The following is a 72,089-nucleotide window of genomic DNA, read 5'->3' on the forward strand; positions in this document are numbered from 1 at the left end:
TGCTAAGTGAAACGAGCAGAACCAGAAGATCATTATACACTTCAACAATGATACTGCATGAAGATGTATTGTGATAGAAGTGGTTATCTTCAACAGAGAGAAAAGTTAAATCAATTCCAATTGATCAATGATGTACAGAATCAGCTACACCCAGAAAAGGAACACTGGGAAATGTGTGTAAACTGTGAGCATTTTTTGATTTTGATTTTGTTTTTTTTTTGTTTTTCTTCCCAGATTATTTTTACCTTCCAAATACAATTCTTCCTTTGCAACAACAACAACAACAACAAAATTCGGTTCTGCATATATATATATATTGTACCTAGGATATACTATAAGATATTTAATATATATGGGAATGCCTGCCATCTAGGGGAGGGTGTGGAGGAAAGGAGGGGAAAAATTCAGAATAGAAGGGAGTACAAGGGATAATGTTGTTAAAAAAAAATCACCTATGCTTATGTACTGTCAAAAAATGTTATAATTATAAAAGTAATTTAAAAAAATAAAATTAAAATAAAAAAAAATGTTAAAAAAACCCATGAAGAATTCTATCAAAAGACCTATTTTAAAATAGACATCGAAACCATTGGATATGACCTTAGACTTATGTAACCCAAATGCACTATCATCTATTTAACTTTCCATATTTCTTACAAAAATAGCATGTAAACCTTTGATAACCACTATTTTCTAAAAGATGGGTGGACCATAGTTCTAGATATGACAGCCCAATAACTCCCCCATATATATAAAAAGATAGATAGATAGATAGATATAGAACCATATGTTCAATATTACCTTCCAACATTTTTTCCAGAAACTGAAATGAGCTTTCTTATCATTACTATAAACATTTAAATATTTTACATGTAAATATAAAGTATTTATGACTACTAGCTTTCTACTTATATCTGGCCTTTTAAGTCTGGCCTTCTTTATACATATAAAAATCTAACTATTCACTTACCAGATTTGTTTGAGATATTTCTGAAGATTCATTGGAAAAATGTCACTCTGCATCTTCAAAAGCATCTTCCTTGTGGCAGTCATAATAGTCACAATTCTCCTCATATAATATTTGTGTAGTGCTAACAATGTGAAAGCAGCTAAGCAGAAACCAGAGTTAAAGACTGACAGTTTCTGGACTGAACTGTAGTTAGAAGTTTAAAGTCTTAGGAGCATAAAATATGATGATACTCTTTCTTGAGTCTATTAATCCCTCCCATGAAAGGAAACCAACAACAAAAGCAAGTCAAGCTTCATGGTAGTCGCAAAAGAATGTAGCTGGGAAATTCTATTCTGTATACTATGCTCTTTGTACCTAATTAAGAGAGTGTATTATTTGGTAACTGAAACTTCCAGGAAAAAATAATAATCTTGATCAGTAGGGATGCTGGAAAACCCATGTGTGTTTCATAAATTACATGCATCACTGAATACCCTTTTTTTGCAGTTTTATACTAGCAAGCAGATACAAAAGAGACTTCTGGCGTTTTCCATTCTGTTTCTCAAATGTAAAGTTTTGTTGTTGTTTTTTTCCCAATGTACCAGAATAATTTCTTCATATTATAAACACTTGTTCTTTTTAAGTTAATAGAAATAATTCACTTACTGCTCAAGAATCCTCCCATATACATACACATATGCATATATACTTATATGTATATTTATATATGTTTATTTTTCCACATCCTTTTACAAATTGTCTTCACAAAGAAATAAATTTTCTTGAATATGGAAAGGATAAGATCAATTTCAATTTATTAATTAACTAATTATTTCAACTAATTAATTTAAATAAATGCTGGAAATGCAAAAATAAAGCTACAAGTACCCTTTTCTTCATGTAGCATACTTTCTAGTAGTAATATGCTTCCATTGATGTAAACAGTTCTTTTGCTGAGATTTCTCCTTTAAAGATTTGTTTTATGTTATTTTCTCTTTTCTTTATGTTTTATGATTTCATATTTATAAAATAATGATGCATTTGTTTATGGACCTTTAATTTAAATTAAATCTGAATTATTAATATTTTCTTGATGTTTCTTAAGTCTATACTATCAATACATTAATTTCAATTTCATAGTATTTTCTGATTTCCATGGCATAAATATTTTTGATGATAAATCTGCTAAGACACAGTACTCTACTGTGTCTCCTCCCACAAACTGAGCAGTGACACATGCTTAAGTATCTATTGTTTGCAGGGCATAGACTTTTGTGAAGACATTAAGCTTAGATAAGACAAGGCCATTGAACTCCCAATTTTTTCAAATATTAAAAGAATGTAACATAAGAACACAAGCCTTTAAAGATTACAAATAAATGCAGAGACTCCCCTCAAACCCCTCCAGCAACAGAACCCACAAAATGCTGAGGTGAAAAAATTTCCAGACCAAGACAACTTAAAAGGTCAACAGGAAAAATCTTTTCCACATGGGTGAGAGTGGAAAACAATCTATTGCAGGCCACTCCAACTCATTCTAGGCTTTAGCAAACCAGGAGCAAGCTTTGGAAACAACTGGGTTAGCTCTAGCACCAGCTATTTCTGGAGTTCTCAGGTCAGAGATAATGAGGGAAATTAACAACTTGTCAGAAGAAGATTATAAGAGCCCTTTGTTATTATTGTGGCAGGATTCTACTTTTCTGGACCACAATCCTGGATGGCAGTTGCAGGACAAGGGGGAGAGATAGCATACGGAGAGTACTAGCACATGAGATTTTGCATCTACAATGAAGCAGAGAGCTACTTCAAAATTTCAAGCAGAAACATGTACTCGGGATCACTTACAGACAATAACACAGGCCAAGAGAATGGTTAACACCTCTATTTAAATCATAGCAACCTGAGAGAGTAGAAAATTAGCAGGTGCCTAGATATATCTCTGAAAATACGTGTATTAAAAAACTAAAGTTTGGGACAGTGTATCCTTCATCTTGGAAGAAGAGCCTTTTTTATCAAAAAAAAAAAAAAAAAAAAAAAAAGCACTCAAGAAATACATTGGAAAAATGAGCAATCAACTAAAAAAAATTCTGACCATAGAAAGTTACTATATTGATAAGTAAGACCAAAAATGTACACTCATAAGAAAATAATGTAGTCAAAGCTCTTGCATCCAAAGCCTCCAAGAAAAAAAAAAAAATGAATTGCTCTTAGGACATGGAAGTGTTCAAAAAAGATTTTTAAAATCAAGTAATAGAAGTATAGGAACAATTGGGAAGAAAAATGAGAGTGAAGCAAGAAAACTATAAAAATGATTTAAAAGTTTAATTAAGGAGACAAAAAATGCAGAAGAAAATAACACATAAGAACAGATGAGGTCCAGTCAGGAAAAAAAAAAATAAAAATCCTTAAAAGACGAATTGGCCAAATGGAAATAGAGACACAAAAATTAACTAAAGGAAAATACTCTTCATAAACTAGAATTGATATGATCAAATTAAAATTGAACAAGTGGAAGTTGATTACTTAATGAGAAATCAAGATTTAGTCAAACAAAATGAAAAACATGAAATTGAAGTTAATTTGAAATATCTCATTGGAAAAGCAGCTGACCTTTAAAATAGTTCCAGGAGTGATCATTTAAAATTATCATAGAACCTAAAAACTAATTAATAAAAAGGAAGGAAGGAAGGAAGGAAGGAAGGAAGGAAGGAAGGAAGGAAGGAAGGAAGGAAGGAAGGAAGGAAGGAAGGAAAGAAGGAAGGAAGGAAGGGAGGGAGGGAAAGAGGTAGGGACTGAGGAAAGAAAGGAAGGAAAAAGAAGGAGGGAGGGAGGAAGGGAGGAAAGAAGGAAGGAGGGAAGAAAAATAAAACAAAAAATCTAGATAACATCTTTCAAAAATGGTACTGATATTCTAAACCTAGAGAGTAAAATAAAAACTGAAAGAATTCATTAATCACCTACTGAAGCAGATCCTAAAATAACTACCAGAAATATTAGAGCCAAATTCCAGAGCTCTCAAAAGAATTATAAAATATTATAAGGAGCCAGAAAGAAATAATTCATAATTCAAGTATGATAGAACCTCAGTCAGTATAACACAAGATGTAATAGCGTCTACATTAAAAGATCAGAGGGCTTGGGGTATGATATTCCAGAGCGGAGTTAGGATTAAAATCTTGGATGGTCTACCCACCAAAACTAAGCATGATTCTTGGTGGGGAGGGAATGAAACAGAGAACTTTTAAGCATTGTAGTAATAGTTGAATAGAAAATGTGACTTTCAAATTTAAGATTTAAAAGCAGCTTAAAAAGCTAAACATGAAATAGAAATGATAAAGGACTTTAAGTTAAACTGTCCCTTTGACATAGGTAGATGATACTTGGAACTCATACAAACTCTGTCCTTATTATGACAGTTACGAGTTAAGGAAGACAGAAGGCATATATATGAGTTGTATATAAAGGGATGATATCTACAATAATTCAGGTAAGAGACAGGAATATGCTAGGAGAAAAGGAAAGGGAGATGTAGAATGAAGTAAATTATCTGACATAAAAAAGGTAAGAAAAAAGAGCTTTTACAGTGGAGGGGAAGAAAGGAAAGGAAGGATGAGTAAGTGATTTTTAGTATAATCAAAAGGTGCTAAAAGAAGGAATAAAATATGTCCTCAATGAGGTATAGAAACCTCATTACCATACACTAAAGAAAAAGAAGGGAAAAAAGAAGGGAAAGGTGATTGAAGGGAGAACAGACTGGTAGAGGGGAAATTCAGAAGCAAAACACTTTTGAGAAGAGACAATAAAAATGACCTAGAAAAAAATAACATCAAAATTAATATGGAAGAATAAAAAAATAAAGGTCGAGAATTTCAAGGGAATTAATGAAAAAGAAAATCAAATGAAAGTGGCCTAGCTGTACCTGATCTAAAACTATATTATAAAGCAGCAGTTGATCAGTGGAATAGTCTAGGTTCACAGGACAAAATAGTGAATAACTATAGCAATCTAGTGTTTGACAAACCCAAAGATCCCAACTTTTGGGATAATCATTATTTGAGAAAATCTGCTGGGAAAACTGAAAATTATTATGGCAGAAAGTAGGCATGGACCCACACTTAACACCACATACCAAGAGAAGATCAAAATGGGTCCATGATTTAGGCAGAAAGAATGAGATCATAAATAAATTAGAGGAACATAGGATAGTTTACCTCTCAGACTTGTGGAGGAGGAAGGAATTTGTAACCAAAGGAGAAATGGAGATCATTATTGATCACAGAACAGAAAATTTTGATTACATCAAATTAAAAAGCTTCTGTATAAACAAAACTAATGCAAACAAGATTAGAAGGGAAGTAACAAATTGGGAAAACATTTTTACAGTTAAAGGTTCTGATAAAGGCCTCATCTCCTAAATATATAGAGAATTGACTCTAATAAGAAATCAAGCCATTTTCCAATTGATAAATGATCAAAGGATATGAACAAACAATTTTCAGATGATTAAATTGAAACTATTTATATTCATATGAAAGAGTGTTCCAAATCACTATTAATCAGATAAATGCAAATTAAGACAATTCTTAGATACCACTACACACCTGTCAGATTGGCTAAGATGACAGGAAAAAATAATGAAGAGACAAGAATAAAGGAGACACAAAATAGAAGAAATGGGATGGAGGAAAATTCAGTTAGTGATAGTAACTGAAAAAGGCCTCATTTCTCAAATGTATAGAGAACTGAGTAAAACAGATAAAAAAGAGATCTCCCAACTGATAAAATAATAGATTTCAGATAATAAAAAAGGAAGGTAGAAATGTAAAAAAAATTCCTTCATTATTGATTGGAGAAATAAAAATTAAAACAATTCAGAGGTATTAATATACACCAACTATATAGGCTAATAAGGCAGAAAAGGAAAAGGACAAATGTTGGAGAAAAGATGGGGAACATGAAATATTAGTGCACTGTTGGTAAAGTTGTACATTGATTCAACAGCAATTTGGAGCTATGTTCAAAGAATTATAAAATCATACATACCCTTTGACCTAGTACTATTAATATTAGGTTTCCATACAAAAAGAGATAAAAAAAAAGTAAAAGGAAAAGAATCTATGTACATAAATCTTTATAGTAGCCCTTTTCTGGGTGCAAAGAATTGAGAATTGAAGAGATGCCCATTCCCAGATCCACCACTCAATTTCTTTGCCAGTATCAAATGATTTTAATGACGACTGCTTTATAATATAGATTTAAGTATGGTGCTGCTAGGCCACCACACTTTCTTTTTTTTTTTTTTTTTCCATTAATTCCCTTGACATTTTCGACCTTTCAAATGAAGAGCAATGGATTCTGGTTTGTTTTGTTTTGTTTTGTTTCTAGCTCTATAAAATAATTTTTTGACAATTTGATTGGTGCGGTATTGAACAAATAGACCAACTAGCTGAGCAGATCCATGATCAATTGATATTTTTTCAATCAGGCTCATTTGTGTGAGAATTGTTTTTAATTGTGTTTATATAGTTATTTGGTTTGTTTTGGCAGATAAATTCCCAAATATTTTATTTTGCCTACAGTTATTTTAAATGGAATTTTTTTTTCTATCTGTTGTTGCTAGGCTTTGTCAGTAATGTATGGAAATGCTGGTGATTTCTGTAGGTTTAATTTATGCACTGCAACTTTGCTAAGCTCTTAATTGTTGTAGGTGTTTAGATAATTCTCTAAGATTCTCTAAGTATATCATCACATCATCTGCAAAAAGTGATAGTTTTAAATTCTCACTGTTTATTCTAATTTCTTTAATTTCTTTTTATTTTCTTCTTGCTAAAGCCTATGTTACTAGTGCAATATTGAATAATAGTGGTGGTAATGGGGATTCTTGTTTCACCCCTGAACTTATGGGGACTGTAACCAGTTTCTTTCCATTACAAATAATGCTTGCTTTTGGAACTATGTCCAAAGGGCTATCAAACTGTACATATCAGCAATGTTCTACCCGGCTTGTATCCTAAAGTGATCATAAAGTAAAGAAAGGAACCCACATGTGCAAAAATATTTGTGGTGGCTCTTTTTTAGTGGAAATAAACTGTAAAATGAAGGGATGCCCACCAAATGGAGAATGACTGAAAGAATTATGGTATATGAATGTTATGGAATATTATTATTCTGTAAGAAATGATCAGCAGGATGATTTCTGAGAGACCTGGAGACATTTGAACTAATGCTAAGTGAAATGAGCAGAACCAGGAAAACATTATACATCATACAAAGCAATAACAAGATTATATAATGATCAATTGTGATGACATGGCTCTCATCAACAATGGCATGATTCAGGCCAATTCCAATAGCCTTGTGATGAGGAGAAGCATTTGCACTGAAGAGAGGACAGTGGGGACTGAATGTGGACCACGATATATTTTTTTTCCTCTTTTTGTTGTTGTTTGCTTGTATTTTGCTTTTTCTCATTTTTTTTCCTTTTTGGTCTGATTTTTTTTTGTGTGTGCAGCATGGCATTTGTGGAAATATGTATAAAATAATTGCACATATTTAGCACATATTGGAAGACTTGCCATGTATAGAAGGAGGTGGGGGGAAGGAAGGAAGAAAATTAGAGCACAAGGTTTTTTAAGGATGAATTTTGAAAATTTGCAGTATCCCTTAAGACTATTCTATCTGCCTACCAGTTGATGACCTGCAAGTAGGCCAGTTTACCTGCCTTCGGACTCCAACTGGGATCACACAGAGAAGACAGACTAGGAGGTGCAAACATTCTGTCTTCATTTAGTCATGTTCTCAATGGGGGTAGCAGGAGCACAGTTGTGCTGGAGGGCAAGAGCACAGGAGTGCAAAAAAAGAGAGGGAGCTCTACTCAGGGCTGTCTATTTATCCTGCTTCTCTTCTGGGATTGCCTGTGCCCAGCCCACACAGAACTGTGTAAGTAGAGCCCTGGAAGAGAGGCCTCTGGAGTTAGTACTGTGTCCCAGGAGGAGATCTAGCAAGAGGACACACCCCTCGCCATCTAGCCATCTCAAGAAACTTATTAGCAGTTACTTTAACTCCTGCCAGACACAACGTCCTGCCTCAGAGACCAAGCCCTCTTTTACCTCCTGGGCCTGCCCTACAGCTGACATAGTGTATAGGCTCTGCAGCACATCTCAAAGAGAGAGCAGTGCCTCATTGCCCCTAACGACCCTACCCTTTTTTTTTTTTTTTTTTTTTTTTTTTTTATTAAGACCGAGTGTTCTCATGGTTTTGTTTTTTTTCTGGGTGTAGTTATTTCTGTCCATCATTGATCAACTGGAAGTGAGTTGGATCTAATTAATATTGAAGATATCCACTTCCATCAGAATATCTCTTCATACAGCATTGAAGTGTACAGTGATCTTCTGGTTCTATTCATTTCATTCAGCATCAGTTGATTTAAGTCTCTCCAAGCCTCTCTGTATTCCTCCTGCTGGTCATTTCTTACAGAGCAATAATATTCCATAACCTTCATATACAGTAATTTACCCAACCATTCTCCAATTGATGGACATCCATTCATCTTCCAGTTTCTAGCTGCAACAAAAAGAGCTGCCACAAACATTTTGGCACAGACAGGTCCCTTTATACTCTTTAGTATTTCTTTGGGATATAATCCCAATAGCAGCAATGCTGGGTCAAAGGGTATGAACAGCTTGATAACTTTTTGGACATAGTTCCAAATTGCTCTCCAGAATGGCTGGATTCTTTCACAACTCCACCAAGAATGTATCAGTGTCCCAGTTTTCCCACATCCCCTCCAACACTCATCATTATTTGTTCCTGTCATCTTAGCCAATCTGACAGGTGTGTAGTGGTATCTCAGAGTTGTCTTAATTTGCATTTCTCTGATCAGTAGTGATTTGGAACACTCTTTCATATGAGTGGATATAGTTTCAATTTCATCATCTGGGAATTGTCTGTTCATATCCTTTGACCATTTATCAACTGGAGAATGGTTTGATTTCTTATAAATTAGGGTCAGTTCTCTATATATTTTGGAAATGAGACCTTTGCTCTGACTTTTTTTTCATTAGTTCCCTTGCAATTCTTGACCTTTTATTCTTCCATATGAATTTTGTTGTTATTTTTTCTAGGTCATTAAAATAGTTTCTTGGGAGTCTGATTGGTATAGCACTAAATAAATAAATTAGTTTGGGGTTAGTATTGTCATCTTTATTATATTTGCTCAGCCTATCTAAGAGCACTGAATGTCTTTCCAATTATTTAAACCTGACTTTATTTTTGTGGCAAGTGTTTTGTAATTTTTCTCATATAATTCCTGACTATTCTTTTATAGATGGATTCCCAAATACTTTATACTCTCAACATTTGTTTGGAATGGAATTTCTCTTTGTATCTCTTGCTGTTGCATTTTGTTGGTGATATATAAAAATGCTGAGGATTTATGTGGATTTATTTTGTATCCTGCCACTTTGCTAAAATTCTGAATTGTTTCTAATAGCTTTTTAGCAGAGTCTTTGGGGTTCTCTAAGTACACCATCATGTCATCTGCAAAGAGTGATAGTTTGATTTCCTCATTTCCTACTCTAATTCCTTGAATCTCTTTCTCGGCTCTTATTGCTGAGGCTAGCATTTCTAGTACTATACTGAATAGTAATGGTGATACTGGGCAACCTTGTTTCACTCCTGATCTTACTGAGAAATGTTGCAGTTTATTTCTATTGCATATTATGCTTACTGACGGTCGGAAATATATGCTCTTGATTATTCTAAGGAATAGTCCATTTATTCCTATACTCTCAAGAGTTTTTAGTAGGAATAGATGTTGGGTTTTGTCAAATGCTTTTTCGGCCTCTATTGAGATGATCATATGGTATTTATTAATTTGATTATTAATATGGTCAATTATACTAATAATTTTCCTAATATTAAACCAGCCCTGCATTACTGGTATAAATCCTACTTGATCATAGTATATTATCCTGGGGATGATTTTCTGAAGTCTTTTTGCTAATATCTTATTTAGGATTTTAGCATCATCATTCATTAAGGAAATTGGTCTATAATTTTCTTTCTCAGTTTTCGATCGACCTGGTTTAGGTATCAGTACCATGTCTGTGTCATAAAATGAGTTTGGTAGGACTCCTTCATCCCCTATTTTTTCAAATTGTTTATGTAGCATTGGGGCTAATTGTTCTTTAAATGTTTGGTAGAATTCACATGTAAATCCATCTGGTCCTGAGAATTTTTTCCTGGGGAGTTGATTAATAGCTTGTTCTTTTTCTTTTTTCTGAAATGGGACTATTTAAGCAATTTATCTCCTCCTCTGTTAATCTAGGAAGCCTATATTTTTGGAGAAAGTCATCAATTTCACTTAAGTTATCAAATTTATCAGCATAAAGTTGAGCAAATAACTCCTTATAGTTCTCTAGGGTAACTTATAGTTCTCTAGGGTTGGTCCCCCACATTGGGCGCCAATTGTAGCTAGTTGTCGTCTCCAGAAGCTGTCGGATCCCTCTCTGGGAAGAGATCTGCTGTGTCAACTCAAATCTCTCGGACAGATTCTTCTTCCTGTAGAGAACCTTTGTCTCCAGGCAGTTGCTGTTAACTCTTGTCCAGAGAAGTGACTTCCCTTCCTGCAGAGAGCCCCGTCAAGCCTGATGTAGTACAGAGACTTCTCCTATTTCTGGAGTGCTGTCCCCTTTTATCCTCCCAGAGAATGGGTATGGGATAATGCAAGGGCTTCTGGGAAGAACCACTTCAACCAATGAGCTTGCTCCGCCCAAGCAAGCAACCTCTTCCCCAGGAATTCACAAGTCAAACTACCAGGAAAGGCCGGAAGTAGAGAATTGTTAAGTACCGACTTAGCACTTAGTAAGAACCTAACACCTTATTATTTCTCGAATTTCCTCTTCATTGGTGGAAAGATCTCTCTTTTCATTTGTAAGACTAATAATTTAATTTTCGTCTTTCTTTTTTCTGAGCAGATTTACCAAAGGTTTATCTATTTTATTGGCTTTTTCATAAAACCAACTCTTGGTTTTATTTATTAATTCAATAGTTTTTTTTTTTTTTTTTTTTTACTTTCAATATTATTGATTTCTCCTTTTAATTTTTGTATTTCAAGTTTAATTTTTGGTTGGGGGGTTTTAATTTGGTCTTTTTCTAGCTTTTTAAGTTGCAGGCCCAATTCGTTAATCTATTCCTTTCTATTGCCATTCACTTTTCTCCACAGGTCTATTATACCTAGTTTCTCTAATGTTATATTTACCTTTTAAATTTCTTTCTTATTTGTTTTGTGGTTTGATTTGTCTAAATCTGAGAATGCAAGGTTGAGATCTCCCACTATTATAATTTTACTGTCTATTTCTTCTTGCAATTCTCTTAACTTTTCCTTTAGAAAGTTAGATGCTATACCACTTGGTGCATATATGTTTAGTATTGATATGGCTTCATTATTTATGCTACCTTTCAGCAGGATATAATTTCCTTCCTTATCTCTTTTAACTAGATCAACTTCTGCTTTTGCTTGATCTGAAGCATAATAGATTCTGCTCCAACGTTTTACCTTTACTCTGTATGTATCTCCCTGCTTTAAGTGTGTTTCCTGTAAACAACATATTGTAGGGTTCCGATTTTTGATCAAGTCTGCTATCCGTCTCCATTTGATGGGAGCGTTCATCCCATTCACATTTACAGTTAAAATTTCTAATTCTGTATTTCCTGCCATCATATTATCTCCATATTATGCTTTTTCCCTTTACCCCCCTGAACCCCTTCCCCGATATTTAATTTATAGACCCCACTTGTAATGCACAGCCCTCCCTTTTTTTGTATCCCTCCCTCTCCTTCCAAGTCCCTTCCCTTATTCTATTTTTCCTTTTCCCTTTTCCTCGCCCCCCTTTTAATGAGGTAAGAGAGAATTCTCGAACAAATATGTCAATTATTTACTCTTTGAGCCTCTTCTGATGAGAATAAGATTCACACAATGTTTCTCCCCCTCTCTAAATTCCCTCAGATATGGTGTATTTTCTATGCCTCTTCCTGGGATGTCCTTTCCCTCTTTTTATCACTCCTTCCCCTTTTTCTGATACTACCCCCCTCCCTTTACTACACCTCCCTTTTTTTATATCAGTAAAATCAAATTAACCATGTGTACTTTCTATATACCCACAACAGAGATACAGTTCTCAAGGATTCTGTGTACCTTTTTCTGTTTCTCTTCAGTGTTGTGGATGTAGATCAAATTTTTTGTTTAAGTCTGGTTTTTTTTCTTAGAAACATATGGAATTCCTCTATTTCATTGAATGACCGTCTTCTTCCATGGAAAAAGATGCTAAACTTAGCTGGGTAGTTTATTCTTGGTTGCAATCCTTGATCTTTTGCCTTTCAGAATATCAAGTTCCAGGCCCTTCTATCTTTTAATATGGAGGTAGCCAGATCTTGTGTGACCCTTATTGTGGCACCTTGGTATTTAAATTGTTTTTTTCTACCTGCTTGCAAGATTTTCTCCTTTGTGTGATAATTCTGCAGCTTAGCCACAATATTCCATGTTGTTTTTTTTTAGGGTCTATTTCAGAAGGAGTTCGATGAATTCTTTCAACATCTACTTTCCCTTCTGTTTCTATTATTTCTGGACAGTTCTCTTTGATAATTTCCTGTAAAATAGAATCTAGGCTCTTTTTGGTCATAGTTTTGGGGAAGTCCAATGATCCGCAAATTATCTCTCCTAGATCTATTTTCCAGGTCTATCGATTTTCCCAGTAAGTATTTGATGTTATTCTCCAGCTTTTCATTTTTTTTGGTTTGACTTATTCTTGGGTTCTCAATGAATCATTCATTTCTATTTGTTCCCTCCTGATTTTTAAGGAGTTATTTTCTTCATTCACAGTTTTTAGTTCTTTTTGTAAATGCCCAATTTCATTTTCAAATGAATTATTTTGCTCTATTGATTTTTTTTTCCATTTCCCTAATTTTTTTTAGAGAATTATTTTCTTTTTCCAATTCAGAAATCTTATTTTCTTGAGACTTTTTTATCTTTTCCAATTCAGAAATCCTACTTTCCTATGATTTTTTAACCTATTCTAATTCACAAATTTTGTTTCCCTGCATCTCCTGTGAATTCTTTATTTTTTCCAACTCCAATTATATAGCTTCTCTTTCCTTTCCCCATTTTTCTTCAAACTCTCTTAATTTTTTAATAGTCTCTTCTAGGAGTCAGTTATGTGATGGGGGGCAGGAATCATTCCCCTTTAGGCTGTTATTTGCTGACTCTCTGCTGTTAACTTCCTCGGGGTTGAATACCCGCTCTTTCTCTGTGTAGAAGGAATCGATCATTTTTCTTGGTTTTTTATTCATATTTAAAAAATATTTTGGGGTCTTTCCCTGGGGTAGGAAATTATTTATTTATTTATTTACCAGCTTCCCTCACACCGGATGGATGCAGTGGGTCCTGCGCCTGAGCTAAGAGAGAGCTCTGGGAGAGAGTTCCCTACTCCCTCCCTGGCAGTGCCTCAGAGGTGATTAGCATGGCAGTGCTTTGAGGGCGCTGTGTGTCCTAGTGACTTTCCTGAGGTTTAAGACTGAACAGCAAAGGCGACACAAAGCCCAGCGTATGTGTTCCGGTGGGGCGTGGATGTCAGCAGATAATTTGAAAAGCTGCTGCGCTCAAACTGGAAGTGTCTGCCCTGAAACCAGGGTCCCTATTTCAAAGGTTCCACTTCTCTGGGACTTCCGGGGCTGAGTTCCACAGCCTCCAGCCCAGCAAGGCACTGTGTGTTACCTTGGACCGTGTCTGCCAGCTTTTCAATCTCTTAACTAACCCCAGGTGAAAGCCTGGACAGCCTAAGTCAGCCACACCCACAGTGTGTGTTCACAGTGAGAGTCAGATTGGGGTGGTTCTAGTATCTGGCTTTAAATTTTAAAGTGGCTTGATTCTCTTCTGAACTGCTGTTTTATAAGCAGAGAAGAGCTAACAGCCTGTGTCATATTCTTCTATCTCAGTGGCTTCTCTGATCCCAGAGCCCTCCCCAGTGCAATCGGCGCAGTGTGCCACCACCCAACCGTCTGTGCTGGCCTTTCTTCTTCCTCCCCTGGGAACTGACCTTTTCTGTTGAAACTCCAGTTTCTCTTCAACTGGTAAGTCGTGCTTCAAGTCCTTGTGGTTTCTATCAGTCCAGCACTATTTTTGAGGCTGATTTAACTAACTGGTAATGAGGGAAGAAGGGAGCTCACAGAATTGCGTGTATCTTACCTGCCATCTTGGCTCCACCCCTCAGAGTGTTCTCATGTTGAAAAATGAGAACCTCTTCTGTAACACTTTCACAAAAATTTTAAGAATAAGTATAAAGCATCCTAACAAAGTAGGCAAAAGCAAAAGAAGCAACAATGCAACAATGTCTACATAGAGCCCATGGGATACAATAGAAGGTGATAGGAAAGGAAGTATGCTTGATCCAATCATTAAGCCAGTCTGGCAAGTGTAGTCATCAACCCACTATGGTGCTGTTTTGGGCATTTCTTGGGTCATCTCATTCTCTTTTTCTTCAGTCCCTGTTTTAATAGGGGAGACTTTCCTTGTTCTTCTTTCTGGAATCCAGAGGCCTTCCCCATTAGGATTTGTAAGACATAAATATCATGGCCAGGTCCAAAATACTAAGAATGGATCTTATAAATGTCCTTTCTCATCCTTTAAAAAGACCTTTTGGATGTTTCCAGTGCTTGAAGTGCTGTTTTCATGGGGCCTAGTTTTCTGCCCTGTCTATAAGATTGTGCCAAATGTATCATTCCTAGAGAGAGGCCAGTATCTCTGTCTAGACACAAAAAATTGCAAGTACTTAAACTCTTATCCATATCTACCCTGATGTGGGCCATTGGTAATTGTCTACTTCCTCCCCCTTTTTGTTTTACAAGGGTGGCCTTCAGAGTATGATGGGCCTATTCCATTAGAGCCTGTCCCTATGGATTATAGGGAAACCCTGTAACATGTTAATGTCAAATGTGATAAAGAAGGTGGCCATTTGCTTAGATGTATAAACTGGACCACTGCTGGTATTTATGGTATTAGGAACTCCATGAGAGGAGAAGCAATTATACAAATGTTTAATGACCAAAGGAGTGTTCTCACAGGAGGCCACTTTGGCCTAAAGGAATTTTGAAAAGGGTCAATACAGACGTGGATGTCCACATGGCCCATATGGGTCACATCCATTTGCCACAAATCACTGGGGAATAAATCCCAGGGATTAACTCCTTTACTAAGTAGAGGAGAGAGAAATGGAACTCACTGAATACACTGCTTCACTATCTTTTGGGCTCGTTCCCCAGTGAGGCCATAAAGGTGATGTAGAGAATTATCAGGTAAGTGGAGAAATTCATGGGCACATTCAGGGGATGTAGCAACTGTGAGAAGGAACATTGTAAAGCACAGTCTGCCACCTCATTGCCAGCAAATGTGTCTCCTGCACAGCACTGGTGAGAGTATATACATGCACAACATAAATTGAATTTTTCCTATCTGTTAAAAATAGCTATACAATTCAGCAAGAAGGTTAGCAGTTGAAGAATTCTGAAGTTGTAGGACAGCATCTTCAATGCCTCTGAGCACTTGGACAGCATATAAGCTGTCTGATATGATGTTAATGGGCTCAGGATAGCTTTTACAGGCCTGGAGGATAGCAAAAAGCTTATTTTTCTGGGTGGAGTCATACAATCTTTAACACCAGAATCTCTTTTGAGTGCTCATGATAGATTGAGGCCTTGAGGTTCTTAGTGGTATCAGTAAAGATATTTATTCCTTGCACTGGCTCCTCAACAATTGTCTTACAAGGAGGCTGTACACTAATGTGGGACAACAAGGGAAGGAGTAAGCATATAGAATGGTGCCTTAATGTAGCCCATTGACACAATATGCCCATGGCCAATAAGTTTGCATCATCACCTCTCTAGCTCCCAGTTCAATGGGTAAATATAGTAAGTCTTTTCACTGTTAGATGGCAATCTCTTTTTACTGCCTCAAGGGCAAGTTCTCCCAGCATTTCAAAATGATTTGGCAATATCTTCTGTGATCTTGTCATGTACACATATTCTAAAATTTTACTACCTTGATTTAAAATGAAAGGACATTTTTGGTCTACTAAAGAGACTTCTGTGGAACACATGGGGTCCCACCTTACATTTCAGATTTAGAAGCAAGAGCAATGATCTATAAATTGTGTTATTTGCAGAGGAGGACCATTTATGAGCAAAGTTTAGATGAGACTCTCCTTTTAAGACATCATATAAAGGCTGCATCAAAGAAAATAGGAATAGGGACACAAGCCCTTAACCATTGAATTTGTCCAACCAGTTTCTGAAATAGGTTCATAGTATTCACCTTGTCTAATTGTAAGTTAAGTATCTGATTAGTAACTGCAGAAGTTCCCATGCAAAGTCTCAGGTAAATGATGGGATAGTTATGTTGGATCTTTTCTGGGGCTACCACCAATCCATGTTGAGTGAGAATGCTTATGGTCTCTTTTAGCAGCACAGAGAGATCTTTCCCACGGCTCATTGATAACAGTGTATCATCCATATAATGCAGTATCATGGCACGAAGCTATGCCTTCCTAATTGGTTCTGGCACTTGTGCTATGTATGCCTGACACAAGGTGGGGCTACTGCACATCCCTTGGGGATGAACTTTCCATTGGTAGCATAGATCAGGTCCTGTATTATTTATACAAGGAGTAGTAAAGCAAATCTTTTCTTATCCTCTGGAGCCAGAGGGATGGAGAAGAAACTATCTTGTATGTCTATTACTGTAACTGGCAAGTTAATACTGGGTATTAGATTAAAAAATGGCATGCCAGGATGTAGGGCTCCCATAGGTTCAATAGTAGCATTAACAGTCCTAAGTCCACTAGCATTCTGAATTTTCCAAATTTTTTTTTCTTTATAATAAATACAGGGCTATTCCATTGGCTAGACATTGGTTCTATATGTCCGCCCTTCAAATGTTGTTGCACAATTTCATGTAAGGCTTGGGCTTTGTCCATTAGCAGGGACAACAGGCAAGATATGAAAGGTGGTGCCCAAACACCCAATGAACCCAATTTAAAATCCTGTGGAAGTGGTATGTAAACGTCAATATGTCCTGCCCCATATATTGTACCTGAGACCTGTGGCCACCAGATGTTGGAATATCCCCTGTTTGACTGGAAACAGGCAGGTCTTCTGCTGCAATCCCTTTAGATCTAGCAGCTGCAAGGGAATCTATTTGAAAGACAATAAAACCAACATTCTCACATCTCTTTATCATCTCTTCTAGGCCATGGCCTTCTGGTAGTTAGTAATAGCATTCTCCCTTGCCAATTTCTGTATAAGGAGGCTAGGGGCTTCTCCTCTTCTCACTGATCTTTCAACAGCCACCTGTAAACAGGCCACAAAAATCAGGAAAAGATTCAACTGGGCTCTGTTTAATTTTAGTCATTGAGGGCTTCTGCTTTCTAGAAGCTTGAATTTTGCTAAATGCTCATTGGGCACATTGGGACACAGCTGCATATACTGCTGTATCATATTGCATTTGATCCTCATTTCTTTCATACCTTCAGGTTTCTGTATTATTTGTCCTAAACTTGTCTGGGAATCCCCACAGCCTCCACAAGGGAGGGCAGAGGGAGTGAATGGGAGACAAATCTCCTCAGGGAGAGAGGGGAATGGGGAAGAAGACCATGCCTCAGAGATGGAAACTAACTTCCCTCTGTTTGCTTTATTCTCCCTTGTTTTATCATCATTTTTTTCTTAAGATGTTGACTTCCTCACTCTTCATCTTATCCCTGCCTCCTCCTGTTCCATCATATCCAATTCCTGCTTCTTCCTCACTACCTCTTCTTTTTTCATCATGTCTAGCTCCTTTGTCTTCTTGTTTACTTCCTGATTCTTTTCGACAGCTAACTTCCGCCAGTTCCATTTTATGGGCACAGCTGGTTCTGGTGAATGCCAGTTTATGACTCTCATTTGTTTTATGACTCTCCACTTGCACTTCATTATCTACTTTTAATGGATGACAGCTTGCAATTATTACAGAATATCTAATACTTGATAAATGAGGTGATGCCATTCTGGGATGGCTCCCAGTTTTTCCTTATAGGAAGCCATCTGACTACTTACTCCTCCAAAGCTTTTAAATCAATTTCCAATCCTGCTTGCTTTACTATTTTATAAAAGTCTTTCCCTAGTACCTCTGGGACCCTAGCAATAGTTTGTACCATCCCTAACTTTCTACTCACTAGAGCAGAGTTATGTTTCTCTTACTATCCTGTAGGTCTGCTACATGGTGAGGTCCTAGATGCATGATCCCTGTCTGGGCACCACTTGAAGTGTCCCTTAAAGCTGCTCTATCTGCCCACCTCTCAGTGGCCCATGACTAGGCCAGCTTACCTGCCTTTAGGCTCCAACCCAGATCACACAGAGACAGAGCGACCAGGATGTGCAAATATTGTCTTTATTCAGTCGTCCTGTCAGTGGGGGCAACAAGAATCAAGATTACAAGACCACAAGAGCACAAGAAAGAGAGCAAGTTCTGCTAAGGGCTGTCTATTTATGCAGCCTCTCTTCCAGGATTACCCATGTTTAGCCCATTTAGAACTGTGTAGACAGAGCCCTAGAAGGGAGGCTTCTGGAGTTATTGCTGCATGCCAGGAGATCTTGCAAGAGGATACACCCCTTGCCAACTCAAGAAAACTATTAGCAGTTCCTTTAACTCCTGCCAGACACAACCTCCTGCCTCAGAGGCCAACCCCCCTTTTACTTCCCGAGCCGGCCTTACTAGCTGATGTGTTGTATAGGCTCCTTGACACATCTCAAAAAGAGATCAGTGTTTCATTGCCCCTTACAAAAATTATCCATGCATATATTTTGAAAATAAAAAGCTTTAATAAAAAAAACAATGCATAATCTGATTTTACTGTTATAATAATAAAAAAGCAACTAGAGATAAAAGTGGGATACTGACAGAAATAAAAGGGGAAAGTAGAGGTAAAAAGAGAGAAATTACATCTCAGGAAGAGGCAAATAAAACATATTATAACTGAAATAATGAAGGGAAGGTGACAAATATTGTGTGAATCTTACTCTCATCAGATTTGGTCCAAAGAAAGAATATTAAATATATTTGGTTTCACCGAGAATCATCTCTCCTTTTATAGAAAAGTGGCAGGAGAAAGGGAAAAGTAAAGGGGTAGGCTAAATAGAAGAGAAAAGAGAAATAATAAAGGAAAAGTACAAGAAGGGGGGAGTCCAAAGGGGAGGGCTGCTTGAAGCAAATAGTGATCATAAGTAAAAAACTGGGGAGGAGAGAAAGGGGAGAAGAAAAGAGAAAAGTGTAATTTGGGATTAATAAGATGGCAGGTAATACAAAATTAATAGTTTTAATTGTAAATGTGAATGGTGTGAAGTGTATCATAAAATGTAAGCGGATAGCAGAATGGATTAAAAGCCAGAATCCTACAATATGTTGTTTACAAGAAACACATTTAAAGCAGAGCGATATATACATACCAAAGATAAAAAGTTGGAGCAGAAGCTATTATTCTTCAGGTGAAGTAAAAAAAAAATGAAAGAAAGAAAAGAAAAAGAAAAAAAAAAAGCAGGTGTAACCACCTTGATCTCAGATCAAGCAAAAGTAATAACAGATCTATTTAAAAGAGATAAGGAAGGAAACTATATCTTGCTAAAGGGTAACAAAGGCAATGAAACAATATTAATTCTAAACATCCAAATTCCTAAAGGAAAAGTTAAGAGAGTAGCAAGAAGAAATAGAAAGCAAAACTATAATAGTGGGAGATCTCAACCTTGATCTCTTGGAACTAGATAAATCAAACCACAAAATAAATAAGAAATAAGTCAAAGAGGTAAATAGAATACAAGAAAAAACTGGATATGATAGATCTTTGAAGAAAGGAGTACACTTTCTTCTTGGCTATTCATGGAACCTATGCAAAAATTGACCATATATTAGGACATAAAGACCTCAAAATCAAATGCAGTAAAACAGAAAAAGTAAGTGCTCTTTTTTTTTCAGTTCACAATGAAATAAAAATTACATTCAATAAATGGCAAGGGGGAAATAGACCAAAAAGAATTTGGAAACTAAAAAATCTTGAACTAAAGAATGAATGGGCGAAACAGAAAATCATAGACACAATCAATAACTTCATCCAAGAAATGACAATAATGAGACAACATACCAAAATGTGTGGGTTATAGTCAAAGTGGTAATAAGGGAAATTTTTCTCTTTACATGGTTACTTGCATAAAATAGAGAAAAAATAAGATCAATAAATTTGGCTTGCAACTAAAAAAGCTACAAAAATAATAAATTAAAAACCCACAATCAAATACCAAACTTGAAATTCTAAAAATAAAAGGAGAGATCAGTAAAACTAAAACTAAAAAAATTTTAAAAAAAATTATTGAATTAATAAATAAAACTAAGAATTGGTCTTATGAGAAAACCAACATAACAGATAAACTTTTAGTGAATTTCATTAGAAAAAAGAAAGAGGAAAATCAAATAGTTACTCTCAAAGATGAAAAGGAGAAGTACTCACCAATGGAGAGAAAACTAGAGCAATTATCAGGAGTTACTTTGCCCAACATTATGCCAAAATTTGACAACCTAAGAGAAATAAAAGAATACCTACAAAAATATAGATTGCCCAGATTAATAGAAGATGAAATAAATCACTTAAATAGTCCTATTAAAAAAAAAAAAGAAATAGAACAAGCTATTAATCAATCCCCTAATAAAAAATCCCCATGAGCAGATGGATTTACATGTGAATTCTACCAAACATTTAAAGAACAATTAACTCCAATACCATATAAACTATTTGAAAATGAAGGAATACCAAATTCCTTTTCTGACACAGATTTGATACTGATACCTAAACTATGTAGGATGAAACAGAGGAAGGAAATTATAGACCAATCTCCCTATTAAATATTGATGCAAGAAACTTAAATAAAATATTAGCAAAGAGATTATAGATAATTATCTCCAGGATGATAAACCACAACCAAGTAGAATTTATACCAGGAATGCATGGCTGCTTCAATATTAGAAAAAATTATTAGCATAATTGACTATATCAATAACAAAATTAACAAAAAAACATATGATTATCTCAATAGATGCAGAGAAAGCATTTGATAAAATCCAACACCCATTCCTATTAAAAACACTAAAGAGGATAGGAATAAATGAAGTTTTACTTAGTAGCATCTATTTAAAACCATCAGCAAGCATCATATGTAATGGGGATAAATTAAAACCATCTCCAATAATCTCAGGGCTAAAACAAGGTTACCCACTATCACCATTACTATTCAATATTGTATTAGACATGCTAGCCTTGGCAATAAGAAAAGAAAAAGAGATGAAAGGAATTAGATTAGGTAATGAGAAAATCAAATTATTACTCTTTGCAGATGATATAATGGTATAATGAAAAAGCTCTTAGAAATAATCCACAAGTTTACTGAAGTTTCAGGATGCAAAATAAATCCACATAAATCATCAGCATTCTTATACATCACTAACAAAATCCAACAGCAAGATATACAAAGAGAAAATCCATTTAAAATAACTTGATAATACAAAATACTTGGGAATTTATCTGCCAAGGGGAAGTCAGGAATTATATAATCAAAACTACATAACACTTTCTACAAAATGAAGTCAGATCTAAGCAATTGGAAAAATATCTAGTACTCATAAATAAGTGGAGCAAATATAAAAAGATGACAATACTCTCCAAACTAATCTATTTATTGAGTACTATAGCAATCAGACTCCCAAGAAACTATTTTAATGACCCCCAAAAAATAACAACAAAACTTATCTGGAAGAACAAAAGGTCAAGATTATCAAAGGAATTAATGAAGAGAAAAGCAAATGAAGGTGGCCTAGGTGTACCAGTTCTAAAATTATATTATGAAGTAATAAACCATTTGGTACTGTTTAAGAAATTGAGAAGTTGATCAGTGGAATAGATGAGTTTCACAGAACAAAATAGCCATTGACTATAACAATCTCATATTTGACAAACCCAAAAGATCCAACTTTTGGGATAAGAATTCATTATTTGTCAAAAACTGATGGGAAAACTGGGAACTAGTATGGCAAAAAGTAGGCATAAATCCACACTTAACACCATATACCAAGATATGGTTGAAATGTGTTCATGATCTAGACATAAAGAATGATATATTGGATCTAACATGTATTTCAACATCTATTGGACTATCAGCCAGCTAGGGCAGCAGGTGATGGGAAGGAGGGGAAAATTTGAAACAAAAGGTTATGCAAAGGTTAATATTTGAAAAATTACCTATGCATATGCTTTGTAAATAAAAAGCTTTAATTTAAAAAAATGCTACTTGCTGAAGGTTTTAGATAGATGCTATTTTTCATTTTAAGGAAAACTTTATTTCTATGCTCTCTAATGCTTTTAAAAAGCAATGAATGCTGTATTTTGTTAATAGCTCTTTCTGCATCTGATACTGACATGATTTCTCTTAGTGTTGTTATTGATATGTTCAAGTATGATTACAGTTTTCCTCATATTGAACCAGACCTGCTTATAGTGAATTAAACTGCTAAGTTGTGATAATTTATTTGTTCATATTCTTTATAATTTTTGCATCAATATTCATTAGGGAGTTTTCCCATTGTTTTCTTTCTCTGTTTTGGCTCTTCTTGGTTGAGGTATCAATACCATATTTGTGTCATAGAAGAAATTTGTCAAGACTCCTTCTTTACCTATTTTTCCAAATAGTTTACATACTATTGGAATTAATTATTATTTAAATGTTTGATAGAATTCATTTGCAAATCTGGCACTGGAGATTTTATCTAGGGAGATAGTTGATGGGTTGTTCAATTTTTTTTTCTAAATTGGGGCTATTTAAATAATTTATTTCCTCTTCTGTTAAACTGGACAATTCATATTTTTGTAAATGTCCATCTATTTCAATTAGAGTCTCAGATTTTCTGTCATGCAGCTGGGCAAAATAGCACCTAATTATTGCTTCATTTTTTTCCTTAGTGGTAAAAGGACCCTTTTCATTTTTGGTCTTGATAATTTGATTTTTTCTTTTCATTTTTCTAATAAAACCAACCAAAGTTCATTTATTATTTTGTTTATTTTATAAAACCAACTTTTAATTTTATTAGTTAACTCAATGGTTTTCTCAGTTTTGATTTTTTGTAATCTCTCCTTTGAGTTTTAGAATTTCTAATTTGGTATTTAACAGGGTTTTTAATTTATTCTTTTTCTAGTTTTTTTTTTTTATTTTCATGTTTAATTCATTGGATGCCACTTTCTTCATATTTTATTCATATAACTATTTAGAGATCTAAAATTTCCCTTCTTTGGATGCATTCCATAAGTTTTCTTATATTCTATCATTGTTGTCACCTCTTTCATCCCAGTGAAAATGACCTTTCTTGATGTTCTTCCAATCTATATTGAGCAGAAGAGTAGTTTTGTTCTGTCAGACTTTCTTCAAAGGTTTAGTTTCGTATGATTTTTTGAGGGAAACTGGGAGACTTTGAGCAGCTTCCTGGCTTCACTCCACCATTGTAACTCTGCGTATGATATGTGATTGAGATGTAAAACTATTGTACTATATGAAATTGTATTATATGAGCAGTATATTTTCAGAAAAACCTGGAAAAACTTCCATGAACTGATGCAAAGTTAACTGTGCTCTATAAAAAGTAACAGCAATCTTATCAGATCATCAGCTCTGAATGGCATTGTTATTCAATGATTTAAAACAATTCTGAAGCACTTATATTGAAAAATGCTATACATTCCCAAATAAAGAATGGGTGTTTGAATAAAGATTGAAATATTTTCTTTGTCAGGTTATTTGGTTTTGTGGGGGTTTGTTTATGTTTTTTTTTTAACAATGTGACTATAATGGAAATGTTTTGCAAAACTACACATGTATAACGTATATATAATTTCTTGACTTCTTCATGAAGAAAGATGGTCAGGCAGGAAGGAAGAGAATTTAGAACTCAGCAGTTAAAAACAAATGGTAAAAATTGGTTTTATATTTTACTAGGGAAATAAATTATTAAATAAGTTTCATAAAAAGAAACAGAAATCTCTGGGATTTGGAAAGATAAAGTATTTTTAATGAAGGTGATTTGAAGACAATAGTCATTAACACAATATTTGAAATGGAATAAAAGTATAAATGACCTATAAAACAGAATCCATGTTAACTGTAATATAGCTGTATAAAATTTGTGGTATGTAAGAATATGGGAGAAATTTTCATTATTTAATGGTAGAATCAAGGGAGCCTCAATTAAAGAGGTAGTATTTCAGTTGCACATTAATGAATGAGGATTAATTCAAAAGCTACTGGCTTATAGAGATATGAGTTCGTTCTAAGCATAGGGAATGGAAGCAATAAAAGAAACAGAATGGAGGAAGAATATGTGCAAGAGTATGTATATGATGCAGTTTATCTGAAATGAAGAATTTATGCACAGAAGTTAGGAAAAATAGATGAAATGATCTGTGTTGAAAGCTTGAAATACCAAACAAATTCAAATTTTCACTAGCAACAAAAGATCATTTGATTATCATTTCCCTCTGAGGAATAAGATGCTCAGATCTATGTCTAATGAAAATTAACTAAAAGTAAAAAGAAGTTCACTTAGAAAAGGTGAAATGGATTGGAATTCAGAAGATGTGTTAAGATGATATTGAAGGAGAACAATCAATCTAGAGAGTTAACTATTGAGAAACAGTGAGGTACGGTAGATTTAGAACCACCTATCCTGAATTTGTTTCACTTTTTCTTATTCCTAATTGTGAGAACACTGGGAAATAGCTAGATGTTTCTAAATCAGTTTATGAATTTGAAAAACAAGCATACTTGCCATATCTTACAGATTGTCAAGTACAAAACATTATTTTATAGGATGATATTAAATAAGGAAAACAATATGACAATTGATGAAGGGTTAGTCTTACAGTCAAGAATAGCTGTTTTTCCACTCTTGTCTCTAAAACATATTAGCTGCATGACCATGGTCACACCAGTTAATCATTTGTTGACCTCAGGGAACTCTCTTACATCATAAAATTACAGAGAACTCAGTATGAAGGAAAAAGTGTCACAATGAACTATTTACAACACTGATTAAATAATGGTTTTGAATAAAAATAACATTCAAATAAATATATTTAAGTATATTATTTCTGATTTTAAATGCACTGATCTATCACCAAGTATTTTATTGATTTTCAGTCTATTGTCCAAATCAATAATTCAAAATGTTTTTGACTATGCTGTTTTTTCCCATCATGCATTTTTATATTTCATAGTTTTCCTAAACTCTCTCTTGCTATATATGAACTTTTGACTATATGGTTCAATGTGTTTTGTTCCATGATAACTACTTAAATTACATTTAAAAATTTGTTGTTATTCTCATATATTTATTGTACATCAGCTCAAGAAATAGGTTTGCCCCAGGGCATCCACAGAATGCTGATTCTGGGTGTAATTGAACCAAATGCCTTTTTCTTGTTATCCTGTTTGCAATTCAGCCCCATGATGTGACATATATAGAGAACAAAAAGTCTAAAGTATAAGAAACTCATTTGAAGTTTAAAGTTGCAAAAGTTGTGATATTGTTTTTGTTTTGGTACTTACTTTTTATCACTTAAATGATTTAAGATCTGTACATGCTTCCAGTATCAAAATAATGACTTCCAGTTCCTGAAGTCTTCTTAATCAGCAGCCTTATTAAAATGAGATTGACTGTCCCATAGAGGAAACAGTGCAACAATTTCTTTAAGGGCATTAGAGACAATACCTCCACATTGAGTAGACTTCTTATTCTCATGACAGATATAAATAGTGTCATTTCAAACAGAATCCAATTTTCCCTCTGTTTCCCAGAGAATAAATTGTTTTTCAGGATTGTGAGATAATCTGACATTTTAAATATCATGACACCAGCAAGATGAAATGTCTTCTATACATAAATCAAGGTGTTTTCAAGTAGAACTTGAAGAAAAATATTAATATTTTTCATGAGAAAACAATGCTTCTTGAAGATTTTATTAAGACTACTCTAAATACATAGCATACTTTGGTCAGTTGCTTATACCACAGACTCATACTAGGAACAAATAACATCAGTAAAGATTATTGGGAATATGATTGAGATTTTTTGAAATTATATATCTTCTCATATATTTGGATGTGTATATATATATATATATATGCTTATGAACATGCACATATGAACATGTGCATAATATATTTATATGTCTAGAAGTATACACATATATGTTTATGTGTTCATTTCCAAACATATACATGTCTCTATCACACATGCATCTACACACATACATGCAGTTTCCCCCCACCACAAAGCCAATTGTTAAACATGTTTCAATATACCCGCAAATCTACTGTACAGTGGAATACAAATTAAATAAACATCTATTAGAGCTCTCTTTTCCTGGGGGCAGCTAGATGGCGCAGTGCACAGAGCACCAGCTCTGAATTCAGGAGGACCTGAGTTCAAATATGATCTCAAACAGTTAACACTTCCTAGCTGTGTGACCCTGGGCAAGTCACTTACCCCCAGCCTCAGGAAAAAAAAACAAAACAAAAAAAAAAAACTCCCTTTCCTGCTAATTTATATGCTAGTTTAGATTGTGTCCTTTCATTACTACTTCAGGATCCACTCAGTAATGCTTATATTCCAAAGTTCAGTTTCTTAAATTGTGCTTTGTGATTCAATATGGGACCTCAAAATTGAATTTGGAGTCATAAAATTAAGATTTATTACCCTTAAATGTTTAATTTGTATACCTATTTTATGACTCTATATACCCAAATTAATATAAACACTTTCTCAGGCAAAACTTAGTTTTGAGTACAAAAGATTTAAGAACCCTTTTAAAATTACACGTATTAGAAAACAATACATGTCAGCTTGATGATTCTCAACACAAATTATATTTACATAATATTTAAGTTTATGATAAAATGAAAATTCTGTCTAAATTAATTAACATTTTCAGTGACATACAAATCAAACTTTCCAAAAAACTATTTGATAGAGCTACCAAAAATAACAAAATTCATCTAGAAGAAAAGTTCAAGAATATCAAAGGAATTATTGAAAAAAAGAAAGTGGCCTAGAAATACCAGATCTCAAACTATATTATAAAGTAATCATCAATAACCTGTTTGTTACAATATCAGGCTCCTGCACCTGTCAGTTTATAAAATTCCTTTCAACTCCTGTCAAAACTTAATCCATTTCTTGCATCACTTCAATGATTCTTTGGTCTCTAATTATCAAAATTGTAAAAGGAGCTTTTGAATTTAGGTTTGATGAGCAGTTTTTCATTGCTATTATATGGCTGGAAAATCAACTTTGGGCAAGATCAAAATGGCAAATGACCCCAGAAACCTCTGAAGTAGTTGCTGTTTTCTACATTTCTGCATTTTCTCTATCTTCTCAGTGAGTGATATGGGTTTTTAGGAAATGAGTTTGAAGCAATAGTCTTTACAAATAATAAATGATGACTGGATCCTAAATATAATGCCATCCAAACACATTTTAGAAAGAAATATGATAACTTAAAATTAAATAAGGTAATAATAACTACTTTTAAAAACTACTTTTGGTGATACTTTCATAAAATTTATATGCATAGAAATCTTGTGATGAATCAAATCTTTCTTACAACTTAGTCACTTCTATTTAAATCACCTTTGAGTTTTAGATTACAAAAACATTAGTCTATTTGGAAAACAAGAGAGAAAGAAATACACTTCACTGAAAAGAATATTGGACTTCTAGCAATATGGGGAGTAAGATTTAAATCCTGTCTCTGACCATTGCCAACTTATTTCACTTTGGGTGACCTTATAAAATGAGGAAATTAGATTAGATGAATTCTGTTGTCCCTAGTTTTACATCTTTGATCTTATGATATGTGAATTCTAGATTAATAATTATATACATAAATATATCATAAAATTAAATCAATATTTTATCATAACTGAAAATTAAACTTTCAGAACATAATAATGTCTTACTTTTTTCATTTAATTCATGGACAATTGAAGGAAATATACTTTATATGCATATGTGATTTATTCTATTTATTAAAATGTTAGGTACAAATAATTTTATATTATGTTTGCATAAGTTATTTGTATAAGCATAATTATATCAATGCATTCACAAGGACTATTCATGTAAACTTCCAAAAAATGAGAAAATTTTCAAATTGGATTTTATTCTGTTATACTTCTGAAAAAGGAAACTAGTAAAATCAATAGGTTCTATATTTTCATGAGACAAAAACCACTGAAGTCAAAAGAAATGACTTGACTGAAAGAAAATAAAAAATAATACATCTATATATTAAAAAGAATATTTCTTTTTACATAATTAATTAAATGATACTTGTGAGCGTTGTTTATGTTGTGAAATCATTAAAGCTTTTTTCAAACATTATTTTTTTTCAAACAAACAAAAAAAAAAAGAAATGCAGAAATTATACTGTTTTCATGTGAGGGTGACCTGACTGTTCTAAACACATCAAATTGTCTTCTAAAGCAATACAATATTGTTTAATAGAAGTCATGCAAATAGATTTCATTTCTATAGGTCAAGTTGAGAAAGAACTATGGTTGTGCCGTTTAGAACTATACATATTAATAAGAATTTATTATATGTAAGTTCCTTAAAGGTAAGATGTATATTTTGTTTCTTTTTGAATTGCCAGTGTTTAGCACAGTGCCTGGCAAATATTGTGTGCATAATAGATTTTGAGTGATCGAATGATTGAATGGAATTCAGAAAGGAAAAAGTGCCACTGCAAATTAAAAACATTTGAGAATTTAATGTCTAAAACAATAGGAAGCCAGGACAAAAATGGCTTGCATTATAGTTTGAAACAAAGGAAAAATAATATAGAACCATATACTATGTGAATGTAGTTCACAATTAATATCAAATGTATTCAAAGCTACTAATACATACGAACATTTTGTGCAAGTGACTGTGATAGAGTTTTCACTATCATGATCTTCACTGAGTAGGGAAGGGCTTGTTTTGTAATTTGTACATATTTGTTCCTCTCCCCAACTCCTAAATTCATTATCACTATCAAAAGAAACACCATCCTCCTGATACATCAGGCTTCATTCCAGCTTCCTCTATCTCAGAATTCCCAATATCCCATTTATTGTCAATGTCTGTTTATTGCACCTTTGTAATAGCTTTCCAATGCACTCCCTTCTCTCCTTTGACACTGCAACCATTCTGGTATAGGTCTTCATCAACTGAATTATTTCTGTATGTTCCTGGTTGACCTACCTACTTCAGTTCTCTTACCATTACAACCAATTCTAAGGATTTTCTTAAAAGGGTAGATCCAACATATCACTATATTACTCAGTAAACTTCAGTGGCTCCCTATCACCTCCAGGATAAGATATAACATCCTCTAGTAATATAAGCCCTTCAAAATATAGTGTCCTTTTACTTTTCCAGTTTTTTCATACCTTCTAACTCACCACAATTCTTCAATTAAATGTAGATTGCCTCTATGTTCCATGAAAACAAACAACAAAGGAAAACACTTCCCACCCATCTCTCTCTTTCTCTCTCTCTCTCTCTCTCTCTCTCTCTCTCTCTCTCTCTCTCTCTCTCTCTCTCTCTCTCTCTCTCTCTCTCTCATAGACACACACACACACACACACACACATTTTCAAAGTATTTCTCAACTCCTCTTTGATTGAATGCTTTTCCTCTTTTAATTATAACCTGTTTAACTTGCATATAAATTGTTTGCAGATATTTGCTTGCTCCTTGTCTCCACCTACAGATGTTCAGATACTTCAGAGGAGAGACTAGTTTTTACCTCATTTTGTAGTCCCTATGCTTCGCATAATGTTTGGCATGTGGTAGATAACGAAGTCAGCTTCAGCAAGATTTACAGAGGAGAATAATAATTGCCTTAAATTACTGAAAGAGACTTAATTTTATCATTCTGCAAATGTCTCAATTATTATAGGAGTAATGCCATCATTTTTATTCCTGAAATAATAAAATGCAGAAACTTTTCAAAATCAATTTCTTGTATACATTGGACTCCATAATGCAAAGAATACCATGCATAGCAAAATTAATTCTTTAATATAATATATTCAACTAGAAGTCATCTAAACTTCTGAACTATTTTCAGTGAGGACAACCCTCTAATTCCAGAGGCTGTTGATTCCACTTTTAGAAAGACATAATTATTATGAAGGTGTCTCATTTCCTTTTTGTTTGTTTGTTTTCTCTGGTATTATGACATACTTTTTTCCTTTCACTTTCTACCTATTTTTCTTGATTCTCTTTTGTGGTGCCAAACAGGGAAAAAAATATAATACTTCTCCCACATAAAAGCCCTTAGAATACTGGAACACAGTATAAACTGATTATTGATTGGTTGATAGATCCCATTCTACCTGCATCTTCCCTTCAGATTAACTAGTTTTAGTCTCATCATTTAATTGAAATTTCTATAACATGGGTTCAAGATACTTCACTAAAAGGATTGTTTTCTTATTGACAGTTTCTAGGTTATCAATACTTTATAGACTTTGACACTGAAAATTGTATAGTTGTTTCTGTATGTAGGCAAATCACGGGCCTAATATCAAAGGTTTATCAATCTGTTTCTGAAAATCACAACTCTTTTTATTTAACTCAAGATAATATTAACAATTTTTGGTTATCAGATGACTTTGTTTACTCAGACCAAGATAACATACCATTAAACTTTTGTAACATTATTTTTTTTTCTTTTAGGCATGTTGTATTTTATAAATATTTTTTGAGTTTTTTATATTTTTGCCTTTTGTTTGCTTTTTACAAATCAGAAGTATAGTCCTATGATTTTACCTGAAGTCAATTTTATTTTTATTAGATCCAGCCTGTGATTTTAGCCTGAAAGATATTTTTCTATTTTCAGGATTGGTTTACCATTAGTCCCAAATATGGCACTATGATATTTGGGTGTATGAGTCTTTACTAAGTCAGAAAGTGGCAGATTTCTTTATTTATTTTTTCTGATTTTCAGTATGACATGTGAAAGAGGAATTAATTATGACAGAATATGAGAGATTATTCACTGGTTAGTTTATCTGGAAAGAGGGCAGTAATGTATGCATAGTCTTTTGGGAGCAAATGCAGAAGATAGATGTTTGAATGAAATTAAAAATGGAAATGTTTAAAAGTATTATTATAAAAGCATTGATACCATAGGCTCACTAGACATTAAATTTAAAATTTTGGTATTTTAGAGATGACTTATTCCCTTCCTTTCATTTCATGAATGAGAAAACTGACATTCACAAGAGCTGAGTAACATACCCCATAACAAATAATTAATATGAAAATCTGGACCCATAGACAGTTATACTGTCTTCAGTGTTGTTGTTGTTTTTTATAACTATATCCATATTACCATATATACTATACTGTCTATATTATCAGAGAAACAAAATATATTTGTGTAGCATATTTACATACATATGTCATAGAATATGGTTGTGAGTTTGGATACATAGTTAAACAAATGAATGGAGACAATCACCCGTGAATACTAATATTTCCTGGAAAGCTCAAGTTTATATTACATAATGTAAAGGAAAAAATTAAGAACCACTTTTAGAATACATTAAATAGAAAATGAAAAAACTGCTACATGCACTACCTCCACCTATACAGAGCAATACAAAATTGGACTGCTCAAAAGTTAACCAACACACACACACACACACACACACACACACATATGTGTGTGTGTGTGTGTGTGTGTATGTGTATATATATATATATGTTGGAAGGGATGTGAGAAAACTGGGACACTAGAACATTGTTGGTGGAGTTGTGAACTTATCCAACCATTCTGAAGAGTAATTTGGAACTATATTCAAAGGCTTAGCAAGCTATGCATACCTTTTGGTCCAGCAGTGTTTCTACTAGGCTCGTGTCCCTAAGAGATAATAAATGAGGAAAAGGGACACACATGTGAAAAAATGTTTGTGGTAGCCCTTTATCTAATGGCAAGAAACTGGGAAACTGTATGGATGCCCATCAATTGAACAATGGCTGAATAAGTTATGGTCTATGAATCTTATGGAATATTATTGTTCTATAAGAAACGACCAGCAAGATGATTTCAGAGTGTGTAAATATTGGATTACATACATTGGATTTAACATATTTAACATGTTTAATATATATTGGATTATTTGCCATCTTGGGGAGGGCTTGACTAAAAAAAAAAGAATATGTAGAATTGGTATTCATCTACTCCACTACTCTGGGGCTCAGATTCTCTTGCTGTTTTGCAAGGCAGGGCTTGTTTCCAGCTCTTTGGAAAGCTTCTTCACTTTGATTATGTCCTCCACTTTAAGCAAGTGAGATGGTCCCCTCAGGCTGATCTTTCAAATTCCCTGGGCTAAAATATTGTTTCACTTTTTCTCTGCTGTTTCCACTGTCTGGTCACTGTCTTGGGCTCTGTTTTATGGTTTTTAATGAAAAAATAAGTGAACATTATTACAATTCAATTCTTATGCCACAATTTTGACTCCTGGAAGTAATCTAGTTATTATAAAAATACTATTGGATTGACTATGTGGTATATTGTATGCATTAAGAAATGTTCCACTATGCCCAAAAAGTTATCAAGCTGTGCATACCCTTTGATCCAGCAGTGCTGCTATTGGGCTTATATCCCAAAGAAATACTAAAGAGGGGAAAGGGACCTCTATGTGCCAAAATGTTTGTGGCAGCCCTTTTCGTAGTGGCTAGAAACTGGAAGATAAATGGATGTCAATCAATTGGAGAATGGTTGGGTAAATTATGGTATATGAAGGTTATGGAACATTATTGCTATGTAAGAAATGACCAGCAGGATGAATTCAGAAAGGTTTGGAGAGACTTACATGAACTGATGCTGAATGAAATGAAAAGAACCAGAAGATCCCTATATACTTCAACAACAATGCTGTATGAAGATGTATTCTGATGGAAGTGGATATCTTCAACATAAAGATGATCCATTTCCAGTTGATCAATGATGGACAGAAACAACTACACCCAGAGAAGGAACACTGGGAAGTGAATGTAAATTGTTAGCACTACTGTCTATCTACCCAAGTTACTTATACCTTTGGAATTTAATATTTAACTGTAACATGCTGTTGTCTCCAGAAGCTGCTGATTGCTCTCTGGGAGGAGATCTGCTGTGTCAACTCAAATCTCTCGGACAGATTATTTTTCCTGTAGAGAACTGTTGTCTCCAGACAGTTGCCATTAACTCTCATCCAGAGAAGTGATGTCCCTTCCTGCAGAGAGCTGCCTCAAGTCTGGTCTAGAGCAGAGACTCCCTTTTTCCTCCACAGCTGCCCTCTTTATCCTCCCAGAGAATGGGCGTGGGATAATACAATGGCTTCTGGGAAGAATTACTTCAACCAATGAACTTGCTCCTCCTAAGCATACAAGCTTAGAATTCACAAGTCAAACTCCCAGGAAAGTCCGGAACTAGAAAATTGTTAAGTTCCAACTTAGCACTTAGTAAAAACCTAATATCTCATTATCTCATTAGCACTTAGTAAGAACCTAACATCTCCCCCTTTCTTTTGATTTAGAACATGGGGTGGTCATGCCCTTGAAACATAAATCCATCAATATGGGAGGCATTACACATAATTACATAGATTACATAAACACATAGTAACATAGTAACATAACACATGCTAGAAGTATGTAACAAATAACATGATCAAATAATCATAAATTGAGAATTTATAAATGTCCATAATTCCATTGTCCTTTAGTCTCATCTTGTGTTAGGAAATCCAATGATTCCTGCTGGTTTTAAAAGTTATTTAACAGTCTTCTTATTAGCCATGCTCTTTCAGTGTCAGATGTTTCTTAGATTTTCTCCTTTGTTTTGAAGTCTTTCTCTTTTTCTGTCTCTCTCTGATGGACAAGGCAAATACGACTTGTTGGCACCCATCTGATTCCTTCTCCATCTGAAGAAATGCAAGCAAACCTCTCGCCCAAGCAGTTAACCTATTTGATCCCTTCCATTCACCACTTTCTGGGTCTCTCCACATCACCTGGCTATTATCTAAGGACAGTCGAGCTACTTACACTGGACACTGCCCTTCTGGTGGGTTATAAAACCTGTCTGCTGGAACCAGTGCATCTTTGTCAAAAATTAGAAAATTAATGGTATAGAGAACTAAAAATTTAGAAGTTCCCTAGGGCTACCTGTGGCTCCCCCTTTCTTTTGTTTTTGGAGGAGTGTCTTAATGTCTCTGTTTCTTCTCTCTACTATTGCCTGCCCTTGCGGATTAAAAGGTATTCCAGTAATGTGTAATATCTTATACTGCACACAGAAGTGCGCAAAATGTTTAGAACTATATGCAGGTCCATTTTCTGTTTTTATTTCTTGTGGCACACCCATAATTGCAAATGCTTGGATGAGGAATTCAGTGACCACTCAGGCTGTCTCTATTGCTGTTGCAAAGTGAATCCTGAAAAGGTATCTGCTACCATGTGGATGAAAGACCGACGAGCAAAAGATTTATAATGGGTCACATCCATTTACCAGATTTCATTGGGTCTCAAACCACGAGGATTCTTCCCTGGAGAGAGTGTAGGAGCATGGAAAGGAAGACAAGCTGTACAGCTTTTTACTATGCTCCTAGCTTCCTCTCTTGTGATTCCAAATTGTAAACGTAAAGTTCGAGCAGCTTGATGATATTTAGAATGAGATTCTTGTGCTTCCTGAAATAAAGGACTACTGGCTAACATGGTTAGAAGGCTATCTGCCTTTGAGTTTCCATCAAAAATAGCACCTGGAAGTCCACTATGTGAGTGAACATGCAAGATATAAATCTTGCCTGGATGTTTTCTCACTTGCTTTTGAAGTTCCTTAAAGAGTTGATAAATATTAGAGCCTGCAAATTTTATTTGGGCTGTGGCAATTCTTTGTACTACACCTACTGAATAGGCTGAATCAGTAATTATATTTACGTCTCCTGGGTAATAAGAGCTAGCATGATAGCAAATAATTCATTCTTTTGAGTGGACTGAAAAGGAGTCCTGACTACTCTCTTTATGGTTAAATCATGAGAGTATACAGCACAAATATTTTCTTTGGAAGCATCTGTAAAGATTGTTAGTCCTTTAAGAAGAACCTTAGAAACATTTTCTTCAGAAATCCATCACCAATTATGTAGTAGCAGGGTTACCTTTAATGGAGAACCATGTGCAAAATTTGGAGCGGTGGCCAATAAAATTTGCCATTCTGGGATGGTCTCACAGCATACATTAATTTGTGCATTAGTATAGAATGTGTATATTTTTTCAGGACTTATTCCAGATAATTGTATTACTCTCTTAATAGCATTTAATAAAATCCTAGCCACAAGCACTGGGTAAGGAGTAAGGCTTTGTTCTGGTTGTTGGGAGACAACTATAATAAACTATAATAGTGGGATATCTCAACCTTGCACTCTCAGAATTAGATAAATCAAAACACAAAATAAATAAGAAAGAAGTCAAAGAGGTAAATAGAATACTAGAAAAGTTTGATTTGATAGATCTTTGGTGAAAGCTAAATGGAGAAAGAAAGGAGTATACTTTCTTCTCAGCAGTTCATGGAATCTATACAAAAATTGACCATATACTAGGACATAAAAACCTCAAAATCAAATGCAGTAAGGCAGAAATAGTAAATGCATCCTTTTCAGACCACAATGCAATTAAAATTACATTTAATAAAAAGCCAGGTGTAAATAGCTCAAAAAATAATTGGAAACTAAATAATCTTATACTAAAGAATGATTGGGTAAAATAGCAAATCATAGACATAATTAATAACTTAACCCAAGAAAATGGCAATAATGAGACATCATACCGAAATATGTGGGATACAGCCAAAGCAGTAATAAGGGGAAGCTTTATATCTTTACAAGCCCACTTGCATAAAATAAAGAGAGGGCCAATGAATTGGGCTTACAACTAAAATTGCTAGAAAAAGAACAAATTAAAAACCCCCAGACAAACACAGAACTTGAAAATCTAAAATTAAAAGGTGAGATTAATAAAATTGAAAGTAAAAAAAAAAAAACTATTGAATTAATTAATAAAACTAGGAGTTGGTTCTATGAAAAAAACAACAAAATAGACAAACCCTTAGTAAACCTGATTTAAAAAAAGAAAGATAAAAAGCAAATTGTTAGTCTTGAAAATGAAAAGGGAGAACTCACCACTAATGAAGAGGGAATTAGAACAATAATTAGGAGCTACTTTGCTCAACTTTATGCCAATAAATTCGATAACTTAAATGAAATGGAAGAATACCTTCAAAAATATAGCTTGCCTAGATTAACAGAGGAAGAAGTAAATAGTTTAAATAGTCCCATTTCAGAAAAAGAAATAGAACAAGCTATCAACCAACTCCTTAAGAAAAAATCCCCAGGACTAGATGGATTCACATGTGTATTCTACCAAACATTTACAGAACAACGAACTCCAATGCTATGTAAACTATTTGAAAAAATAGGGATTGAAGGAGTCCTACCAAATTCCTTCTATGACACAGACATGGTACTGATACCTAAACCAGGTAGATCGAAAACTGAGAAAGAAAACTATAGACCAATTTCCTTAATGAATATTGATGCTAAAATCTTAAATAAGATATTAGCAAAAAGAATTCAGAAAATCATCCCCCAGGATAATACACTATGATCAAGTAGGATTTATACAAGGAATGCAGGGCTGGTTTAATATTAGGAAAACTATTAGTATAATTGACCATATTAAAAATCAAATTAATAAAAACATATGATCATTTCAATAGATGCAGAAAAAGCAATTGATAAAATCCAACATCCATTCCTACTAAAAACGCTTGAGAGTATAGGAATAAATGGACTATTCCTTAAAATAATAAGGAGCATATATTTAAAAACGTCAGCAAACATCATATGTAATGGTGATAAACTAGAACCTTTCCCTGTAAGATCAGGAGTGAAACAAGGTTGCCCACTATCACCATTACTATTCAATATAGTATTAGAAATGCTAGACTCGGCAATAAGAGCTGAGAAAGAGATTCAAGGAATTAGAGTAGGAAATGAGGAAATCAAACTATCGCTCTTTGTAGATGACATGATGGTATACTTAGAGAACCCCAAAGACTCTGCTAAAAAGCTATTAGAAATAATTCAGAATTTTAGCAAAGTTGCAGGATACAAAATAAATCCACATAAATCCTCAGCATTTTTATACATTACCAACACAATCCAACAGCAATAGATACAAAGAGAAATTCCATTCAAAATAACTGTCGATAGTATAAAATATTTGGGAATATTTTAGGAAAGTCAGGAATTATATGAGCAAAACTACAAAACACTTGCCACAAAAATAAATTCAGATTTAAATAATTGGAAAGACATTAAGTGCTCTTGGATAGGCCGAGCGAATATAATCAAGATGACAATACTCCCTAAAGTAATCTATTTATTTAGTGCTATACCAATCAGACTCCCAAGAAACTACTTTAATGACCTAGAAGAAAATAACAGAATTGATATGGAACAACAAAAAGTCGAGAATTTCAAGGGAAGTAATGAAAAAGAAAATTAAATGAAGGTGGTCTAGCTGTACCTGATCTAGAACTATATTATAAAGCAACAGTCACCAAAACCATTTGGTATTGGCTAAGAAATAGGCTAGTTGATGGGTGGCATAGGTTAGGTTCACAGGGCAAGCTAGTGAAGAAAAATAGCCATTTAGTGTTTGACAAACCCAAAGATCCCAACTTTTGGGATAAGAATTCCTTATTTGACAAAAACTGCTGGGAAAACTGGAAATTAGTATGGCAGAAAGTAGGCATGGACCCACATTTAACACCACATACTAAGATAAGATCAAAATGGGTCCAAGATTTAGGCATAAAGAACGAAACCATAAATAAATTGGAGGAACATGGGATAGTCTACATCTCAGACTTGTGGAGGAAGAAGGAGTTTGTGTCCAAGGGAGAACTAGAGACCATTATTGATCACAAAATAGAACATTTTGATTACACCAAATTAAAAAATTTCTGCACAAACAAAACTAATGCAAACAAGATTAGAATGGAAGTAACAAATTGGGAAAACATTTTTACAGTTAAAGATTCTGATAAAGGCCTCATCTCCAAAATATACAGAGAATTGACTTTAATTTATAAGAAATCAAGCCATTCTCCAATTGATAAATGGTCAAAGGATATGAACAGACAATTTTCAGATGATGAAATTGAAACTATTTCCACTCATATGAAAGAGTGTTCCAAATCACTATTCATCAGAGACATGCAAATTAAGACAACTCTGAGATATCATTACACACCTGTCAGATTGGCTAAGATGACAGGAACAAATAATGATGAATGTTGGAGGGGATGTGGGAAAACTGGGACACTAATACATTGTTGGTGGAGTTGTGAAAGAATCCAACCATTCTGGAGAGCAATCTGGAATTATGCCCAAAATGTTATCAAAGTGTGCATATCCTTTGACCCAGCAGTGCTACTCCTGGGCTTATACCCCAAGGAAACACTAAAGAAGGGAAAGGGACCTGTATGTGCCAAAATGTTTGTGGCAGGTCTTTTCATAGTGTCTAGAAACTGGAAAATGAATGGCTGTCCATCAATTGGAGAATGGTTGGGTAAATTATTGTATATGAATGTTATGGAATATTATTGTTTTGTAAGAAAGGACCAACAGGAGGAATACAGAGAGGCTTGGAGAGACTTATATCAACTGATGCTAAGTGAAATGAGCAGAACCAGGAGATCATTATACACTTCAACAATGATACTGTATGAGGATGTATTCTGATGGAAGTAGATATCTTCTAAATAGAAAAGAGCTAATCCTATTCTAATTGATCAATGATGGACAGAATCAGCTACATCCAGAAAAGGAACACTGGGAAATGAGTATAAACTGTGAGCATTGTTTTGTTTGTTTTGTTTTGTTTTTCTTCCCAGATTATTTTTAGCTTCAGAATACAATTCTTCCTTTCCAATAACAACAACAAAATTTGGTTCTGCACATATATATTGTACCTAGGGTATAGTATAAAATATTTATTATATATGGGAATGCCTGCCATCTAGGGGATGGGGTGGAGGGAAGGAGGGGAAAAATTTTAACAGAAGCGAGTACAACGGATAATGTTGTAAAAAAAAATTACCTATGAATATGTACTGTCAAAGAAAATGTTATAATTATAAAAATTAATAAAAAATGAATACAAGGGATAATGTTACAAAAAATTACTCATGGATATATACTGTCAAAAATTTATAATTATAAAATTTTAAAAAAATTAAAAAATAAAAAATAAAGGAAATGTTCCAGATTCTTTACAACTTTGCAGTCTTAAATATCATAAGAGCACATTTAACAATATATATTTGCTATATTTTGATATCTAAAGCAAATCAATTTATAGTCAATAATTAATATGATCTCTGTCTATATAGATTGACTGCTCTGAAAAATATAAACTTTTACTTAAATGCTCTTTGAAAGAGATACTGAAAAACCCTTTGGCCTAGTATTAGTTTAAAGTCTATAATGCCACATAAATATACATTATATATATATATATATATATATATATATGTGTGTGTGTGTGTGTGTGCGAGTGTGTGTGTGTGTGTATACATATATATGTACATTTTATATATACTGTATGTGCATCTATACATATGTGAGTACATATATGTGCATATACATCACATACTTTATATGTTCTATATATTTTTTTCTTTCTAAGTAAGAGTAATATGACAGAATAATAAATACATGAAAATTTTTAAGCTTCTTGCTATCTCTTTGCAGTTTTATAGCAAGTTGCATCTCAGCCATGCTTTCCATAACATGAGATGATGAATCACCAAAATGCTCCCTTGAGGTAGATAAATGTTGTTCTATTAAGTATTTTGTATCCAGAATCCAAGTTGAGGAAAGATTGTTGCACGATAGAATAACTGTAAAATTTAAAATGTAGTAAAATGAAAATGTAAGTCAAAGTGTATATGTGTGTGTGGGGGGGATAAAACAATGTGAGATACTTATTTTAATACTGTTCAACCTAGTTCAAAAGATTTTTAAAGTATCCTATTATGTGCAAGAACTGTGATAGGTACTGAAGATATAAAAATAAATACTGTATAAGCCCTGCTTTCCAACATTTTGCCCTCTCCTAAGGAGAAAATGAATGTGCAAGTGTCAATCAATCAGTAAGTATTTGTGTCATTCAAATTAATAGGGGGTCTCTTAGGTCTTGTGGATTCAAGTACCAAAAATTAAACAGTCTCTCTTTTCAAGAAGCTATGTTCTAACAATAGAAAGAATGAGTGTGTGTATACTTACATGCAGGACAAAATTATAGGAAATTTGTGTGAACTAATTATATAAAAGTTAATTAAGGAGAGTGAGTAACCTTGATATCTGTCATTTTTCATCATTCTGTTTACTCTTAGACACTACCCCGTTTCTTCAAATGTAAATATCTATGATAATATTTTTGTAAATGTAAATAAATATGATACTTAAGTGCTACCTAACAAAGGCATAGTACAGAATAACTAATATCAATCATATTCTGATAAAGTGTTCATATTCATATTTGGCCTATGTCCATATTAAGAATCAAAGCTCTTTAAAAATACCCAAAGCAGTTTTGTTAAATGAAGAATTTTATTAAACAAACTTGAAGTTCTAATTTACTATGGACACATACTATGCGTATATTTATATGCATATGTATAGTACTTGTGTATATATGTATATATGTATGAATATGTTTTTATGTGCATGTATATGTTTGTATATGTAATATTATTTAATTATTTGTGCATGTCAACTATTAAATTTAAATGATAAAATATAAGTACATTTGGGAATAGACCGATTCTTTATGTTTGGCAGTAAATAGTTTTAGCAAATATAACTTTCAGGAATACCTATAAGTAAAAACTGCAAACACATCTTTGGTTTTTGTCACATCTTTCTTGAAAAATAGATTGTTTAAAGCTCATCGACTAGGAGAGGCAGAGAATCGTGCCATTCAAACCCTTGTGCAAATATTATAAGGGGATCTTTTAAGGGTAGAATGAGGAGCATTAGTATGTGGTGAGCTAGTTTGCTTTAACTTGAATTCCATCTCCATTTTCAAAGGCCAAACTTGAGAGCCATGCCTTGTTATAGAATACTTAGCCACATGATTGATGAGTTGCTCTCAACCACATATCACAACTTGAAAACCAAAGTGAAAGTGATTGCAGTTCAACAAAACACTATCTGAATGCTGTCAGCACTTTCCATAACACCCAGGATTGAGGAGAATTGATTGCTGTCACTGATCTTTTTTTTTTTTTTTTTTTTTTTTCCCATGAATTGCTATTGGTAAGGCTTTTTTGTAGTTGCTTTGGAGAAACTTTATTCTCTTTATTGATTCTCCTTCTTTAGTTGAGCTTTTCAAAACTGAATGTTGGAATACTATGTCAGAAGAATAATGTGAACAAAAATAGAATAATATAATCCTGACACAATCAAGCTAATTTAGGTAACACTGTACAGAAGAAATGTTGCATCCTTTTTTATATTGTTACTTATTAGAGATATATACAGTAGGTATATTTAAGTTAAAATATATCTATCCATATATAGATAAACGTATATTTATTTCTGTATATATAAACACATGTATTTGTTGTATATTTCTATGTACAGTTTGTTATACGTATATTATATATACATGCATAGATATGTATGTACATATACACACATATGAAAATGTGTGTGGTGTGTGTATATATATATATATATATATATATATATATATAAAATGTATATATATATATATATATATATATATAAATATATATTCACTATTAATTAATTAATTACCAATAAATAAACTACCTCTTATTCCTCCTATGTGTCTGTCTGTTACTTTTCAATCCCCTTTGTTTAACAGTAGTATGCTTCAAGGCTCTATCCCAAGTGCCCTTCTCTTTTTTCTCTACAATTTCCTAATGACTTTCTCAGCTCTAATAGTTCAGTTACCATCCCTATGAAAATGATTGTCAGATTTATATATCTAGGTATGATTTTTTTTTTAGGAACTTCAGTTCTATATCATATCTGTTTAGTTGATATTTTGAATTAGAAGTCTTATAAATATTTCAAATTTGGAAAGTATACAAGGAAACAATTTTCTGAATGCCTTTTTGTGAAAATCTTTTTTCCTCCTGACATCCCTTTCTGTTAAAAACAAAATTGCAATATTTATAGAGTCTTTTAGATTCATAGCTTTAAAAATGCCCTTAATCCTTTATCCTCCTTCTCCTAAATCATAGCTTATTGAGTCTATTTTTACAACCTATCTTTCATTGAAATTCCTTCTTTCCATTCACATGATCATTACCCTATTTGGACTTTTATTACTTCTCACCACAAATAATTATGGTAGCTTCCTGATAAGTCCCTATGTCAATAAGATCTTCCTTCTCCAATCATCCACACTGCTGTCAAAATTTTACTGAAGTGTGAATCTGAAATTGTCTCTCCTGTATGAAAGGAAACCTTCTGTCTTGATACTACATTTAAGATTAAATAAAATCCCTTTGATTTGACATTTTATGCTTTTGGCAACCTGGCTCCAATCTATTCTTCAGCCTTTGCATACATTATATCTACCCCTTCTCATATTCTTTGATATAATTAAACCAGTCTTTTTGCTATTCATGCATAATCTTTCACCCTCTATCCTTATGCTTTTGCAGAGACCATCTCTTTTTCCTTGAATGCACTTACTCCCCACTTTGTCCTCTTAGAATTCCTACTGGTGTTCAAAGCTCAGTTTACTTACCATATTTGATATTATATCTTATCTAATATCCACAAGCACTGAAGTTTTCTCCCCATAGTAGCATAAAAATGTTGAGTATGTACTTATATGTGTATATGTTATCTCCTTTCTTGATTCCAAAGTTTTCTTGTATATTTTGTATTTGCTTTACCAATATGTTTACTGATTATGATTTTGTTTTGTTTTGTTTTGTTTTGTTTTTTGCTGAGGCAGTTGGGGTTAAGTGACTTGCACAGAGTTACATAGATAAGAAATGTTAAGTGTCTGAGACCACTCAGGTCATCCTGACTTCAGGGCTGGTGCTCTATCCACTGAACCACCTAGCTGCCCCATATATTTATTGATTATGGAAAAAACACTAGGCTCAGCAGAACAAAGCACTAGCCTCAAAAATCTCTTTCACATCAATTTATTTTGAATAGCAGCATAGCTCAAAAGACAGAATTCTAGTTTAGGTATCAGAAAAATATATTTTTAGATCCTAACAAGGCTCATATTACCAACCTGTACCTCAGATTCCTTATACATAAAAAAAGATTAAATTTGATTATAAAAATTCTAAAATGCCTCACACATCAAAATCTTCAAGATTTATTGAAAAGTAATTCTGTTAGGTTATGATATTATTATTAAATAAGGGAAGGCATAAAGTAGGGAAATGTATACACTTATAAGTTATACACAATTGGAATGAAGGATACCAATCATATATTTCACATTGTAAAAATCCAGGATTAAAACTGAAGTATTTCAGATGTTACTATTTTTGAATAACATTATGCAGCTTGAATCATACTTGAGAACATCTCAGATTATTGTAGAAAAAAAAGATCACTAAAAGGTTTGTGTGATTATATATACAGGAAGTGCCAAATGTATACAAATCTTGCTTATTTTTCTAATAGATGCATATAATTTATAAAGTGGTACAGTAATTGTGGAAGGTGATACTACTATAATAGAATAGTGATGAAACAAAAAATGTTGTAGGGATCTGGTATGGGACAAAATAAGTTGAAAGCTATACTATTAGAGGCAGGGACAGAGTCCAAGGCTGGACAATATGTTTTTGACTGGAGGAGGTATGAAAATGAGGACTGGAGAACAAATGATTTGACATCATATTGTAAAAATAAGAAAGATTTGTTTAAAATATGTACATTATAATATTAAGGAACCCTCAAAAATATAGCATATGCGTTCTAAGGCAAAACACCATAGTGAACCCATTTTGGATTTTCTTGGCAAAAAGTGAAATGTTTAGTCTTTTCCTTATCCAGCTCATATTTATAGATGAGTAAACTGAGAAAAATAAGTTTACATGAGGCTGGATTTAAACTCAGGACAATGAGTATTCTTGATTTTAGTTATAAGCCTTATTCACTATATTACTTGGCTCACCCACTCTAGTCCTTATTAAAAGAATTATCTCAAGCACCTTTGTTCCATGCATGATGCTAATATTCAGGGAAATAATTTCTATTGTTCTATCTTATTTAAAATATTGCTTTTCTTTATGTAGTTATTTTTAATTAACCAAATAGACTCACAATGTAAAATATTTCTAAATTTATAATTTGATTTTTTAAGTTTGAAGATATGGCCAAATATGAAAAAAACTCTAATAACCTGCTTAGTCCTTTCTCATGTTTCTGTCAAGCACAGCCTTAATATGCCCACATATAAAAAAATGTTGGAAATTTGATAGAGTTGCAAAAACAGCCATATGAGTTATATGCTAAGTTTTCTTTAATTTTTTTTATCATAAAATATCATATCTTTGAGAGATAGTGAAGCATAGGAGGAAAAAATAAAGAGTGGTACCAAATCTACCCTCAGATATTTATTAACAATGATAACATTTGAAACACTGAACTTTTTTTTTCTTTCTTTTAAATATTTTATTTTTTAAAATTACATGTAAATATAGTTTTATTTTTTCCAATTACATGTAAATATAGTTTTCATGATTTTGATAATTTTTCTTCCTCTCTTCCTCTACTTCTCTTCCCAAAGATAACATGCAATTTGTTATAGGTTACACATGTACAATCATGTTAAATTTTATTCCACATTAGTCTCATTGTGAAAGAAGAATATGAACAAAAAGATAAAGTCATGAGAAAGAAAATTAAAAAGTGAAAATAATATGCTTCAATCTGCATTCAGAATCTATAGTTCTTTCTCTATATTAAATAACATTTTCTATCATGAGCCTTTTGGAGTTATTATCAATCATTACATTGCTAAGAGCTAAGTCTATCATAGTTAATCATCAAAAAATGATTGCTGATTTTGTATACAATGTTCTCCTGATTCTGCTCCCTTCACTCAGCAACAGGTCATGTAAGTCTTTCCAGTTTTTTTTTTGTTTTGTTTTGTTTTGTTTTTGCTTTTTTTTCCTGAAATATACCTGCTCATGACTGTATAAAACAACAGTGCCCCATTACATTCATATATCTTAACTTGTTCAATCACTTCCCAGATCACAGAGATTCCTTTAATTTCCAATTTTCTGATAAGACAAAAATGCTGTTATAAAAATTTTGCATATGTAAAAAAGTTGAAAAATTTTTAATTCAAAATCAGATAAAATGAATGTTGAAAATTATATTTACATGTAATCAGAAAAATGAAATATCACTTACAAAAAATTTTTATCATATTGTTAATAAATATCTGATGGTAGATATTAATTTTGTAATAAAAAGGTCAATGAAGAACAATCAGCACATAATGTATATATCTATAATTTCTCAACTATATACCTCATCCTCATTTGTAATGAAGGTCACTAATTTTTTTCATATTTAACAGATAATAATATTTGCAATATGTATATGGCAAAATTCTTGAAAATTAAAGGTCATTAATCATTCATTAAATGTCATCTATTTGCCAAATCACCATTTATAAATATTAAGATAGTAAAGAAAAATAGTTATCTTTATTGTACATTATTTTGGAATCTTTTTTCTTGGAAGATGTCTTGGAAATAATTATTAATTATTTTAATTAAACATTAATATGTCTTAGAATTAATTTTAAGCTTTTCTTAGATTTTAAAAAATTTTTATTTGATTGAGTTTAAAAGCTTTCTGTATTATCTAATGTGATACTGTTAATTGTCACATGGTATTTAAGAGATGAAATGAGAGTTCAAATATAAGAGTTTTACTATAATTAATGTTGAACATGGATGAATCACTTAGAAAAAAATGCACTAATCTGTTCAACTTCATGTCTATATTTCCTCTCCTCCTTTTATTTAGAAATGTTCTTGAATCTCATTTAAGTTGGTTTCACATAAAACTCTGCTAGGTTTTTTTTTTTTTTTTCATTTTGCCTTCTAGTGACTTTTTATAGAACTCATGAGCTCTTATATTATCTTTTTATTCCATATTTTCTACTTTAAAATTGTGACCCTTGGGTTTTATTTCTTACCTAATTTTTTGCATAGTGATATTTAGTATCCAAACTTTTTTTTTAACCTTTCCCTTATTTGCTGTTAATTTTGACTTTGTTGAAAGCTGTTTATGGTGACTGCATACAAAGAGATGTTTCTGAAACAAATACTATTAATAATGATTTACAACATGTTTAGCTATAGTTTGATTGAAATGAAATCAGGAGGGACTTCTGGCCAAGATGGAGCAGAGGACACATACACCTACCTAATCTCTGTCTTTGCTCTCAGAATTTATTCATGGCAAGTCTTGGAATTAGTGCTTGACTGGAAAAAAAAAAAAACACAAATAATTACCAACAGAAGACATCCTTGAAATTCACAGGAAAAGGTCTGTTTTTGTTTGGGGGCAGGGATGGTCAAATCAAGCACTGACTGAGGGCAGGCAGTGAGAGTGCAGCAGGCAGCTCACACTGAGCAGACCAGAGAGGAGAGAGGGGTGATCTCTGCCATTTCTGCGAAAGAACTTTACCACAGTATGGGTATTCTGTCTTGGATGCAAGCCAGGATCAGCAGAGAAGAGGTAAAGAATATAACCCCAAAAAGGTAGGGTCTCTCAAGACCTGACCACCCCCACCAGAGTGTCTAAGCAGGTCCTTAGAGCCTCAGAGTCTCAGAGCACAAATGCATCACAGCCATTGCTGTCCTACTAGTGCCTTGCTGCTGTCCCCCCTCAGTCTGTAGAGGAAGCCTGGTAACACCATCCAGCCCTGCTGAAAATAAATAAATAATTAAAAAAATAAATAAATAAATAAACAAACAAATACATAAATAAATAAATGTAAGCAGGCTGGATTTGTTTTTTCTTGTTTGTTTTCTTTGATTCCTCTCTGACAAAATGAGCAAAAAATTAAAAAGGACTCTAAACATTGATAACTTTTATATTGATAGAGAGCAGACTTCAAACCCTGAGGAGACTAAAAATAGACTATCTCTGGATGAATCCCCAAAAGGGGATATGATCTGGTCCTCAACACACAAAACTCTCATTGAAGAAATTAAAAAGTCCCCACAAGAGAGCTAGAAGAAAAATAGGAAAAAGAAAGGGAAGCTTGGCAAGAGAGTCTGGATAAGTCATCCCACTCATTTAAAGATAGAGTGGATAAAGAAATCAAATACTTGAAAAACAGAATTAATGAGTTGGAAAAAGAAAATAGCTCTTTAAAAAATAAAATTGGCGAAATGAAAAAAAATTCCATACAATAAAACAACTCACTTAAAAACTCAATTGGACAATTAGAAAAAGATATGGAAAAAGTGAATGAAGAAATAACTTGTTGAAAATCAGAATTGAACAAATGGAATTGAATGACTGGAGGAGACACCAAGAATCCATCAAGCAAAACCAAAAAAAAAAAAAAAAAAAAAAAAGAAACAACGGGGAAAAAAATGTCAAATACCTTCTTGGGAAAACAAAAGACCTGGAAAATAGATCTAGGAGAGATAAGCTGAGAATTATTGGACTCCCTGAAAAATATGATGAAAAAAAGATCCTGGACACTATTTTCCATGAAAGAACAATTAACTCCATTTCCATTGCTCATCACTTGTTCCTTACTACACTCATAATTCATTAGTTGCCAACTTGTGATGATTCAACACCCAAACTGTCTTTTAAATTCATTCCCTTTTCTCTATTCTAATGGCCACCACAATGTTTTCTCCTGTTTTCACCTAAACTTTTAATTTCTAATGTGGTTTTTGGCTTATAATTTTGTCAAATTTAAACTATCTTAATGAATAAAATGTTAGCAGCATCATGCATTTCACAAATACTTGAACATTCTAGTCTTTTAGACAGATGCTGTTTTTGGAGACTCTTATATTATAAAGGACATCAATGAAATTAATGTGTTCCATGTGTGAAAACAATTCAGGTCCACATTCACAGATCTGCTCATAAGCAATTGATATTTTTCAAGTTGTTTAAATCTGATTTTTATTTGTGTGAATAATATTTTGTCATCATGTTCATAGTTCTTGAGTATGTCTTGACAGGTAGAATCCCAGGTATTTTATGATATGTAGTTATTTTAAATGGTATTTCTTTTTCAATTTTTATCTGCTAGGCTTTTTGTTAGTTATATAAAGAAATTCTGATGATTTATGTGACTTTACCCTGTATCTTGCAACTTTGATAAAGTCATTAATTATTTCAAATAAATTTTAATTGATGCTCTAATACTCTCTAACTATAACATCATCTGGAAAGAGTGATAGTTTATTGCTTTCTCCATCAATGCCTATTTGATTTCTTTTTCTTCTTCTATTGTTAAAGATGATATTTCTAGGTGGGGGGAGGAATTCTAGAAAGATGGTAGAGTAGGTTCGTAAATTTCTTGTTCTCTTGATTTCCCCAACAAATAAAACAAATGTGCACCTCAGGGCAAGCATATACATGTGAAAAACAAAGAAGACTTGGAGAGCCACAAGGATCATCTTGAAAAAACCCAATAAGATCTTAAGACCTTCTGGGTCTAAAGTGCAAACACCTCCAGGGTGGCTCCACAGAAAGATCAAGTGAGGACTCCTGGTGGTATCTGGTTGTGGCTGGAGCCTCAGCAGAAAACACAGAGACATTTTACTTCCAGACTGTTTGTCAAGTGGGAGTTTGACTCCAGAAAGAAAGAGTAAAACTGGGCTTGACTAGGACACCAGGCCTAGATGTGTTGGCTGTGGGCAAGAAGGAAACAGCCCCTGGTAAATGCAGAAGAAGTGGACAGGGGCACTGATGGCTCTGGGAATTTGCTGGAGGGGAGTTCTTGGTTTTAAGGTTGCTGGTCCAAGCAGAGCAGTGAAGGGAATTTCAAGGCACCATTCTGACAGCCCACTATCAGAAGTGCTTACTTAATATTTCTTATTAAAAAAAAAGTAATTGGCAAAAAAGAAACAATACTACCTTTGAAACATATGACAGGGAAGATTGGAATTCATAATCAGAGGAGGACACTTTAGCAAACAACAATAACAACAACAACAACAAAACAAAACAAAACAAAAATATCTACCCCAAATAGTAATGTGATAATGTGAAATGACTCTCTGCCAAGAGAGAATTCATAGAAGAGCTCAAAAATGAATTTAAAAATCAAATGAGAGATATTGAGGAAAAAGTAAAGAAAATTAGAACATCAAAAAAAAAAAAAAAAAAAAAAGATTAAGGGGTGGGGGTGGGGGAAGTTAACCATTAGAAAATTAGGTATAGCATCTAAAAAGATGAAAATAACTCTTTAAAAATTACAATTGTGAAGCCAGTGAAACTATGAGGGAGCAAGAAATAATAAAAATATTATAAATAATAAGAAAATAGAACAGAATGTGAATCATCTCATAAGAAACACAACAGATTTGGAGAACAGATGAAGAAGAGAATGTGTGTATGTGAGTGTATGTGTGTGTATAGATAGATATACATAAATTTTATATACACATACATATATACATACATATATTTTTTGACTATCTTGTTTGGGGATGTTGGGGAGATGAAAGGGAGAAATGTGTGTATATGTGTGTGTATACTTGTATATATATATATATATATATATATATATCTGCATGTATATATGTAAATAAAACCTTTTGTAAGTATAACCTGCTTAGGAATGGTTGTGGGGGAATGAAAGAATTGAAATAGAATAAAGTAAGGTGCACAGTAGAGAACTAAAAATTTACAAGGAACTAAAGAAAAGAGAGATACACATCAATATAATTTATTATACTGATATACATATATATTTTTTTCTTGAATTGTTATTTATTGTTGTATATTTTGAATCCTCCCTGATGTTCTGCAGGGCACATGATAATATCTCTTGTGTTTTCTTTCTTTTTGTTTTGTATTGCATTTCTATTTTTCTCTTTGCTTTTTCTGTTTCTTCAAATAGATTCACAAAATTTTTTTAAAAATTAGATAAAATTTATAGGATAATATTGAATAATAGAAGTGATAATGGGTATTCTGACTTCATTCCTGACCTTATTTCAAAGATTACTACCTCAACTTTATTATAAATAATGCTTACTTATGGTTTTGAATAATACTGCTTATCATTTTAAGGAATGTGGCTTTTATTCCTTTTTCCTCCACTAATTTTTTAATAGAAATGGTTGTTATATTTTGTCTAAATCATTTTAAGCATCTATTGGAGTAAGCATATGATTTCTGCTGATTTCCTTATTTGTATAGTCAATAATGTTGATGATTTTCACAATATTGAACCAAACTTGCATACCTAGTATAAATCTGATGTGGTCATAGTGTGTAATCCTTCTAATATAATGCAATAATTGACTTGCTAGGATTTTGTTCAAAATGATACATCAATATTTATCAGAGAAATTGGTCTACAATTTTCTTGCTTTGCTTTTTGGTTTAGGAATCTGCACCATATTTCTGTCATAAAAACAGTTTGGTAGGGCCCCTTCTTCACCTATTTTTTCAAAAAATAGTTTATACAGCATCGAAGGTTAAATGTTGGTATAAATCAGTTATGACACCATGTGGCCCTAGGTATTTTTTTTTCCTTAGGGAGTCTATCCATGCATTTTTAAAATTATTTTTTTCTATGTTTAGATTATTAGGTTTTCTATTTCCTGATTTGTTTATGTAGGTAATTTTCTATTTCCATAACTATTCAATAATTTTGCTTAGATTATCACATTTATTGGCATATGATTAGGTAATAATTGCTTTAATTTAGTCTTCATTGTTGGCAATTTCACACTTTGTGATTTTGATACTGTATATTTGATTTCCTTTTTTTTTAAATCAAATTGACCAATGACTTATCCATCTTATTTCCCCCCACAAAACCAGTTCCTAGATGTATTAGCTTAAATATTTTTGCAGTCTTATTAATCTCACCTATATTTTTCAGAATGTTTAAGTTGTGCTTGATGGGGAAGTTTAATTTGTTTTTAATTGCATGCCTAACACATTGATTTGTAGTTTTCCAGTTTGCTTATGTAAGAATCTAGAGAAAGTAATTTTCCCTCAGAACTACTTTGGATGCATAATTACATTTTGGTATGTTGTTTTGTTGTCATTGTCTTCAATGAGCTTATTGATAGTTTCTATGATTTGTTCCTTGATTTTTCTTTAAGATTCAATTATTACTTTGCAATTAATTTAACCTATCTTTTCACTGTCCTTCCTTGAATATGAATATGAATCAATTAATGATTTGAAAAGAATACATTTAATATGTCCATATTTTTACATTTGATTTTGAGGATTTTATGTCCTTTCCTATGGTCAATTTTTGGATAAATGTTATGTGCTATTGAAGAAAAGTTATATTCTTTTTTTGTTCCCAGTTTTCTCCATAGTTCTATCACTTTTCTAATGCTCTATTTACCTCATTTTCTTTATTTCTTTTTTTTAAACAGTTAATGAAAAATCGTTTTGCAAAATTTATGAAATCCATTTTCAAAAATTTAACTAGAACAACACAATTCATTTAGACATATCAGACAAAGGATATATAAGTAAGATGCCTTATTGATACAGTTTAGCACAACTTTTCCTTGTCTCTGTATTGGACATCCTCATCTAATGAATACAAGTGTGAGGAAGAAATAACTTCCAGTTCTTGGGAAGTCTTGTGTGTTAGCACAGCAGGAAGTTATGTCAATAGCCCCATTTTTTTTTTATTTTAATAGTTTTTATTTACCAGATATGTGCATGGGTAATTTTACAACATTGACAATTGCCAAACCTTTTGTTCTAATTTTCCCCTCCTTCCTCTCCCCCCCCCAGTTGGTGGGTTGACCAATACATATTAATTATGTTAAAGTATAAAGTAAATACAACATATGTATACATGTCCAAACAGTGGGTTTTGCTGTACAAAAAGAATCGGACTTTGAAATAGTGTACAATTAGCCTGTGAAGGAAATCCAAAATGCGGGCAGACAAAAAATAGAGGGATTGGGAATTCTATGTAGTACTTCATAGTCATCTCCCAGAGTTCTTTCTCTGGGTGTAGCTGGTTCAGTTCATTACTGCTCTATTGGGGACTAATTTGGTTCATCTCATTGTTGAAAATGGCCACATCCATCAGAATTGATCATCATGTAGTATTGTTGAAGTATACAATGATCTCCTGCTCATTTCACTCAGCATCAGTTGATGCAAGTCTCTCCAGGCCTTTCTGAAATCATCCTGTTGGTCATTTCTTACATAATAACAATATTCCATAATTTTCACATACCACAATTTATTCAGCCATTCTCCAATTGATGGGCATCCACTTAGTTTCCAGTTTCTGGCCACCACAAAGAGGGCTGCCACAAACATTATTTCCCTTCTTTAAGATCTCTTTGGGATATAAGCCCAGTAATAACACTGCTGGGTCAAAGGATATGCACAGTTTGACAACTTTTTGAGCATAGTTCCAAACTGCTCTCCAGAATGGCTGAATGTATTCACAATTCCACCAACAATGTATCAGTGTCCCTGTTTTCCCACATCCCCTCCATCATTCTGCATTATCTTTCCCTGTCAATATACCCAATCTGATAGGTATATAGTGGTATCTCAGAGTTTTTTAATTTGCATTTCTCTGATTAATAATAACTTGGAGCATCTTTTCATATGGCTAGAAATAGTTTCAATTTCTTAATCTGAGAATTGTCTGTTCATATCCTTTGATTATTTATCAATTGGAGACTGACTTGATTTGTTTTAAATTAGAGTCAATTCTTTACATATTTTGGAAATGAGGCCTTTATCAGAACCTTTGACTGTAAAAATGTTTTCCCAAATGAGTTTGCAATTTTGTCTTTCTTCCGAAGTTGTTTTTACCTTCTGAATCCAATTCTTCCTGTGCAACAAGAAATTCAGTTCTGCTGATGTATATTGTATCTAGGATATAATATAACACATTTAACATGTATGGGATTGCCTGCCATCTAGAGGAGAGGGTAGAGGGAAAAACGGGGATATTCAGAACATAAGTGAGTACAAGGGATAATGTTGTAAAAAAATTTCCCATGCATATGCATTGTGTTAGGATTACTAAGTGAGAACTGAGGTTTTCTGGACAATTACAAGGTGAGAACTCAGGTTGACTTGATAGAGGGGGCAAGCTCATTGGCTGGGGTGGTTCTTCCCAGAAGCCCTTGCATTATCCCACGCCCATTCTCTGGGAGAATAAAAGAGAGGACTCCCAGAGACAAGAAGGAGACTCTGAATTGCATCAGGCTTGACGGGGCTCTCTGCAGGAAGGGAAGTCACTTCTTTGGACAAGAGTTAACAGCAACTGCCTGGAGACAACGGTTCGTTACAGGAAGAAGAATCTGTCTGAGAGATTTGAGTAGACACAGCAGTTCTCTTCCTAGAGAGCGATCCAGCAGCTTCTGGAGACGACAGCACGCAACAATTGGCGTCCACACGTGGGGCAAGGACTTTTGCTTATCCTGACAAGAGGAGCTAGACCAGACCTTTGCAATTTGGCGCCCGAACAGAGACAGACACAGTCCTGATTCCAGTGGAAAAGCCTCCCATCCAGATCTCAGTCTCTCTGACCCAGAACCGTGAGTAACGAGGAAACTTTGTTAAAGATTAAGTGAGCGTGCTAATAGATAAATAAGGAACTTGTTAAGGGCTAAACCAGGAATCTCTTATAGCTGAAATGGGGCAGATGTTAGCTATATTCAATCCCTGGACCTCAGCCGACTCAACCCCAGCCCCAGAAGCAACCTCAGCTCCATTCAGGAGTGGTACTATAGAGAGTATAATCAACATAATTGAGGAGCAGAGTTTACTTGTAACCTGGGTACAGATTGCTAAACTCTTGGCTGCATTAAGACGCACATCCCCTTGGTTCTTAGAGGAAGAAAAGATAGATGTAGATAAATGGAAGCTAGTGGGATATGAAATGAAAGAATTTCAAGCAAAAAATGGGCCTCGTTCAATTTCTGCAGAAGTATTTTATATCTACAACATAGTTCAATTAGCCTTAAACTATCAAGCAAGTTGTAGGAGAAGGAAAAGTTCTAAAAATGAACAGAGGAGGAAGTGTGAGGAAAAAAGGAAAGATCAAGATCTTTCCCTAGAGCAAGAGGATTTAAATGAGGAATTATGGTATGATTCTCTTGAAGAAGCTTCAACCCTGCCTAGAGAACAGATTATTGACAGGCCCACATCAACCCCACCTTCAGAGATGGAGGAAGAAAGAGGGGAAGAGGCAGAAACACAAACAGAATTGCCTGTGAAGAAGCCTAAGCCTATGACAAGATTAGAAAAAGCATTGGTTAAAGCTAAGAGAGAAGGACAGGATATAAGTGATTTTATACATGCATATCCTGTGATTGAAAATACTGACTCTGTAGGTAAAAAAAGGAGAAGATCTAAGAAACATCTGACACTGAAAGAGCATGGATAATAAGAAGACTGTTAAAGAACTTTAAAAACCAGCAGGAATCATTGGACTTCCTCACACAAGATGAGACTAATGGACAATGGACTTATGGACATTTATAAATTTTCAATTTATTATTATGTTATATACTTCTAGCATGTGTTATGTTACTATGTTACTATGTGCTTATGTAATTTATGTAATTATCTGTAATACTTCCCATATTGATGGATTTATGTTTCAAGGTCATGACTGTCCTATGTTCTAAATCAAAAGAAAGGGGGAGATGTTAGGATTACTAAGTGAGAACTGAGGTTTTCTGGACAATTACAAGGTGAGAACTCAGGTTGACTTGATAGAGGGGGCAAGCTCATTGGCTGGGGTGGTTCTTCCCAGAAGCCCTTGCATTATCCCACGCCCATTCTCTGGGAGAATAAAAGAGAGGACTCCCAGAGACAAGAAGGAGACTCTGAATTGCATCAGGCTTGACGGGGCTCTCTGCAGGAAGGGAAGTCACTTCTTTGGACAAGAGTTAACAGCAACTGCCTGGAGACAACGGTTCGTTACAGGAAGAAGAATCTGTCTGAGAGATTTGAGTAGACACAGCAGTTCTCTTCCTAGAGAGCGATCCAGCAGCTTCTGGAGACGACAGCACGCAACACATTGTCCGAAAAATTATAATGTAAAAATTAATTTAAAAAAATCAAAAATAAACTTTAAAAAAAGGGGGGCAGAAAGGAATGGGAATGAGAAAGAGACTGTCCTGTAAGGGGATAAGTAGATATTTACTAATTTCACTTGGTCATCCAATAAAGGAAGAAGATTAGTACATGGTAAGTCTGGAAAAACAGACTGGGGCTAAATTTTGAAGGGTTTTAAATGTTTAATATAGTGATATCCCCAAAATGAAGGGGAATTCTGAATTGACAGCTATGTGAGGAGGTAGATTAGAAAAGGAACCAATTTGAGGAAAAAAAAGAAAAATTTCTCCACTTCTGGATAAGAGATGTCTTGGTTTTAGACTAAAGCATCAAATAAAAGATATTAAATGAACAGAACAGCTTTAAAAAATAAAATTCAAAAATAATTTTTAAAAATGTTTTCCCAAACTTGGACACTTATGCATTGTTGGTGGAGTTGTGAAAGAATCCAACCATTCTGGGGAGCAATCTGAAATTATGCCCAAAAAGCTATCAAAATGTGCATATCCTTTGACCCAGCAGTGCTAATAGTAGGCTTATATTCTAAGGAAATGCTAAAGAAGGGAAAGGCACTTGTATGGGCAGCCCTTTTTGTAGTGACTAGAAACTGGAAAATGAATGGATGTCCATCAATTGGAGAATGGTTGGGTAAATTATGGTATATGAATGTTATGGAATATTATTGTTCTGTAAGAAAGGAACAACAGGAGGAATACAGAGAGGCTTGGAGAGACTTACATCAACTGATGCTGAGTGAAACGAGCAGAACTAGGGTACACTTCAACAATGATACTATGTGAGGATGTATTCTGATGGAAGTGGATATCTTCAACATAGAGAAGAGCTAACCCAATTCCAATTGATCAATGATGGACAGAATCAGCTACACCCAGAAAAGGAACACTGGGAAATGAGTGTAAACTGTGAGCATTTTTTTTCTTCTCAGATTATTTTTACCTTCTGAATATAATTCTTCCTTTGCAACAACAACAACAACAAAATTCGGGTCTGCACATATATATTGTACCAAGCATATACTATAAGATATTTAATATGTATGGGAATGCCTACCATTTAGGGGAGGGGGTGGAGGGAAGTAGGGGGAAAATTCAGAACAGAAGGGAGTACAAGGGATAATGTTGTAAAAAAATATTACCTATGCATATGTACTGTCAAAAAATGTTATAATTACTAAATTAATTTTTAAAAAAAGAAGGGATGTAGAGTAGAAATCTGAAAAAAAAAACTGTTTTCCCAGTTTATTGTTTCCCTTCTAATCTTATCTGCATTAGTTTTGTTTGTACAAAAAATTTACAATTTGATATAATCGAAGTTTTCTACTTTGTGATGAATAATGATCTCTACTTCTTCTTTAGACATAAATTCATTCCTCTTCCACAGGTCTGAAAGGTAAACTATCCTATGTTCCTCTAATTTATTTATAATCACATTCTTTATGCCTAGATCATGAACCTATGTTGGCCTGATTTTAGTATATGGTGTTAAGTTTGGGTCAATGCCTAGTTTATACCATATTAATTTCCAATGTTCCCAGCAATTTTTTTCAAACATTGAGTTTTTATCCCAAAAGCTGGGGTCCTTGGGTTTGTCAAACAATAGATTATTAAAGTTATTGATTATTTTGTCTTTTGGATCTAACATAGTCCACTGATCAACTAGTCTATTTCTTAGCCAATACCAACTCATTATCTTTCTTGTTTATTTTATTAAATTTATCAAGTTCTGAAAGGTGATAACTGAGGTCTCCGATAAATATAGTTTTGGTACCTGTTTTTTTTTTTTTTTTTTCTAACAAATCCGTTAACTTCTCCATTTAAAATGTGGATGATATACTACTTAGTACATTTGTGTTTATTATTGATATTGCTTCATTATCTATGGCAACTTTTAGCAAAATGTATTTTTATCTCATTTACTTAAATCTATCTTTGTTTTTTGCTTTTTCTGAGATCAGAATTACTACTCCTGTTTGTTTGTTTTCATTTTACTTCAGGTTATTTTTTTATTAAAGCATTTTATTTCTCAAAACAGATGCATGAACAATTCTTTAACATTAGCCCTTACAAAATCTTTTGTTCCAATATCCTCCTCTCCCCCCATGCCCTCCTGTAGGTGGCAAGTAGTCCAATATAGGTAAAATATGGTAAAAATATATATTAAATCAAATATATACATACATATTCATATAATTATTGTGCCACACAAGAAAAATCATATTAACCAAGTAAAAGAAGAAGAAGAAGAAGAAGAAGAAGAAGAAGAAGAAGAAGAAGAAGAAGAAGAAGAAGAAGAAGAAGAAGAAGAAGAAGAAGAAGAAGAAGAAACAAAATAAAATGCATTCAGTTCCCACAATCTTCTCTTTTGGTGTAGATAGGTCTTTTTATCAATGAACAATTGAAATGTTTTGAACCATCTGTTGAAGAGAGCAACATCTATCAGACTTGATCATCCTATAATCTTGCTGTTGCCATAGACAATGATCTCCTGGTTCTGCTCATTTCACTTAATATCAATTCATGTAAGTCTCTCCAGGCTTTTCTGAAATCATCCTGCTGGTCATTTCTTATGGAACAATAATATGTTATAACATTCATATAAAATAATTTTTCAGCCATTTCCTAATTGATGGAAATGCATTCAGTTTCAAGTTTCTTGCCACTACAAAAAGGGCTGCCACAAACATTTTGTACATGTGGTTCCCTTTCCCTTTTTTTAAAGATCTCTGCAATTTAACCCCAGTAGATACAGAGCTGGGTTAAAAGGTATGCATAGTTTGATATCTTTTTGAGCATCGTTCCAATGCTCTCCAGAATGTTTGGATCCGTTCACAATTCCACCAACTATGAATGTGTCCAAGTTTTCCCACATCCCTTCTAACATTCATCCTTGTCTTGCCTGTCATCTTAGGCAACCTGACAGGTGTGTAGTGATATCTCAGAGAGTTTTTAATTTGTATTTCTCTGATCAATAGTAATTTGAAGAACTTTTTCATATGACTTGAAATAGTTTCAATTTCTTCATCTGAAAACTGTCTGTTCATATCCTTTGACCATTTATCCGTTGGAGAAAGGTTTGAATTCTTATAATTTGAATCAATTCTCTATATATTTTAGAAATGAAGTCTTTATCAGAACCTTTGAATGAAAAAAAATATTTTCCCCCTGTAGTGCTTCCTTTCTAATCTTGTCTGTATTAGTTTTGTTTGTACAAAAACTTTTTAACTTAATATAATCAAAATTATCTATTTTGTGATCAATAATGATCTCTAGTTCTTCTTTGATCATGAATTCCTTCCTCCTCTATAGATCTGAAAGATAAATTATCCTATGTTCTTCTAGTTTGTTTATAATATCATTCTTTATGTCTAGATCATGAACCCATTTCGACTTTATCTTGGTATACAGTTTTAGGTGGGGTCAGTGCCTAGTTTCTGCCATACTAGTTTCCAATTTTCCCATCAGTTTTTGTTAAATAGTGAATTCTTATCCCAAAAGCTGGGGTCTTTGGGTTTGTCAAACTCTAGGTTGCAATAGTCATTGACTATTTTGTTCATATTTCACTGATCAACTACTCTATTTCTTAGCCAATACCAAATGATGTTGATGACCACTACTTTATAATATAGTTTTAGATCTGCTATATCTAGACCACCTTTATTTGTTTTTGCTTGTTTGTTTGTTTGTTTTCTTTTGTTTTTCCATTATTTCTCTTGAAATTGTTGACCTTTTGTTCTTCCAGATGATTTTGTTGTTATTTTTTTTCTAGGTCAGTAAAATAGTTTCTTGGAATTTTGATTGGTATAGAACTAAATAAATAGATTTGTTTAGGTACTTTTGTCATCTTTGTTATACTTGTTTGACCTATCCAAGAGCACTTGATATTTTTCCAATTGTTTAAATCTGTCTTTATTTGTGTGGAAAGTGTTTTGTAGTTTTGCTCATATAGTTCCTGTCTTTCCCTTGGCAGATAAATTATCAAATATTTTACACTATAACAATGATTTTTAATGGAATTTCTCATTGTATGTCTTGCTGTTAAATTTTGTTAGTGATGTATAAAAATGGTGATGATTTATGTGGATTTATTTTGCATCCTGAAACTTTGCTAAAGTGGGTCCTTTGCTTTTCTGAATATTACATTCCATGACCTCTTGTCTTTTAATATAATTGCTGCCAAGTCCTGTGTAATCCTTATTGTAACTCCTTGATATTTGAATTGTTCCTCTCTGGTCACTCGTCTTCTTCCTGGCATGTGTCTTGGTCTTCCCTAGCACCATAATAACTTCCTGTGTTCAGATTAATTTTCTTGTTTTTGTTCTTGTTTTTGATGTTTTTGCTTATCTCTCTTTTCTTTTGTTTCTACATCCCCAATCTCTCTCTCTCTGTCTCTCGCTCTCTATTTCTGTTTCCATCTCTCTCTGTGTGTGTCTCTCTCTTTCTTACTCTCTGTCTCTCACATTCTGCTGTCTTTTTTCCTCTGTCTTAAATTTGAGATCTTCTCCAGATGGAAGAAAAGAACACTGTCTCTTAGTTCTTATGCCAGTTGCTACAAAACTTGGCTGTTTACCTGGTGCTTCAACAATGCTGGTCTGAGGACCTCAGAAGACTCTTTTGTCTAGTGCATTCTGACTTGGTAAGGATAGGTAGGCCTGATGATATTGGAGGTTATAGGAATCTAGCAGCTTACCTTATCCTAAATGGGGATTCTATTCATGGTGTTCCTCAAGTGCTGCTGAAACCAGGTACATTGTTTCTGTGTTCCCTTAAAGTTGCATTTAAGCACTTGGTGTTGGAGATACATCATAATTCAGGGCTGTGCAGAGGCACATAGAGATCTAGTTGCTGGAAAACAGCCATGTTTGGCCATGGCTATACAAGAAGAACACATGGTTTTTCCTATACCTGAAGACCATATTCATAATCTCATAGGGTGTTGGTATCAACCTACTCCACCACCACGGGGCTCAGTATTTCCTATTGATTTGCTAAAATGGCTTGCTGCTGGTTTTCTGGGGAGTTTCCTGTCTTGGGCTGCACTCCCTGACCATTACCTGAGTTAACAGTAATCCTTTTGTCTGTCCTCCAAGTTTTCTGGGCTAACAGATTGTCATCCTATCTCTTTTCTTTTCCTGCTGTTCTAGGACTTGTTTGGAACATTATTTTATGGTTGCCTGGAAGTGAACATGGGAGGATTTTGGCTTATTCATTGCTTGCTCCATCATCTTGACTTCTAGAAGTGAAGAGAATTTCCTCACTTTTAAAATTACTGTGATAATAGTTTTATTTCTTATATGATGAGATTATTGGAAGGTTACTATATTTATTTTATTATAGTTATGTTTATTATGAAGGGTCAAATCAGAGGTAATATCAATGAAACCTCTTTTAATTTGGGATTGTCTATAATGGGACTTTTAGAACTATCCCAAGCTTGACTTGAATCCAAGGCCCCAACAGTCTCAGAAATAACATTGTCAATAACCCAAGCAGAATGACACAGGTGAGAATGAATAAATAGCTATTTGCCTCCTATTCTTTCCACAATTGGATCATGAAATAATTATCTCCTCAATAATTCATATTTAGCAATTATCTTTTCCTAGTTATCTTCATTCATTCCTTCATTTGATTCTTGCTTTGACTTAGTACTTCTATATACACTTTAGGACCAATACTGAAGACTTATTTCTGATGAACCTTTACATATCACACAATTGTCATTGTAAAAGCCTCCATAGTAGTGTCAATGACTTATAGTGTTTGAATGTTTCTGTTTTATGAATTAAATACTTATTAAATGAGTAATCATTCTGTCAATGAAAAATAAATAAAATAAAAGGACAATGTTATCAGTTCTCCCAGTGATCCTCAAACTTTTTAAATAGGGAACCAGTTCACTATCCCTCAGACTGTTGGAGGGCTGAACTATAGTTAAAAAAAAAAAAAAAAAAAACCTCACACTGTCTCTGCCCCTCATTCCATTTGCCATAACCAGGTGGGCAGCATAAATGTCCTCAGAGAGCAGCATCTGGTCCTCTGGCAATAGTTTGAGAACCCTTCTATACTTAATCTTAAGTACCACAATTTATTGGGTACTTTAAAATTTGCAATTCAGTTTGTTTGTGGTTTAAGGATACACAACACACCTGTGAGATAAGTACTGCTGAATTTTACCAGTGAGAAAACTGAGGCTCTCAGGAAGATTAAGTTACTTGCCATATTCACACATCCACTGATTTTTAAATATGTCCTAGCCCAAAGTTCTATTCACTAAACCATGCTTCTCCAATATTGTTAAGGAAGAAAAAAATAAATGACATAGTGAATTGACCGGGTCAATTCACATTGACCTCAAATGCTTAATTTAAAATGACAAAAAGGAAAAAAAAGTGTTGTTTTTATAGCATTGCTCCAAATTTTCTTAATCATTCCTAAAAACTATAGCAAATATTTTGAAATTCTATTTTTAATGAGTTATATTAAGAAAAATAAACCAAAAAAGAGTCAAACTATTTGAGGGAGAAAATTTAAGAAATTGTATCCTATATGTGTGTATACATATAGCTAAAGCACCAAACTGATAAATGGAAACTAAATTTGAACAGTATGACATGGGAAAAACATTGTCTCTCTGAGAGCATATAGTAACATACTACTAGCAAATATATGTTTTCATAGAGTTAAAAACCCAGCTTTTATTATTATATTCAAATATACATTCAAGTCTCAGAGATGACCTGAACAATGAAGGAAGTCTGAAAAATATATATATATATATATTTTTTTAATTAATAATTTTTATTATATGTATATATATATATATATATATATATATTTATAGTATTATCCCTTGTATTCATTTTTCCAAATTATCCCTCCCTCCCTCTATTCCCTCCCCCCGATGACAGGCAATCCCATACATTTTACATGTGTTACAATATAGTCTAGATACAATACATGTGTGTGAATATCATTTTCTTGTTGCACAATAAACATTAGATTCCGAAGGTACATGCAACCTGGGCAGACAGATATTAGTGCTAACAATTTACATTCACTTCCCAGTGTTTCTTCTCTGGGTGTAGCTACCTCTGTCCATCATTGATCAACTGGAAGTGAGTTGGTTTTTCTTTATGTTGAAGATTTCCACTTCCATCAGAATACATCCTCATACAGTATTGTTGTTGAAGTGTACAGTGATCTTCTGGTTCTGCTCATTTCACTCAGCATCAGTTGATTTAAGTCTCTCCAGGCCTCTCTATATTCCTCCTGCTGGTCATTTCTTACAGAGCAATAATATTCTATAACCTTCATATACCATAATTTACCCAACCATTCTTCAACTGATGGACATCCATTCATCTTCCAGTTTCTATCCACAACAAAAAGAGCTGCCACAAACATTTTGGCACATATATGTCTCTTTCCGCTCTTTAGTATTTCTTTGGGATATAAGCCCAGTAGTAGCGCTGCTGGGTCAAAGGGTATGCACAGTTTGATAACTTTTTGGGCATAATTCCAGATTGCTCTCCAGAATGGCTGGATTCTTTTGCAACTCCACCAGCAATGTATTAGTGTCCCAGTTTCCCCACATCCCCTCCAACATTCATCATTATTTGTTCCTGTCATCTTAGCCAATCTGACAGGTGTGTAGTGGTATCTCAGAGTTGTCTTAATTTGCATTTTTCTGATCAATAGTGATTTGGAACACTCTTTCATGTGAGTGGATATAGTTTCAATTTCTTCCTCTGAGAATTGTCTGTTCATATCCTTTGACCATTTATCAATTGGAGAATGGTTCGGTTTCTTATAAATTAGGGTCAGTTCTCTATATATTTTGGAAATGAGACCTTTGTCAGAACCTTTGTTTTTAAAAATATTTTCCCAATTTGTTACTTCCATTCTAATCTTGTTTGCATTAGTATTATTTGTACAGAAACTTTTTAGTTTGATGTAATCAACATCTTCTATTTTGTGATCAATAATGATCTCTAGTTCTCCTCTGGTCATAAATTCCTTCCTCCTCCACAAGTCTGAGAGGTAGATTATCCTCTGTTCCTCTAATCTATTTATTATCTCCCTCTTTATGCCTAAATCATGGACCCATTTTGATCTTATCTTGGTATATGGTGTTAAGTATGGATCCATATCTAATTTCTGCCATACTAATTTCCAGTTTTCCCAACAGTTTTTTCCGAATAATGAATTTATATCCCTAATGTTGGTATCTTTGGGTTTGTCAAAGATTAGGTTGCTATAGATGTACCCTTTTTTGTCCTTTGTATCTAATCTGTTCCACTGATCTACCGGTCTTTTTCTTAGCCAATACCAAATGGTTTTGGTGACTGCTGCTATATAATATACCTTTAGATCAGGTACACTTAGACCACCTTCCTCTGAGTTTTTTTTCATTAGTTCCCTTGCAATTCTCAACCTTTTATTCTTCCATATGAATTTTGTTGTTATTTTTTCTAGGTCATTGAAATAATTTCTTGGGATTCTGATTGGTATAGCACTAAATAAATAGATTAGTTTGGGGAGTATTGTCATCTTTATTATATTCGCTCGGCCTATCCAAGAGCACTGAATGTCTTTCAAATTATTTAAATCTGATTTTATTTTTGTGGCAAGTGTTTTGTAATTTTTCTCATATAATTCCTAACTTTTCTTTGGTAGATGGATTCCCAAATACTTTATACTCTCAACATTTGTTTGGAATGGAATTTCTCTTTGTATCTCTTGCTGTTGCATTTTGTTAGTGATATATAAAAATGCCAAGGATTTATGTGGATTTATTTTGTATCCTGCCACTTTGCTGAAATTTTGAATTATTTCTAGTAGCTTTTTAGCAGAGTCTTTGGGGTTCTCTAAGTATACCATCATGTCATCTGCAAATCGTGATAGTTTGATTTCCTCATTTCCTACTCTAATTCCTTGAATCTCTTTCTCGGCTCTTATTGCTGAGGCTAGCGTTTCTAGTACTATATTGAATAGTAATGGTGATAGTGGGCAACCTTGTTTCACTCCTGATCTTACTGGGAAAGGTTGCAGTTTATTTCTATTGCATATTATGCTTACTGAAGGTCTTAAATATATGCTCCTGATTATTCTAAGGAATAGTCCATTTATTCCTATACTCTCAAGAGTTTTTAGTAGGAATGGATGTTGGATTTTGTCAAATGCTTTTTCTGCATCTATTGAGATGATCATATGGTTCTTATTAATTTGATTATTAATATGGTCAATTATATTAATAGTTTTCCAAATATTAAACCAGCCCTGCATTCCTGGAATAAATCCTACTTGATCATAGTGTATTATCCTGGAGGTGATTTTCTGAAGTCTTTTTGCTAATATCTTATTTAAGATTTTAGCATCAATATTCATTAAGGAGATTGGTCTATAATTTTCTTTCTCAGTTTTCGCTCTACCTGGTTTAGGTATCAGTACCATGTCTATGTCATAAAAGGAGTTTGGTAGGACTCCTTCATCCCCTATTTTTTCAAATAATTTATATCACATTGGGGCTAATTGTTCTTTAAATGTTTGTTAGAATTCACATGTGAATCCATTTGGCCCTGGGGATTTTTTCCTGTGGAGTTGATTAATAGCTTATTCTATTTATTTTTCTGAAATGGGACTATTTAAGCAATTTATCTCCTCCTCTGTTAATCTAGGGAGCCTATATTTTTGGAGGAAGTCATCCATTTCGCTTAAGTTATCAAATTTATTGGCATAAAGTTGTACAAAGTAACTCCTTATGATTTCTCTAATTTCCTCTTCATTGGTGGAAAGATCCCCCTTTTCATTTGTAAGACTATCAATTTGATTTTCCTCTTTCTTTTTTTTGATCAAATTTACCAAAGGTTTATCTATTTTATTGGCTTTTTCATAATACCAACTCTTGGTTTTATTTATTAATTCAATAGTTTTTTTTACTTTCAATATTATTGATTTCTCCTTTTAATTTTTGTATTTCAAGTTTAATTTTTGGTTGGGGGTTTATAATTTGGTCTTTTTCTAGCCTTTTAAGTTGCAAGCCCAATTTGTTAATCTTCTCTTTCTCTATTTTCTTCAAATAAGCCTCTAAAGATATAAAATTTCCCTTTATTACTGCTTTAGCTGTATACCAAAGATTTTGGTATGATGTCTCATCATTGTCATTATCTTGGGTGAAATTATTAATTGTTTCTATAATTTGCTCTTTCACCCAGTCATTCTTTAAGATGAGATTATTTAGTTTCCAATTACTTTTTGGTCTATTTATCCCTAACTTTTTACTGAATGTAGCTTTTATTGCATTGTGATCTAAGAAGAAGGCATTTATTATTTCTGCCTTCCTACATTTAATTTTGAGATCTTTATGTCCTAATATATGGTCAATTTTTATATAGGATCCATGAACTGCTGAGAAGAAAGTATATTCCTTTCTATTGCCATTCACTTTTCTCCACAGGTCTATCATACCTAGTTTCTCTAATGTTATATTTACCTTTTAAATTTCTTTCTTGTTTGTTTTGTGGTTTGATTTGTCTAAATCTGAGAGTGCAAGGTTGAGATCTCCCACTATTATAGTTTTACTGTCTATTTCTTCTTGCAGTTCTCTTAACTTTTCCTTTAGAAAGTTAGATGCTATACCACTTGGTGCATATATGTTTAGTATTGATATGGCTTCATTATTTATGCTACCTTTCAGCAGGATATAGTTGCCTTCCTTATCTTTTTTAATGAGATCTACTTCTGCTTTTGCTTGATCTGAGATAAGGATAGCTACCCCTGCTTTTTTGGCTTTACCTGAAGCATAATAGGCTCTGTTCCAACCTTTTACCTTTACTCTGTATGTATCTCCCTGCTTTAAGTGTGTTTCCTGTAGACAACATATTGTAGGGTTCGGCTTTTTGATCCAATCTGCTATCCGTCTCTGTTTGATGGGATTGTTCATCCCATTTACATTTACAGTTAAAATTACTAATTCTGTATTTCCTGCCATCGTATTATTCCCCAGATTATGCTTTTTCCCTTGACCCCCCTGATCCCCCTCCCCTATATTTAATTTACAGACCCCCCTTGTGACAAGCAACCCTCCCTCTTTTTTTTTTTTTTTTTTTTTTTTTAGGATCCCTCCCCCATCCCTCCAAGTCCCTTCACTTATTCTCCTTTTCCTTTTCCCTTTTCCTCTCCCTCCTTTTAATGAGGTGAGAGAAAATTCTCTAAAAAACAAATATGTTAATTATTTACTCTTTGAGCCTCTCCTGATGAGAGTAAGATTCACACAATGATTCTCCCCCTCACTAAGTTCCCTCAGATATGGTGTATTTTCTATGCCTCTTCCTGGTATGTAGTTTCCCTCTTTTTATCATTCCTTCCCCTTTTTCTGAACTGACCTCCTTCCCTTTACTACACCCCCCTTTTTTTCTTTTATATCAGTAAAATCAAATTGTCCTTGAGTACTTTTTATATACCCACAACAGAGTTACAGTTCTCACTGATTCTGTGTACCTTTTTCTGTTTCTCTTCAGTCTTGTGGATGTAGATCAAATTTTTTGTTTAAGTCTGGTTTTTTTCTTAGAAACATATAGAATTCCTCTGTTTCATTGAATGACCATCTTCTTCCATGGAAAAAGATGCTAAACTTAGCTTGGTAGTTCATTCGTGGTTACAGTCCTTGATCTTTTGCCTTACGGAATATCAGGTTCCAGGCCCTTCTATCTTTTAATGTGGAGGCAGCCAGATCTTGGGTGACCTTTATTGTGGCACCTTGGTATTTAAATTGTTTTTTTCTAGCTGCTTGCAGGATTTTCTCCTTTGTGTGGTAATTCTGCAGCTTAGCCACAATATTCCGTGGTATTCTTTTTTTAGGGTCTATTTCAGAAGGAGTTCGATGAATTCTTTCCACATCTACTTTCCCTTCTGTTTCTATTATCTCTGGACAGTTCTCTTTGATAATTTCCTGTAAAATAGAATCTAGGCTCTTTTTTTGGTCATAGTTTTCTGGAAGTCCAATAATCCGCAGATTATCTCTCCTAGATCTATTTTCCAGGTCTATAGATTTTCCCAGTAAGTATTTGACGTTGTTCTCCAGCTTCTCATTTTTTTTGTTTTGTTTGACTGATTCTTGGGTTCTCTGTGAATCATTCATTTCTATTTGTTCCATCCTGACTTTTAAGGAGTTATTTTCTTCTTTCACAGTTTTTAGTTCTTTTTGTAAATGCCCAATTTTGTTTTTAAATGAATTATTTTGCTCTATTGAATTTTTTTTCCATTTCCCTAATTTTTTTTTGAGAATTATTTTCTTTTTCCAATTCAGAAATTCTATTTTCTTGAGACTTTTTTATCTTTTCCAATTCAGAAATCCTACTTTCCTGTGATTTTTTAACCTTTTCTAATTCACAAATTTTGTTTCCCTGTATCTCCTGATTTTCCAACTCCAATTTCAGGACGTTGTTATTCTCTATCATAGCTTCCCTTTCCTTTCCCTATTTTTCTTCAAACTCCCTTAATTTTTTAATAGTCTCATCTAGGAGAGAGTTATGTGATGGGGGGCAGGAATCATTCCCCTTTAGGCTGTTATCTGCTGACTCTCTGCTGTTAACTTCCTCGGGATTGGATACCCGCTCTTTCTCTGTATAGAAGGAATCTATGGTTTTTCTGGCTTTTTTGTTCATATTTTAAAAATCTTTTGGGGTCTGTCCCTGGGGTAGGAAATTATTTATTTACTTCTTTACCAGCTTCCTCCCAGACCGGATGGATGCAGCGGTTCTAGCGCCTGAACTAAGACAGAGCTCTGGGAGAGAGTTCCCCACCCCCTCCCTGCAAGTGCCTCAGAGGTGATTAGCACTGCTGTGCCCGAGGGCGCTGTGTTTTAGAGGCTTCCCTTAGATTGAGACTGAACAGTAAAGGTAACACAAAGCCTAGCCTATGCCTCCTGGTGGGGTGTGGATGTCTGCAGCAGGTGAAGTGAAAAGCCCCTGCACTCAAACTGGAAGTGTCTGCCAGAAACCACGGTCCCTTGAAAAAAATATATTTTTATGGATAAATTATATCAAAATAATAGAGGAAAATAAGTTACATAATGAAATTATATATATATTTTTCTTAGTCCATAAAAATTAAAAAGAAGATATATCCATTATCCTGTACTTCCTCCAATATCATAATTTGAACAAATTTCATTAAACAATCATGATTTCATATATCTCTTAAGGAAAAAAACAAAGCCTTCATTGAATGCTAGTCAAACTGAAGCATGTTACAAATTAAAGTAAATTGATAGGATTTACAATTGCACTGATTAAGGAAGAGGATTCACATATATTTAAAGAGGAAAGGGCACTTGAGATTCATGCTTTTACCTCTTACCTAAGGAATGCTAAACTCTCAAATAAAATTTTACATCCCATGGGACAGATGTTTTCAGATGAAATTAATATTAAGGTAGAATTTATTATGCCAAGATTTGCAGAGAGAATGACCCTGAGTCCGAAATAATAAAAGTAAATAAAAAATTCCCCTAATTGTTTTGAATTAAATCATTGTTTTGACCTCTCTCTCTTTTCAATTTCTTTTATTATTAAATTGTTTTGGTTATTTGTTTTTAAGTATAATAAGTTTAAATCATGTCATTTATTGTATTCATTATAAAGACAAGAAAGGTACTCTTTATTTATTTAGAAGACCAAGAAGCATTTTATCAATACCCATTATGGGCTAAGCAATGTGCAAAGGGCTGGGAATATAAAGAATGGCAAAAGATAGCCCCTTCTCTCAAGGAGCTAACAGTGTAATGAATTCTTTGAAGCATATTAAAAACAAAACAAAATAAAATTCTAGCAACAAGACCAAACCTTCAGTTTGTAGTGCTGGATCAACTTCTCTTTTAGCTTTTATTAGAAATTCAAAGCCTCAGAGATTCACTGATGATGACAGGATTCATTAGCATCTGTTTGAACAGTGAGTAGAAAATGCGCATTACTACTTACACATAGCTCATGGTAATTAGCACAGTGGGACAGTGAAATAGGGACTTCAAAAACAAAAAGATAAGTTATCTTTGATTATTCATTTATCACTCTTGGTACTACCCATGGACCTTTCAGCTAGGTCTCTTGCTCCCTGTGTGCATATTGGTGGTGTTGCTCAACCCTGGAAAAAACTGTCTTAGTAATAGCTCATTTTAAAACAAATTAATCAGATAAAGAAACTTTTGTCTGGTTTGGAATACAAAAGCATTTTCTTAATTAAAAAAAGGAAGAAGAAAAAGGGGAACATCTCCTTTGCCTATTGAAATATGTCAACTGAATTGTCCTTAACTTTTTTTTTTTTCAATTGAGATATCTTGTCAGTGTCTAATTTTATTGCTTTGCTTTTGAGTATACCAGTTAGAAAACTGCACTTATAGGGACACCCAAGAGATGAAACATTACCAGCTTTTCTTTTCATTTTTAGAGATATAACAGTCTAAGAAATGTGTCCCTAATTAAATAAAAACAATTATTTCAATCTTTTAACCATGAAAACCTGAATTAGCCTTTGCAGAACCAACTAAATATCAATTGTTAAAGCTTTATATATGGCCTTTCCTCTTGTTTCCATAGTTGTCTGAGAGACTGAGAGAGGAGAAAAAAAATCATTCATCAAAGCTGAATCCTAAGATGAAAGACAAAGTCAGACAGAATGAAAAACAGTAAAGAAAAAAAAATACATTTTTTTATGTGGCTCTTGTTCTCAAACCACTAATAAGTAAATTATATGATGCTGTCTATTTTGTGGAGGTTGTTACCTTATGTTCATCTAGGGAACTTCAAGTCAGCACACAGATGGAGAACACTGAAGACCAGATATGACAATTGGCTTTAATGTGAAAAGTCACTATTGGCATTAGATTTAGAGTATTGGCTACAATATGAGTTATGAATGTTCTTTTTTTCTGCATTTCAGAGCCAAAATTTGATGCTCTAATTTGGAGGCTAAAATCTGTAAAATTTAATTCTTTTTATCAAAGCCAAATTATGAATATCTAAAAAAGTAAAAAAGTAAATCTTTACCAAAATAATTTTGAAGCAGTACACCCAAATGAATAGAAATCAACTGAAATTTTCAGATGTATCAAAATCTGTTCTTGTTTTTCTTCAATGTCTAATGATAAAATGCTTCTAACTATACAGAACATTTGCAATCTACAGTTATGTAGGTTTTACAGAAACATTTCCTCACAATAATCCTATGAAGTATATATATACATGTGTGTGTGTGTGTGTGTATATAAATATATATATGTGTGTGTGTGTGTTTGTGTTTATTTAATACAAGTATTATTATTCCCATTTTATGAGGAGGGGGGAGAAAGTTGAGTGTTTTAGAGCATTTAGGTCTTACTGCATGGTTTCCTTTAGAAGACAACAAAAGAACACAAGGAGAAGAAATGAGGGGGAAAGAAAAGACAAAAGGAGAATAGAATTGGGAAGGGAGTGAAATTGAATAAAGTAGGGTGAGTTAGGTGACAAAGTATGCAGAGTTTCAGGCCTGTAGTCAGAAAGACCTGAACATAAATCTAGCCTCAAATACAAGCTGAATTTCCCTCAAAAAGTCACTTAGTTCTATTTGCCTCAGTTTCCTCTTTTTAAAAAATGAGCTAGAGAAAAAAAATGGAAAATGTACTAGTATATTTGTCAAGAAAATACCCAAAGTTGTTATAGTCAAACAAGACTAAAAATCAACTAAACAACAAGAATAGGATGACACATATAGAATGCACTTTGGAGGACAAACTCTCAATGAAGGACACAGCTTCTCAATGTAGCTGAGCTCAGAATATCAACCTGGTGTTCTTTGTTTCATTATCCTTGTGATTTATATAATCTCTGACTTTTTTTTTCTAAATTCTGATATAATTTCCTTATTTTCTTCTTTTCCTTCAATAAATCAGATTGATTGATTATAAACAGTGAAATATGGACAAAAATGTGTTTGTTCTGAATATTCTTGTTTGCATGTTATCTCCACCCCCATTAAATTGTAAGCTACTCAGAGGCAATGACTCTCTTTTGAATCCTTGTTTATTATTAATCAATAGATTGATTGACTTCTCCATGGGCAAAGGAAACAGTTATTTTCTTGTTGGATGATAGCTTACTAGTCTTCAACAAACTAATAGTTACCTATGTTCAACTGAACTTTTTTTGACATTGTTTGAAATTTCCAGAATAAACTGATAATAACAAAACAAACAAATTCATCTATTCATTTTTTAGCTAGGTTTAATAATCTCACCCTCTTTGCAAATGCAGCAAGCCAATTATGATGCCAATCCCATTGATAGTCAAAGAAGATTTGATCTGTTCCATTTATGGCCCCTGTGTTCTAGGAGTTAGTAACAAATTTATTATAGACACCCAAATGACTTTTACTGTAGTTTAGAAAACTTTAGTGATTCATAATTTAAGCTTCCCCATAATAAGAAAATACAGTAAAATGCCACTATGATCATAAATAATCTTATTACTAATTTTAGAAATGGAAAGGATTATTGAGTT

This window comes from Sminthopsis crassicaudata, chromosome 1 (assembly GCF_048593235.1).
Source record: "Sminthopsis crassicaudata isolate SCR6 chromosome 1, ASM4859323v1, whole genome shotgun sequence".
Taxonomy (NCBI): Eukaryota; Metazoa; Chordata; class Mammalia; order Dasyuromorphia; family Dasyuridae; genus Sminthopsis; species Sminthopsis crassicaudata.